Source organism: Oratosquilla oratoria, chromosome 30 (assembly GCF_046742065.1).
Source record: "Oratosquilla oratoria isolate Oo_2021 chromosome 30, ASM4674206v1, whole genome shotgun sequence".
Lineage (NCBI taxonomy): Eukaryota > Metazoa > Arthropoda > Malacostraca > Stomatopoda > Squillidae > Oratosquilla > Oratosquilla oratoria.
The window spans coordinates 612,592-677,500 of record NC_134806.1 but is presented as its reverse complement, the minus strand read 5'-3'; the positions used below and the strand labels follow the sequence as shown (position 1 = coordinate 677,500).

The 64,909-nt window shown below is 41.7% G+C and overlaps 1 protein-coding gene across 1 annotated transcript; it reads left to right on the top strand.

The window, feature by feature from the left end:
* Positions 1-4,194: 4,194 nt before the first annotated feature.
* On the top strand, positions 4,195-50,949 carry LOC143040964 (protein snakeskin-like). Its single transcript, XM_076212399.1, has 4 exons — positions 4,195-4,372; positions 44,643-44,834; positions 47,830-47,934; positions 48,195-50,949. Exons 1-4 carry the CDS (start codon positions 4,307-4,309, stop codon positions 48,264-48,266), a joined length of 435 nt encoding a protein of 144 aa, XP_076068514.1. The 5' UTR covers positions 4,195-4,306; the 3' UTR covers positions 48,267-50,949.
* Positions 50,950-64,909: the final 13,960 nt, after the last annotated feature.

The following is a 64,909-nucleotide window of genomic DNA, read 5'->3' as shown; positions in this document are numbered from 1 at the left end:
ACACTGCGTGGACACACACACACACACACACACACACACACACACACACACACACACATATATATATATATATATATATATATATATACATGATTTCAAGAAATCTACAGCGACAATGGCGTTGTTGAGTTTATATTGTGTGTGTGTGTGTGTGTTGAGACATTCTGACAGGTTGACGTAAGCGGAGTAGGAAACACAGGAGTCTTAGTCTTGAGTTTATTCCTGACTAGTTTCGCAATATATATATATATATATATATATATATATATATATATATATATATATATATATATATATATATATACATTTATCAACCACAATTTACTTTGATTCTAAGCCATCAACAAGGCGCAATCGGTTAAGTCACTATCACTTGTCATGTACCAAGTTTCAATTCCTGCATGTATGCCTCCTCGAGCTTCTTTATGTTGATGGCTTAGAATTAAAGTGAATTGTAGTTGATAAATGTATATCTGTTCACTGGAACCAATTCAGTGTTGCACATATACGGTATATATATATATATATATATATATATATATATATATATATAAACAAATATATAAAAATATATATATATATATATATATATATATGAGTGTGTGTGTGTGTGTGTGTGTGTGTGTGTGTGTGTGTGTGTGTGTGTGTGTGTGTAAGAAAGGAAAAGGGTACAGCATATATCAATTACAATTCAGAATGAAAAGGTCATTTACCAAAGAGAAAGAGAGAGACTACCTTGAGTTGAACTACCACAAGAGGAGAGGTGAGAGTCGAGGACACCCCTTTGATCTTGGCGCACTGGTCGCGTGACAATCACAGTCCGTGTGAGCCCGGGGTCGATCCCCAGCGTCGACCGGTGATGAGTACCACCTTGCTTGTAGCTGGCCGAGCATGGAGGGCAAAGGTGACGGTACTTGTCCGCTGCTTAGACTGGGAGTGGTAGACTACTGGACTGAAGGTTGTATTTCGGCAGTGCAGTTTACTCCCTAATCTCCCCTAGCCTTGCCTTCCACTCTCCCAAGATGATTTCCCTTTGATTATGTCTTAGAATTCCCTTCCCCGTTTTTCATTTGTGGGACCTATTGTAGTCACTTCCTACACTCATATTCTCCCACAGTTTCGGCATCTATTTTCTTCTTGTTCTGTTTTTTTCTCTCTCTTCCTTCGCTCTTCTATCGCATCTCTTTTTTTTTTTCTTTCTTTTTTCATTTCTGTCCTTCTGTCGGAGGCACCTGCCCTTCGAGGCTCGACCCGAGGCCCTCTCGTCATGGGGACCTCCAAGTGACGTCGTCCTCGGCGGGGTGGGTTGGGGCTTTGTCCTCCTACTGCCGCCGCCAGGCGATTTCATTCAGATGAGGGTCAATTCGCGATTCGAGTCCGGGGCGCAGACAGACAGGCAGGCAGACAGACAGAGAGACAGGCAGACAGACAGACAGGCAGGCAGACAGACAGGCAGACAGACAGGCAGATAGACAGACAGACAGGCAACAGACAGACAGGCAACAGACAGACAGGCAGGCAGACAGACAGACAGGCAGACAGATAGACAGGCAGGCAGACAGACAGACAGACAGACAGATAGAGGATTTGGGTGGGTCGGGTGGAATATGAGACGTGGGGATTGCGGTCCATTGAGGCCAGGCGGTTTTATTCAGCTGAGGGAACCACGGTGGGAGGAACATGACGTCACCTGCCCTAACATAAATCTTAACAAAATAGTTACATTAATACGAATTAAAATGGAACCGACGTCGCTAGGTCTTAAATAATTATTTTTTCTTAATTCGAAACTTGGCCCATAATTTCGACGACAGCCGCGTTTATCACTTTTGGCAATATTTTATCAAACAAGTCGCAGTAAAGTTCTATTACGAGAATAATGTGTGAGGGTTATATGTGAATAGAGAACTGAATTAATATTTTAACCATAATGTACAAAAATTTGTTGTAGATCCTTTTTTTTTCATAAGTAGGGGAGAATATTATTTATCATTTTTCTATTTTATGTCTGATGTAGATATGGACTAATTTCAAATATGTACCTATTTCAGAAACATTAATTTCGAAATGTAATTTTTCGTCCTCACCAGTTTCCTTCTTTTCCATTCAATAGTTTTTTTTTAACAAATTCCTTTAAAAGTACCGCTTTAGAACGCCTGAATTACTTCTAAACCTATTTTAGCAATGTATTTCACTGTTTCTTCACTAAGCCATGTTGGAATAGATTGTGGAAACGTTTTTGTTTGAATAAGACATAAACACGACTCACGTATGTATATTTGTACAAGATGTCATGTGAGAGCGAACAGCGACAGATCAAATTAACGCTTAAATTTTACTTGACAATATATAAGTCTTACCCCTTTATTATTGGTTTAATGTTACAAACCCCTCCCATGGTAATGTTAGGACATTGCTCCTTACAGAGGACTTTGCAACGTGGAATTTAATTAACTTTACACTTTGTTCAACTTTGTTAGTAATGGGATTCGAGCCACTAACCACTCGTCCATCACTATCAATATCAACACCCTAATCAGCTTAGACAGTGACCTATCTTGCAAGTATGGTAAAGGGAAAAAGTAATTGTTATATAGATAGATTAATTTCTCAAGTCACATATATAATAAAAGGCATTTTTTTTGTAGACTGAAAATCTACCTCACCCATTTCCCTAGTATTAATTTCTTAAATACGATTCAGGGAATCTGTATATGTATAGGGTACACCATAAGACTTAAATGACCAGGTGGTGGAATTCAAAAAAGAGTTCTGAGAACTACTGGCCTGGACTACTCACGTGCAGGTGTCTAGAACAACCTGTTCCGAAAGGGAACAACATTTATTTCAGCTAAGTGCACACGATTTTGTTTAATCCGGAGAAACAGCTTGGAACAAGAGGGACTATTTCGGGTAGGCTACCATTTTCATGGTCTACTTTAAAAGAAATCTGTTCAACCTTACGTCTGCCGATTCCATTCACATTAAAGGAATTCCTGCATTGTGGGGGACTAAGATATGTTGTGGTTTTGACATTATAAAGACATGTGTCAAATGTGAAATTATTTTGTTGTACATAACCAGTTGAATGTCAGAAGGACGTTTTTTCCTGTTCTTTCTTTTCCTCCTTCTTTTTTCTAATTATCTTGGTCTTTTTCTATTTTTTAAATCTGATTGCCAGGATTCGTATGTGGTCTTTTTATTTCATTTATATACTTTGTTTTTCACGGAAGAATAGACGTTTCAAGTATTTCTTCTTCCTCTATGTATTATGGACGTTGAAAGTTTTCCTTCTTTACATATGCTGGACATTAGAGTATAGTTTCCGTTTTCTATCTTCTGGTCGCATGTGATGTATTTTGTGTCTTTTCCTTCATGTCTCTTTCTATCTTGCAATGTCTGATTATTCGTTCTTGTTTTATACATTAATTCTGAGGCTGGTTTATTGTCATGTAAACATTCTTCCACCTTTGTATTTTCTTTTCATTTACAATATATTAAAAAAAACGCTTCTTTCGTTCATTCATATGATTAGATATCTCAATACTGTGTATGTTATTTGACCACACAAGTAATGTTACGTCATGTGTTGTCATTTATTAACTTGGTCTATTGCCATGAAGGTTGAATTTATGGCCTTAACCTGGTAATTAGATAGTAATATTTACGGATAATGACTGTGGAAGGAGGAAAAAAATCAACAAAATGCTTAACAAATGCGACCCATGTGAAAATGGGAAAAACTGCAAATGATGTTTATAATTCTGAAGATTTCTTCATTGTTACGTGATCGCATTATAAACAAAGCTATTGTTTTCATATATATTGAAACGTCACTTGTTTATAATACAGAAAGATATGTTTTGGTTATATGGCCGAGTTTATATAATTTCTTGAAAGCCACTTATACTATGGATGAAGATTCAGGCGTACTTTACATTGTAAAAATTTGATCGTAGGAACTCCGGTTAAATTCTTGCACACTCGAAATACTATCGCCTTGGAGGCTGATGTACGATACATATGTATACAGACGTAAAATGGTACATAAAAATTGGAATCAAGTAAGTCTATCTCACGTTTCTTCTTTATCACAAAGTATAAACAAATAAATGTATCCATATCATAATAATATCATGCTGGAATATGTTTGTTGTACGACAGTTTCCCTTGCCTAAGGTGGCTGCGGCGTAGGATGCCGGGATAAATATGTTTGGCAGCCCGTTGTTCCTACTCACTTTCGCAAGGTGGAGAGATATTGTGCATAGTACACCGTCTGTGAAAGAAGAACCCTGAAATAGACACCATGGCTCTTAGCTTCAACGTGAAGTCTCTCTGCACTGTCACTGGTTTCCTGAAGATTGTTCAAATTGTAAGTACTTCGTTGGCTTGCAAGTATGTGGTGAATATTTTGAATGCACAGGTATTAACAAGAAATTGCGTACTGTAGAAGCGTGCCTCAAATATAAACGACAGTTGTTTTGATTGGACTTGGCATTGTGTTATTTATCATGCGTTAGCGAGTACTGACAAGGAGTGTTACTATGAAGCTTGTTGTTATGATTGATAATGTTGGAAGGGTGCGCTTGAAGGAAGCTAAATTTCTTCCTACACGTCGGAAGGGAGGCTGATGTACGATAAGTCTATTCTCGTCGATGCCACACCCCTACACTACAGGAATTGGTTCCAATTACAATATGGATAGTCTTGAGGGATGATCAGCAACGTCAGGTAATAGTTGGGATAGGGATAAACTCGATATTGGAATAATTTTTACAAAGTACCCTTCCATTTTTTTAAGTGATCTGTAAATTTAAATGCTTAATATATTGCGTTGCGTTAAGTAACACATTTCATATAAAATATACCACAGGGAGAAATTTGTTTATGGATTATCTGAAAGACACGGAAGCGGGTTCTGGGCCGTGAATTTGTTCTGCTTCTTGGGTTACGCGAGGTGTACACGTGCGTTCACGTTCACTTCCGCCGCTGAAGACGTTGCTGCACCTAGCGGTTAATCAGTGAACCTAACCTCGATAAAACACGTAAACAAACAAACACCGTAACCTACGATCGGTTTGGTTAACGGTACAAAGCTAGCCAGCGGTGCAGGCTTGAAGATGTACGTGTCTGGAAATAATGAAGCAGTGTTGAATGTTCAGGTGCATCTCCACGGTTTCCAGCACAAGGAAATATTTACTACCAAATAAAAGCATGGTTATTTGGTTAGGAGACTGCTATACACGCGATATATATAAATGCAAATCACATATTAGTATTAGGATTCGTTTGTGGGAACCAAATTGAAGTACTCACCCGCCCAAAATGTAAAATAATCTGATTTCAATTTCAAACGTGTTTTGCCGCGTTCAAGAGACATTTAACGTGAGAGGCAGTGTATTGACCTCTGCTCATTACCCAAACCTCACATCGGAAGGCTGTTGTGTTTCTTGCACCTGGTCAGCACGGTACATGAATCCACACATTTTGTTTTTAGCAAACACCAAATGCGCACGTTATGCAGATGAAGATCAGTCGAACAGCATAATCAGGTGCTCCGTCGTTAGCAACAACAAACTGTGTCCTAAACAGCACTGAACGAGATATTTTTTTGTTGTTGTCTTATTTGAACGATGAATTTGTAAAGGTGAACCGAGGATTTTATTACAAGTGGAATTTCTTTTTGAGGTCGTGGAATTGCTTGAAGGGATGACAAAACGTAAAAATGAGAAAGTTGGAGGTGAAACTTCCTTCCCACCCGCCGAGTCCGTTACGCATTTGTCGTTGGATTGAAGCATCCCCGGTGCCTCTTGCAACTCATGTCGTTTATTTTTGCTGTCGCCAGGTGATTTTATTCAGCTGAGGAAACTCCTTCCACAACGGGATTTTTAAAAGACTATTATGAGCCCACCTTTATTCTCCCTATTAATGCGATTTGAGTGTGGTTTCATCTAGTATCCAGACGATTTTATTCAGCTGTGGAAACCCCTGGCTCGGGGTAAAAGAGTTGAAAACTATCCTAAGCCACTGTCAACTATATCCCTCAGTTGAATAAAGTCCGATATTTAGCTGAAAAAGGTAAAATAGCACATTGATGAATGGTTCGAAAATGGCAGCAACATCATATCGTTTGCCAGAATTAAAGTACAGTTCTTTGGTCCTTCAACTTTAACAATGTCGATGACTGCCGCCAGGCGATTTTATTCAACCGAGGGAAGCTACCAACAGTCCAAGAGGCCTTCAGGCTTGAGGTGTTTTTTGAATTGTCGTCAGACGGCTTTAATCGTTTGAGTGCACTTGTACTCTGTAGAAGATTAATACGATTTAGTTATCAGCTTAGCAGGTATTGCGACTTTCAGTTTTTTATCTTGGCTGCCGACTGAAGATTTTATTAAAACGTTATCCAATAAAGTGGGGCCAGGAGAGTGTCCCAAGGGGCCCCACAAACTGTAAACTAGTGGGAATTATTGGATGCTTAGCGATGCAATTCAGCGTTGAAGAAGTGCTCTCTCCAGTAGGCCAAGAGAAACAGCAGTACATAAGCATGGAGTACACGAGAATACAGATTGAGAACCCCTGAAATATTTGGACTCTCCCCCCCCCCTCCTTTCACCATAAGGGTCAATTCATGTCCTGCGGTTGGGGGGAAGGGGAGGGGGAGGCTTCGTCAGCTGAATAGAATCATCTGGCGGCAGCTAGAGTAAAAAAAAAAAAGGACAATTGTGAACGTCAGCGAGAGGATTAATTTCCTTTCTCTCCCCTCGTACTTTTCCTTGAAGATCTTCGAGTACTGAGTACTCTACTCCTGAGTCAATTTTTTTTTTGTTTATCTTAGGACACGGAGGAACAATCTACTCCCTCATGCAACACAAAGGGGGGGGGGGGTTGAAAAACAGAATCTTGATTCGAGAGAAAACTTTTCACGAAGAAAAGTGCCATTAAGTGTTAGGAAAAAATGTGAAGGTTAGGTTACTCGAAAGGCAAATCCCGAAGAAAATTGCCTTCTAGTGTTGATGGCAGAGGCTGTATCGCCCGCCCACCCCCAGGGGATAGGCAGAGGGCTCTGCAGTGGGACCGTGAGACTGAACACATTCGCTTTCATTGCCAGGCGAGTTTGAGGAGTGGAAGAGGAGGACCAAGATTTGTTTACAATGGCGCGGCGATCGATGTCTGGCCAATAGGTCAGTTCGATCCCATTGATCTTCTTTCCCGTGGTACCTCGACCTAGCTTCCATCCACCCCGGAAGGGGTTAGGGGATGGGGACTTCGGCATTTGCTTCCACGAAGTAAATTGGTTGGTCGATGTAGGATGAACCATCTCCCCGCGCGTGGACGCTTCCCATTTGAATGGAATCGCTTGGTGATCACCTAAAAGAGTGTACTGGGGTGGGCGATATCTTACATAATAACATAACACATTGTATTACATGAATACATAACAGCATAATATAAATAATACGATAAATAACAAAACAACAAAATACAATTCTCCTCCACACCAACACAAGAGTGTGCACAATTCACCTGTGGCAGTAAAGAGGTAAATAAACCAGGCCAGCGGACTCGGAATGTAAACACCTTAAACCTTTTAGAGCTACAGAATGATACAATAAATCAGCAGAAGCAGTGGACGCCGAGAGCTCAAAACCATTACAGAGAAGTTTTAACAGAAAGACATAAAGTTAAAGGATGGATACAAACCCTTGTTAGAATCAGACACGACACAAATGCGGTTAAATGCGACCGCAAATGCACGTTGGAGCTCGCCAGACCAGAACAGATGCAAGTCTGCTATCTAGCAAATGGCACCCACAACAATTTGAGCTCCAAGCAAACTACTCTTTAAATTGGACAGACGAGATTTTATGAGGCTGACTCACTTACATAAAAGGTGGCACGGTAAACACAGTCATGTATGTATGTGTTCATACACATGTTTACATACGCACATAACTCGACAGAATCGGTATGGCTAGGTTAAATGTATAAAGAATCTCATAATTGTATGGGTTTTCAAAGATGGATGAAGCCACGTAGTTATTTGGAGTGGGAAGGAAAGGTGTTTGCATTGGAGCTTGCTCGGAGAGACCGTATGTTCTGACGCTGGCGTGTAAGGAAAGCAACGTGCTCACTGGCGTATACCCCCAGTTGATGATTAACCCATTAAACTCCGATGACAAGATGTCTTGTCATGTTGGTCAAATAAAACAAAAATTCATAACCCACCAAACTGTTTGAACAAACACCATAAAAATCTGACGTCTGTTGTCCTCGCTTCGCTCGCGAGCGATGCGAGGACTAACGTCATATTTTTCTGGTGTTTGATCAAACATTTTGGTGTTTTATGATTTTTTGTTTTATTTGACCAAATGACAAGACATCTTGTCATTGGAGTTTAATGGGTTAAGATGATGAAGCCACAGAATAGTGAGGCCCAAAAGCTCTATCTTCCCCAAGGGGCCTAGCAGTTATTTCTCTAGGCTGAACACTGGTTTGTCTTCATAGTAAGAAAAAAGACTCTGGCTAGAGGAGCTTTCTACAGAACAATGGCACTCTTCGATAAAGCGACCCAGTCAGTCCAACCATCCGTTGCCCCTGGTCTCTCTTACAGAAGACCCGCGGCCTTCCGGAAACCTGCAACAACCTACGGGTGGAACCCAAATTCACTCAGAAAAGAGATATTGTGTTGTCTTGGGAAAGAGACCTCTAAATGCACTTACGGCAGCATTGTTGTGCAACAGTGTATTACACCACAATATTATTGAGTGTGATTGGAACAGTAATGATGAAACCGTGTAGAGGTTAACGGGGGGGGGGGTCATAGTACCGCTTCGATGTTATTTTGTCAGTAAGATTGGTTATGCGAGGAGGTACTGTAGAAGAACTACGAGTTGATGGGTGGTCTTTACCAATGAATAAGTCCACAGGAAGAGGATAAATGTAATTTCCCTGCATAACTAATAGAGCGTCAGGAAAAAGAAAAAAGACGACGGAATTTAAGGATTTTCTTCTGCCACGCGCCAAAATGTCTTGTTTATATAGGTCGTGTGTGGGTCGGGTGATGTCGTTTGGTTGCCCTGAAGGGGGTTCGTTGTTCCCTGAATGCACTTGGCTCAGAGCGCCACAGGTGGCTGCCCGTGAATGACCTCAAGAGGGTGTTGGAATGCCTGGCCTCGCCGTGGGTGGCGTAGGCTAAAGGGGTCGGTTCGGAAAGAGGTGCGTGAGTTCCATGACGTTCGAGTCTGCAAGAAAGTTTATCGACCATAAAGTCGCTTCCGAAACCTTCTGGACCCGAGTCCAGAAAATTGAAAAAAAAAGGAAGGAGTTAGGGGCAGGAAATTGCAGACGGAAGAAATCTGAGGACAGTTAAAATAATAATAATAATAATAAAAGGACTAGCCCTCGCTGCCAAGGTAATGCCATAAGATGGACAACACAGCCTGTCTGCTTTTCCCTTTTTCTTTTGTAATGCTGTACATACGGACGGACGAAACACTGGGAGAGTGACCATGGGAACAAAAGGAATAACATATCTGAAGGATATCAACAGAAAGTTTTCCGCTCATATACATCAGCAGCAAATTGACAGCGTTGAACTCGTATCAACTGTCAGGAGGCTAGTCAGATATTCCTATAATCTCAAAATATAGTTTCCTTTACTGTTTTTCATGACTGTTGTATTGTATTGGACCTTCAGCGTAACACTCTTGAAGTACATGCGTGCACTGGGAATACGGTTGAACAATGACCCCTTTTCCCACGCCCCAGATAACACTCCAAAACAATACCCACGATGCTGTCCTTTGGATCTGAAAATAATTTTACTTTTTCTTTTATTCTATTTATTTATTATCATTATTATTATTTTATATGTAATGACACGTCGTTGTCGTTCCTGGTTTGGTGCGAAAGTCTGTGAGTGCAAATGGCATGACAATTTTACTATTTTCTTTTCTTGTAAGGCATTCTATTCAAACTTCTCTCGTTCCCAATAAGTGGCATGTATGCTTAGGATCTTTTGAGGAATGAACTGGCAAAATCAGGGCATAAATTCACGAGAAAAAAATCCATATAAATCAATGTTTTGATTCAATCGAGACGACATTTAGGTTTGGTTAGAGTTGCGACCGTTACGCAGCAGGGGATGGCAGCCAGAATTCAAATATTCCTCTCTCGTTTCACGAAAAGAGACGAAGACGGCTAAGAAACAGAAATAGCCACTTTGGATCTGCATGAGACAGAGAACTTGAGGTGAGGAGGACAGTCTGGGCAAGTGGCAGATACCGACAGCTGCTTGGAAGCTCATGTTTTTATAACGTTCAGATCATGGAATAGGAAATAGTAATTCATCTGTTACATCCAACTATCCTTGGGGCAGTATCGCGCCTAAGAAATGCAGTCATAGAGACGGTAAAGAAGAAATTTAAGGATGGATAGTCAGCCTGTAAATGATCAACATTCCTTTATGCGTGGGAATGCTTTTCATGGGCAGGGGAAGAGGGATGGGAACGTGAAAGGCACAGGGGATGGAAGAATGGAGGGGTTGGGCGTTGAGGGGGAGGGGTTCAAGTGAGCCAAAGGAACTATTGGTAAGATGTGGCTGGTCGGGTTCAAGGTGGTGTGGAATAGAGGTTAAGGTTTTCAAAGAAGCAGAGTTGGATTAGGAGGCGAAGACCAGTAGCGTCCTTTGGAGGGAACGGAAGGTGGGGGTGAAGTGAGAGGGGGGAACGTGTATGGGGCTGGAGGGGTGTAACACGCCACCGTGTCTGAAGTCGGAGGCAAACGAATTTATTGTAAAACAGAGAGGACTGAGTCACTGTATGAGGTAGGCAGAAGATGTCGTCTTAATATTTTATTTTTCTGGATGCCTCCATGAGATTTTATTCGCTTGAGGGGAACCCCGTTCCCCTCTCCGCGTTGTGAAAAGGGAATGCGAAGTTGAAGAAGAGTGTAGACGGAGGAGGAAGAGGGTAGGATAGAAAACGGAGGATTTAATAGAAACTGTAAGGAAGAGGCGTCGGGGAAAGAAGGACATTTAGGTGCCAACTTAGCTTAGTACTTGCATAGCAACGACGTGCGCCCTGGGCACTTGGTGACTGCCCCTTGCCCGGGCTATCCATCATTTTGGTGGTTTCGGCCGCTGATAACTTAGCATTTCCATCTGTCGGGCCTCCACCCTTGTAACATGAGAAGGGGTGAGGGAGTTGGGGTGAGTGGTCGAAAAAAAAAGCAAGAGGAGAATTTTTTCCCAACTGGTCCCTTCCCCGAAATTGGAACCACGACACTGACCTAACTTAATGTAACCTGACCTTCTTTGGTGCGCTGTCAAAAAATAATCTTGCCACGTGGATTGAAATATGGAGAGCATCAAAACGTCGCGGGAGAGACGACATGACGTCACCCAAAGTAAGTGAAGGATCTGAGGTATTCTGAAGCGTAGGGTGGGGCCCACGGAGAAACAATTCTGTTTTTTCCTCGAAAAGTGGACGGAGCACTGCCCCCCTCCCCCCGATTTTCCCTCAATCAATACACTCGGCGCCGCCCGGATGGGGGGAGGAGGGGGGAAAGGGGAGATGGTGGCTATGGAGGGGGAGGGGAGCTTTCGTGTGGGGGTGGGTGGGAGGGGCGTTGTTGTTGCGATGGGCCCACGTGGTCTCGTGGTCTCGTGTAGTGACTGAAGTGCGTTCGTTGGAACTAGGCGAGACGTGTCTCGCTGAATAACGATGAACATTCGGTTTGTCTAAATCTGTAGTTTATTTTTATTAGATTTCTTGTTTTCTTCATGGTAGTGTTTGCATTCCCCCTAGATTAATTTTGCTATTAATATTGTTATTATTATTATTAGTAGTAGTAGTTGTAAGGAAAATAATAGTTTTTAATCTAATATTGCTGAGGAAATTTTCGTGCACCGTTGAATCTTCCCCAACTTTGAAACTAAAAAACGATAAATTCTTGGGATTAGTTTTGTTAATATTGTTATTATTGTTGTTAGTAGTTGTAGTAGTAAGGATGATAAATTGTAATCTAATAAGCTGAAGAAATTTTCGTGGCCCGATGAATCTTCCCCAAATTTCAAACGAAAAGACGTTAGCCTCTCACCGGATTAGTTTTGTTATTATTGTTATTATTATTATTATTATTATTAGTAGTAGTAGTAGTAGTAAGGATAATGATTTTTAATCTAATAAGCTGAAGAAATTTTCGTGCACCGATGAATCTTCCCCAAAATTGAGACTAAAAGACATTAGCGTCTTCTGGAATCGTATAGACTCGTTTGAAACCAACTTCACGAGTCGAGCGCTGCGTTGCTGCGTTTTTGATGAGGTTGGAGGATCACAACCCAAGGCCGTTTGGCGCCAGCCAGGGTGAGGGCTACATATAGATGAAATTGTTATCTTTACTGTTATGAATGTTGTTATTGTTGTTAAACTGTTCCCATCTTTATTGCCAATATTATTATTATTTATTTTCTTATTTTTTCAAATATGACCGTTGTTATTTTTAGATTTTTTTATGTCCTCGTTTTCCCACTCTCTGTTAATCTTTCTTTGAGCATCTCTACTACTCGATCTTTTCGGAATGATATTATACCTAAGGATAGAAGCGCTGGTTATCGATGACGCTAAGAAGAAGAAGAAATGATTTTCTCGATGAAGTCTTCGTCGTCGTCGCTGCATCATTTTACTGGAAGAGCCTCGTGACTGTTCAGATGCGGAGGTTGAGATGAGAAAGAGGAGGAGGGGGGGAGAAGAAGGGGGGAAAGCGGGGTCGGGGGAGGGAAACTGTGGGGGCTTTTTGGGGGTGGAAACTGGCCTTGGAATTGAGACTTCCACACACTCTTGGGGCTGGATGCAGAGACGGGGAGTGTAGGAGGAGGGATGTGGAGGGAGGGGGAGTTGTCTGCCTCGCTGCGTCCTAAGTAAGGCCTCCCCCCTCCCCCCCCCCCTTCCCTTTGGTCTTTGGTGCAGCAAACTCCGTGTTGGATCCCTTCCGTTCTGGGTGATACTTGTCGAGGCTGTCGGCAAACGATTTTATTCATCTCGGTAGCGAGAGACAGTCCTTGGCGATGACTCACGTAAGATTATGAGTATAGTACGCCAGGAGGCGCTGAGTAGCTGCGACCAAAGCTGTCACCTTTATTTATGAGGCGCTTTGGGGACTGTTGGGGGCCAGGTCAACTTAGTCATTGCTGGGAATCGGGGATAAATGCGGGATTCTAACCCACAACTTATTGAATGCGGAGACCAGTACCCTTCCAGCGCTTTTTTTTTCTGTTGTTGCCAGTCGACTTCAATCAGATGGACGTGGCTTGCGGAAGTGATGCCTAGCGTGTTTATGAGGCACTTCCTATAAGACATGGACTGCTGGAAGCAATGGGAAGGGGAAAACAGCCACACTGGCAGCGGGAACGAAGAACAAGAAGCACCACCACTCACGTGGTCGGTCGTGATGCTACAGTCCCAGAGAGAGAGAGAGAAAGAGAGAGAGAGAGAGGGGCAAGGCAATGGCCGTCAGAGTTGGCAACAACCGAGGAGGTTCGGACCTGAAGCGACTCCCACCGTGGGTCTTCCAAGGGTCCCTGGAGGGGTCGGGAGGTCGAGGAAGAGGGAGAGGATGTTGGGCAACAAGGGAGTAGATGGAGGTGGGGAGGTGGAGGGGTGTTGAGAAGGAAAGAGGTACAGTAATTTCTGATCCTACTAATTTCTAATACCGGACACACTTCGGTATATAACGGATCTGTCCGGTATTTCCATCGGATCGTCCGTTATATCGATGGTTTATTGTACTGTCAAAGGTGACAACAGTGAAGGAGCGACGGTAATGGTAGTTGGTGTGTCGGGGGCGGGGGGAGGGGAGGGGAGTGGGGAGGATTAGTTATGGGGGTGTTAACGTGGAAGAAGGAGTGGGGAGAAAGGAGGGAGGGAGGGGGGTTAAAAGGAAGCGAACTTGTGGGTTGAAGGATCCCAAGAGGTCCCCTAAGAACTGCGTTGCAAGAGAACGGGGACCCCCGAGTGTAGCGAGACAAGTTTGGTCCAGTAGTTTTTTTAGTTTTTTTTTTTTCAGCGACTAGTTCCTTCTGCTGGCGTTGTAGTTTCGGCAGCTTTTTGGGGGTCGTGTGGTCGGAAAACGTTTCGTACGTAACAGAAATTTCCTTACATGATCAACATGACAAGTGCGCGCGCGCACACACACACACACACACACACACACACACACACACACACACACACACACACACACACACAAAGGATAGTTACGGAAGATATCTGAAAAAGAATAGCTTCCCACACAGAGTGGTAGATATCTGGAACAAATTGAATGAGGAAACAGTGAGTGCAAAAACTATACAAGAATTTAAAATCAAACTGGATACTGAACGATACAAAAGCGGATCATTACGATCATAGCTCCCTTCCCGTAAAATACTAGGTAAAATACACAGGCACACACACAAAAACACACACACACACACACATCAACACATATATATATATATATACGTGTGTGTGTTTGTATGTTTATATATATCACATTTACAATTGCACGTACATCTACTGCATGTGCACGCGGTTTAACCAAGGTTCGCTGGACTGCAGGGTGACTGCTCACCCTCTTTCGGCCCGGGGGGGTGGAGGGGGAGCATTGGAGGGAGGATGGGGGGAGGGGGAGCATTGGAGGGAGGATGGGGGGGAGGGTGGTAGAATGCGGGAAGGGTCCTTGGGTCGGGACCCAAGGGAGATTATTAATGTTAATGTAGCGCGTCAGTCCTGTTCCCCTTCCTTCCTGCCATCCTTCCTGCCTTCCTTCCTGCCTTCCGTCCTTCCTTCTTACTCGGTTGTGGCACAAAAGAAGCACTCACTTTGAAGGAAGGCAGGTCCTGACACGGCCAGGAGCACGTGTCTTTTCAGAGAGATCTACGGGGGAGCTAGTAGACCGGTGGCGGTTGAAGTGGGGCCGCGGGAAATCGAGGCAACAGAGAGAGCTGCATGTCTGTTAGCAGTGTCAGTCTCTTTATAGTTCGTTCGGTATAACGTGACTGGCTTTGGGTGATCCATGAAGAAACGTTGTTCGTCCGTATCAGGGCTGAACAAAGATTAATGAAAATTAATCAGAATTATTTTATATGAAACGAAATTGTTATTCTATGTGACGTATTAGCGATTTTTTTTTCCTGATGGGGAATGAACTGAGCACAAGTGAACTGCGCGCGTGCACACACACACACACACACACATACACACACACACACACACACACACACACACACACACACACACACACACACACACACACACACACACACACATATTTTTCATTCTCTCTGCGACTACTCATGAAGTTGCCCAAACCCATAGCGTTGATGTGGGTGGCGGTGTCTGGTGCCATAGTGTCACACAAGCCAGACGAGTGCCTAATCGAGACAAATGAGCCCCCCCCCACACACTCTCCTTCCTCCTCTCCCGCCCCCAGTTGGTGCCAAGCAACCGCAATTCCCGCAGACACTGGCACTGTCTGGCAGTCCCTCCCCCTCCCGTCCCCGACAGACCCGGGTGGCACAGGGAGCCACGGGTCAAGATATTAACGTCATCAATGATAACAGAGGGTACCTTCTTAGCTGATGTAGTATTCACCTCATTAATGCCAGGAGAGGGATTCGAGCTCACATAAGGACCACAATGGAAATAAGCTTGCATGCTTTTTTGTGTTATCCTCGGTTTTTTTGTAGTTGTTATTTCGAACTATGTGTTATTTTCGTTGTCTGCACTTCATGTGTATTGATTCAATGCCAAATAAAGTTTACTTACTGTAGGTCTCCAGTTGTTTTCTATGCTGAGCCAATGCAGTTTCACAAACGCTCTGGGTACCAAAGACCCATTTGTCTAGACAGCACGCAGATGTTCGATGAGAAATGAGTCGAGAGGATACGTTCGATTTATATTGGTTTAGTCCGCTGGCGTTGCGATCAGAATCATGCTGTTTTCGCATCTTCTTGGTCGTGGGTTCGAGTCCTTGTTGCTCTTCGGTTCCTTCCAGCAGTGACTGTTACCTGCTTCCCCAACTATTCCTATAGCTTTGACAGAAGCTACGCGCCTCCTGGCGCAAGAAACCATAAGGCCTACACTAGGGAGTTCCATGTCCCTTACCAGCTGTCATCCCTGTCTATAAAGTTATTTAATCTTTTCTTAAAACAACCAATTATTTCGGAGCTCACTAGATGTTTACTAAGTCTATTCTAACAATGCTTTTAAACGCCATTGATTCACAGCCACCAACGACTGACGCTTCGTGTGCACATTCAGAGGTAAGCACGATCCGATTAGCATACATACATATACCAAAGGCTTTTCCCCCCTACACGGGGGGTAACCAAAGAGAAAAAGGCATAGAAACCACTCCCACCCATTCCATTTCCTATATATTCCACTCCCCTCCACCCTCCTCCCTCCCTCTTATCTTGGCACCTCCTGGATGACGGGTCATCCCAGCATCGTGTCCACTGCCCTGGGTCAGAAGCAGTGTCGCAGACACAGCACATCCACAGCAAGGCCGCTTCATAAATTCGGCGACACCCCCTCTCCGTCCCACCCCATGCAGAAAAGGAGAAGACGGGGAGAAATCCCTTCAGGCTGCGTCAAAGATTCAATTAGCGATTACCGAAAAAAACAAAGACGACGTCGACCATATTAATAGGAAATTGCTTTAAAATTTCGGGAGTTCGATTATCTGATTCGTTCGGCGGGGGTTAGTCCGATTCGATTATCCAATTCGCAAAATGCGAATCCGATTGATCGGACTTCCGATTGCGATTATCCGATTCGTTCGGCGAGGGATGGTCCGATTCGATTATCCGATTCGAAAATGCGAATCCGATTGATCGGATAATCGGAATTCCGATTGCGATTATCCGATTCGAAAATGAGAATCCGATTGATCGGATAATTGGACTTCCGATTACGATTATCCGATTCGTTCGGCGGCGGGGGTTAGTCCGATTCGATTATCCGATTTGAAAATGCGAATCCGATTAATCGGATAATTACGGACTTCCCACCTCTGTGCACGTTACACCATCATGAGAACCTTACCAATCCAGTACAAAGGCTGTATCGTCTATCTGGGGACAGACGTGGGATCCTGCAGTGAGCTCTTAGGGATGAAGACTGACTGGGCCGCCAAACAGAGGAAAGTGAACGTTGGACACCTCGTCCATTGCAGCCAGACTCCACAAGAATCGGGTCCTCTCTCTTTCTCTTTTTCTCCCCGTCTCTTCGCTCTCTTTCACTCTTCATTTATCTCGACATTTCCTGCTCTTAAGCTGGATAGAAGCGATGGTTATTGACAGCACAAAAAAAAATCTCGCATCTCAGTATTCACTGCCTTTTTCTCCCATGCCCCCCCCCCATCCTCCTCCTCCTCCTCCTCTTCCTCCTCCTCCTCCTCCTCCTCCTCCTCCTCCTCCTTTTTCTACCTTCAGTCACTTGACATTCAATTTCAGTTGGAATGGAATCGAATTTCTCCTTTTTATTTTCTTTTATTTATTTTTTTCTTTGAGGATGTTGTTCCTCGCCTCTGACACATGTTCCTCTGGTGCAGAATGTCATCGTGACAACTTCTTCCATTTCCTTTGATTGATTGTTGATCTTTACGCTCCTCGTTCAGTTTGACGTCGCATTGGTTTTTGGGAACTACTTCCACTATCTTTTGTTTCCTTTTTTGTGCGTTGCTGTGCAAAGATTCACGCAGTTCATATGCCCAGTTACTACCCTATACGTATCGTCATGGGCTCGTATCATTCCTACGCTCCAAGACAACACACACACACACACACACACACACACACACACACACACACACACACACACACACACACATACATGCCTTGTAGACAATGATCCTGGCATAATTAGCTGTTTGGAATGGGAAGGGTGTCTTCATGGAAGCTTGCTCTGGACACTAAATGGGGATTGGCGACAGCAGATGATTGAAGTGGTAAATCCCCCTCCCCATCCCCGAGTGTATGCTTTCAATTGATGATTGTGTGTGTATGTGCGTGTGTGTGTGTGTGTGAACACGTGCGCGATCTCAAAGCCCCGTCGCAGGTTAATATTCTGACTTGGTCCTCCGACAGCGGCGACGTCGGCGGTTTCTCCTCGAAAAGGAAAGAGCCCGATGAAGACGGACACCCTCAAAGGCCGAGGAGGACCCCGGTCTCTTCGAAGGTCGAGGCCGACCGATTTGGGGTGTCCGCCGCTCGTCAGGAGGAATTACTCGAAGAATGGATGGGATGGCGTCTCTCATTTGGCCAGATGGGGTCACTGCCACTTGGCAGCCTCCTCCTCCTCCTCCTCCTCCTCCTCCTCCTCCTCCTCCTCCTCCTTTCCCCCAATTATCCCGGTATTTTTTCTTCTTCCCCTCTTCCCCTGTTCTCACACTTCTCCCGTTTTCTATTGCACTGTCTCTGCTTTATTCTCTTTTCTTCTGTTCTCTTGCTTGGCTTTTCTCTCCTCTATTTTCTTTCCTTCTCCCTTGTTTTTTTTGCACCTTTTTCTTGTTTTCTTATTCTTCTTTCATATTCTCCCATCTCTCTCTTTTCTCCTTATTTCCCCCCTGTCATCTTCCTTTCTCTTCCTTCTCCTTCGTTCCCACCTGCTCTTTCCATTCCATTTCTCTTCTCTCCTCACTTTATCTTCCCTTCTCTTTCTTCTCCTTTGTCCTCCCCTTCTATCGCCTTCTCTTTTCTTGTCTCTTTTCTTTCCTCTCCTTTCCCCTTTCCTCTTTTATCTGTCTCTATCTTCCTTCCTCTTCCTTGTCCTACGTTGTCACAATCTACCGCCCATTCCCTTCTCTTCTTCTCTTTCTTCAGCCTCGTGTAACTTCTGAAGATTACATACACACACACACACACACACACATATGGGGGGGTGGGGTTCTTGATCTTTAGGTCTTTGTGGGACACATTCGCCCTGTAGGAGATGAATGCATTTGGTCCCTGAAAGACAGTGGTTCCTCCACTGAAGAGTGAGATTGGGTTTTCCTCGTAAGAATTCCAAAGAAGTCCGCAGGAATTTCATCTATTTTAATTTTACTTGGATGGAAAAGGCAGCAGGACGGATCCATCAAGTTCATGATATGCAGTCCTGAAGAATGAAGGTTCAGATACCAAAGCTCCACAGATGAGAATGTGACTACAATTTGGACAATAAATAAGTAGATGAGTAAATATATAGAAAAATGGGAGCCATTGGTCAGAGAGAGAATAGAAGAACATTCAGAAGAAATGTGTTGCTTCCGGGATGTCCAGTGTTCGGCCCCATGGAAACCGATCCTCGGCCTCTCTTGTAGAACTCTGAGATGAAATTCTGGAATGTGGTTTGTGAACGTGAGGCCGTTTCTTTTCGCCCGTGAATGGCAGGGAAAGGGGAGTGATTGTCAGTTTTCATTTTCATGAGAAAACGTAGTGAGAAAACAAAGCTGAACACACACACACACACACACACACACACACACACACACACACACACACACACATATATATATATATTGTTCAACTTGTAAGAAGTACTCTCGATATTTCTAATGAGAGAGCGGAGGTTGGAGGTCAGGGTATTGATAGAATATCCAACCTGACCTCCAACCTCTCATTAGATATATCGAGAGTATTTCTTACAAGTTAAACAATACTACTACTGTTGTAGGCTTCAACAAAGCCTGTATTCAGAATGGCTTCCTTCCAATATATATATATATGCTAGCTCTGCTAACGGGACTCGAACCATTGGCCGTGCGACCGTTTAACATAAGGTAAGGACGATACCGTTGTGCTACTGAGGGCGTACAAGTGAAACGATGCAGAACTTATGCTACACATTCCCCGACATCAACTCTCACGGTGAGAATGTACAAACCCTGGATTCGATCCTGAGACCGAGTGGCGGCCTCTTATGTTTGGTTTTCCGAAATGTGATTCACCATGGTCTTGGATCACGTGTTGAACTCGTGATCGACAGTTATTAACCTCCCGGATGAGCGCTCAGAGCTCGTATGACCGATCTATGGGGGAATGCTGTGACCTTGCACGCACACACTCCCCAACTCCCCTCCCAAAAGAGTTGGAGTAATAACCCGCACCGCAGCGATACTGAAATTATTTCAGCCCTGGGCGGGTATATATATATATATATATATATATATATATGTATATATATATATATATATATATATATATGTGTGTGTGTGTGTGTTTTTTCAAGTGCCGAGGATGTGAAGCATAAGCTGCCATAACACGCTTAATAAACGTCATGTATCACTGTAGTCTAGACTATTCTTGGTAACGCGTGCCTTCGTCACGGGTTAACCGGCACCCCATAGGCACTAAATTCAGTGCCTTCCTCTCCCTGCCTTACCACCCACTCCCCCCCCCCAGCGCCCAGCGTGGGCGTGGCATTGGGTGTGATCCTGATGGGCCTAATCACGTGATAGAAAATGAGATTCATGAGTCGATGCGGGTTGTTTGCTTTGCTTGACGTAGGCGGAAGTGGAGAGTGGGGGTGGGGTGGAGGGTTATTGTTGACATTGTGCGTCGATGCGCGTGTAAAGCCACACACACACACACACACACACACACACACACACACACACACACACACACACACACACACATATATATGTATATATATATATATATATATATATATATATATATATATATATATATATATATATACTTATGCATAAGTGACCACTGCATAATTTAACAAAAATTACTTATGTTTCTTATTGGCACACACACACACACACACACACAGTGTTTCTTATTGGCACACACACACACACACACACACACACACACACACACACACACACACACCCACACAGGTATATATATATATACATAGACACCCATATAGATATATATATATATATATATATACATATATATATATATATATATATATATATAAATGTTGCAGCAGAAGCCAGACGAATCTCATATGGAATGGCCTCAGGATCGATCGAACTCCATTCAGTCCGAACCCAAAGACATACTTGAGGATTGGGTTGATCGCTGACCCTAACTAACCCGTGTGTGCAGAGTGGCGCAGTTGAGCAGAGATGGCAGTTGCCCAGCCCTATTACGCTGAGGGGTTCACTATGTTTCCCCTAATCGCCACTGATGAGGATGATGATGATGATAAGAAGAAATTAGGGGACGTTTTCCTCCCAAAGGGCGTGGTCGGTCCAGCATAAATGAAATAGTGGCCGCCCATCCCATCCTCTCTCTCTCTATCTATCTATCCATCCATCTCTATCATCATTACTTGTGTGTGCGTTGTTACAGGTATTGTACGGTACTGTTACTGACGATGCTAGTATTCCCATAAAAGGGGGAGAGTTGTACTGTCCACAGCCACCTCCCTCGTTCCTCCCTCCCTCCTCCCCCTCCCTCCCTCCTCCCTCTCCCTCCCTCCTCCCTCTCCCTCCCTCCTCCCTCTCCCTCCCTCCTCCCTCTCCGTCCCTCCTCCCCCTCCGTCCCTCCCTTCCGTCCCCTCCGTCCCTCCATCCCTCCCCAAACGCCACCAGCACTCAGTGTCGAGGGTGTTTTTTCTTCTCAATCGGGCGCTGCTGGTTCATGTCGACGTAAGCACTCTTTGGCCAGTGGTTGCCACAGAGGGGAATAACATGGGGGGGGGGTGCCCTCGGGGTGTGCCACGGTGGTTGGTACTACGAAAGCACCATGTGGGAGCAGCATGTGATCGAAACCGTGGGTTCGTGGCCGTGTGTCACTTGTGTCATCATATATCCGTCACTGAACTCAACCGTTTGACACACGGCCACAGAGGACGTGATGACGTCACCACCCCCACCGAGGTACTCTTTGTTGTTGAGGAAAGGAGAGGAACTATTTCAGCCCAAGGCTGTATAGGTCGTTTGGGAGCCAATTCTCGGTCTCTAGCTATTCTTATTTCCACGGGACGCATTGTCAGCCGAAACAGAGGAGTTACAAAGGAGAGCATAGACCAATTGGTCTCAACCTTTTTTTTTTGGCCATGCCCAGCCTACTCACCCCATGTGGTGATGTACATTTCTTATAAATTGGAAAATAAACTCCCCCTTCATCTGAGAAAGCATAAAACCTTGGTTTAAAACCACATCAAAAGAACAAGGCTTCAATGAAAAATAAGAAATAAGATAAATTGAGTAAAATAAAAAATTGACCCAGATTTCCTCAGTTGCCCTTTAATTGCCCTCCGAACAATCATATTGCCCACATGAAAAACCGAATTGTCCAGTTGCCCACGTTAGAAGCACTGACATAGACTGATGTACGTGCCTTGCATCGAATAGGATAAACAACTGCTCTCGTGCAAAAAAAATTCGTGTTTGGAGGTGACCTTCAGCGCGGTTTCCGTCGCGGTTTCGTGGCTGTTTCCGCCGGCCGCGTCGGAAGAATCATCGAACCGCGACCTCAAGGGCCTGAGGCAGCTCAAGTCCTCTCCTCGGGACAGCCAGGGCGAGTGGCAGTTACCGGTGACGCCTATGGGAGAGAAGGGGGACATGGGCTCGATGTTGGTTGTTCAAAATGTTTCTCTGTTGAGATGTTCTCTCAGAATATTTAATTTTATTTTTATCCTTATTATTTAATTTATTTATTTGGTAATGTATTTATTTGTTATCATTATTTTTACAAGTCTGCTGATGTTTATCGTGGTGGGGTTCAAGTGTCAGAAGAGTTACGTCACCGGCGCCTTCTGTCGAAGAGAGAGAGAGAGAATATTACTAAAAGCCCATAGCACCGTAGATGAAGGCCAACATGATTCCAACGCAAGAACTTAATTTTGGTGCACATTTAAGTTCGCTCGTTTCAAATATCGATTCAAATCCATGGCGACTTTACTCTCAGCGACGAATAGAGTGATAATAACAATGATGATAATAGCGAAAATAATAATAATGATAATAATGACAATGATGATTATTACAATGAAAATAATAATGATTATTACAATTACGATATTATTACTTGTTTCAAACAACAGGAGTCTTTACTTGTAGTGCATAAGCATCGGGGTTGGGTTTGCCTTTTTGCGTAAACATGACAAGGGTCGAGCGACATTTTCTCTTTGGCGATTTTACTTGCGCCGTCGTGGACCAGGAGGTCTCTCGAAAAGACGCCCACGGCAGCAGGGTCCCTCTAGTGTAAACAAACAACTGTTTCAGATCCTGAACACCCGGGGCTCCAAAACATGTATACATACATAATGTATATATGCATATATATATATATATATATATATATATTTTTTCCCTGCCGGGTGGGTCGCCTATGAAATGAATTAGCCTTGCTGTGGATGTGCTGTGTCTTGCTGCATTGCTTAACCCGGGGCGGTGTGGGGGGGGGGATGCAGGGATGACCCGTCATCCAGGAGGAGCCTAGATAAGAGGGAGGGAGGGATGGTGAATGGGAGTGGAGTATGTGGGGGATGAAATGGGTGGGAGTGGATTTATGCCATTGGCTACCTCTTTTATAAGGGGAAAAAAGCCGTTGTATAGCTATGTATTTTTCATGTGGTGAATTGTACACACACACACACACATACATATATGTGTATGTATGTATATATATGTAATTATATATATATATATATATATAATGTGTGTGTGTGTGTTTGTGATTCACCATGGTCTTGGATCACGTGTTGGGCTCTTTACCGACAGCTATTCCCTTCGCGGGTGAGAGTTCAGAGCTCGTATATGCCCGATGTATGGCTAATGCCGTGACCTTACATACACCCAACTTCCCGCCCACGAGAGTTGAAGTAACGACTCGCTGCGCAGCGATGCTGACATTTCAGCCCTGGGCGGGGATCGAACTTGGGCTTCTGGAGTTGGGGTTGCGAAAAGTACCACTGCGCCGTCGAGCCGTGCATGTGTATAATAATTATGTACATATGTATATACATGGTAACATGTATTTCCATGTAATATATACGTATGTCACGCACAAAAAATAATGTGTATATTTGTAAGTATTCAAATTATTTTTTCTATAAATGTTTACGTATTTGCAAGAAGTGTAAGCGTACAGGATCTCACTCAATTTAAATGGATGTATAATGATCGGTTTTGCTTAAGTATGTCCCCCGAAGTCTTGGAGACCCATTTTTTCTAACACTTTTTGTGTAAGAAAACGGAATCTGATCTGTGGAGATTGAGAGAGTGGGTGAGGAAAGGGGGAGGATGGAGGTGGGGTGTATGAAATCAGTGTGACTAATTTGTCTAATTTTTATTAAATAAATACTTTAAAATTGCACCGCTCATAGTACGCTGAATTTGTGCATACTCTCACACATTCCTCCGTATTTACCCAGCAGTGACTAATTATTTAAATTGTTTTATTTTATCTTTGCATAGAATAACCAAAGAGTTGGTTTTATATCCGGGTAGGGAATGTTATACTTCACACGCAAGGGGAACTAACGTCGTACTTGTGACGTCATCACTGGATCATTGTTGGAACCAAATACATGCTCGCGTTAATTTAACATGTCACGCGGAAATAACGTTATCATTTTCGCATGGATACGCAGGTTATAATTTAAATGAAGCGTGTTTTTTAGATAAAGCTTTGTCCCGGTACTGAAGTTTATTAATTGTAAATAATTTTGAGTAAAAATTGTGAAGAAAATGCAAGTATTATCCTAAGTCATTACACCCTAAATGCTCTCAGCAGATTGAAATAATATAGTATTTGAATGGAAACAAGAAAAATTGAAGACGGTCACTAATGTGTTGATCGAAATATCCATAATATTAACTGAATAAAATTGCATGGGATAAACTGAATTAAGAATCACTGGCTATAAAATTGTGTATGAACAGCGTGTACACTAATTGGCCTTACAAAAAGCGACGGATGTTGCTATGACGTCATGTCGGTGAATGTTGACGGCATCGTGTATTGTGATACTACTGCCATTTGACTGGATGAAAATTATTCTGATACCACTTCATATTTGTCCTTGTGGTTGATGATGATAATGATAATAATGAGGATGACAGTAATGATAATAATTATAATAATAAATAACAGTAGAAATAATTAATATGGCGTCAGACCAATTTGAGTGCCTCCTTACATTGTTGCTAATATGAACAAAGTTGAAGAAGGACTGGCCTTCGGATCAAAATACAACGTGCAATCAGCTTGAGTGATGAATACCACAATATCTTGCGTCTTCCTCGGGGCGGCTGTATCAAGGTTGTTTCTACACACAAGAAAATGAGCGACACAAACTATGAGGAGACATAAAAGCCAGTCAGACAGACAATTGACAGACAAATAAAAGACGAAGGAAAACTGTGCTTCTACTATCCCTTGTTGCACGAAAGACACCATATTATCGTGGAATTGCCACTTAAATGTCAATTAGTCATCAAAGTACGAGTAGATCAAGCCCCGCTGGTACATCCATCCATCCATCCATTCATCCAGACTGCCAGCCAACCAGAATGTCAGCCAGCCAGACGAGCCACGTGCCCGGTCATCAGTTTGGGACCACGAATATAATTTCCTGTTGAATAGACGGAGTAGGTGGAAGGGGAGGGGAGTAGGGAGTAGAAAGGAGGGCGGGTTTGGGAGGGAGAGAGTAGAGGGGGCGGGACTGGGAGTAGAGAGTGGAAGGAACAAGAGTGGTTGGAAAGAGTAGGGGGAAGGGAACTGGCTGGGAGAAGGAGAGTAGAGAGTGGAAGTGGTGGAAGGGAGTAGGGAGAAAGGTGGGAGAGAACATGGAGAGTGAGGAAGGGCCTGGAGGGAGAGAGAGAGAGAACGCGAGTGGAGGAAGAGAGAGGGAAAATTGGGAAGAGAATTTTTTTTTTTTTTTTTTCCCTGCGGATGTGATGACAATAGGCTTCGGAGACGAAGTAGGGGGAGATGATCCAATCGGACGCCCGTCTAGCAGGACGACCATGTATGTTGCTCTCCAGTGTTCCTCCTCCTCCTCCTCTTCTATTGTCATATCCATTCCTCTTCTTCCTCTTCTCTATTTGGTTTCCTCTCTCCTCCCCTCGAACACACACACACACACACACACACACATTCTCAGCCTTCCTCACTCAATTTCACTTTCTTCCTTTCTGGTTGTCTGCCTCAGGTCATTTGCATATCCCGTGTGTGCGTTGTTGTTCTGGCTGTGGGTGTTTGTGTTCGGGCGCCTGCGTGCGCATTTTTAAAATACAGGGAACTTCTCATGGGTTTCTTCATAGTGGAAGACAATAGGGACAGACTATATATATATATATAAGATTATGACAGGGTAGACAGGAAAGCATTGTGGGAGGTTTTGCAGATATATGGGGTTGGGAGAAAACTGTTAAAGGCAGTCAAGAGTTTTTACGAGAGTAGTAGAGTCTGTGTTAGAACGAGAAACGGAGAGAGCAAGTGGTTTGGGGTAAAGGTGAGACTGGTTCATGGATGTTTCATGTCGCCATGGCCGTTCAGTGTGTACATAAATGGGGTGGTGGAGGAGGTAAATGCGAGGGTAATGGGCAGGGGACTGGAGATGGTTAAAGAAAACGGAGAAAAGTGGGAGGTGAGCCAGTTGTTGTTTGCTGACGACACTGCACTTGTGGCAGGGTCAGAGGAGGGATTAAGGGAGTTAGTGACGGAGTTTGTGCAAAGATAGAGGATGGTACTGAGTTGCAGATAAGTCTAAAAGGAGAGAAACTGGAGGAAGTGGATAGTTTTAGGTGTTTTGGGTCGCATGTGGCAGGAAAGGGATGAGTGGAGGTGGAGGTAAATTGTAGATTGAGAGAAGCAAGTAAATGCCTTGGGGAATTAAAAAGTGTTATGAGAAATAGGCATCTGGAAATGGATGCAAAGAGGAGATTGTATGAAGGAGTGATTGTGCCAACGACATTTTATATGAGAGAGACTTGGAATTTAAGTGAGGCAGAAAGGAAAAATTTAAAGGTATTTGAGATGAAATGTCTGAGAAGTATGGTAGGGGTTACAAGGTTAGATAGAGTGAGAAATGAGGAGGTGAGGAGGAGAGCGGGAGTGGAAAAGGAGATGGCAGATAGGGCTGATGAAAGATTATTGGGATGGTTTGAGCACATGGAGAGATTGAGTGATGGAAGACTAGTAAAAGAGGTGTGGAAGGCAGAGGTGGATGGAATGAGCTTGAGGGGACGACCAAGGATGGGATGGATGGATGGGGTGAAGGGGGCGTTGAGAAAGAGGGGGATGTCTGTTGAGCAAGGAAAGGAGAAGGCAGGAAATAGAGATTGAGTGGAGAATGGCTGTTTAGATGAAACTGTTATGCAAGGAAGGGAGGGATAGGTGGTGCTTATGTGTGAATGATATTTTGACGCAGCCCGAAGGGATTTCTCCCCGTCTTCTCTTTTTCTACACGACGGGCCGGGGAGGGGGGGAGGAGGAGGTCGCCGATTAGCTGAAGCGGCCTTCCTATGGATGTACTGTGTCTTTTTGCATTGCTTCTGACACAGGGCGGTCAGTGGGATACAGGAATGACCTGATATCCAGGAAGAGCTAAGATGAGAGTGGGGAAATGGTTGGTGGATGGGAGTGGAATAGGAGGGAGTAGGTACGTGCATTTGACTTGGCTACCTCCCGTATAAGGGGGAAAAAGCTGGTGTATACATATATATATATGTACATGTGTGTATATATATTATATACATATATAAATACATATATGCAATATATATATATATATATATATATATATAATATGCATTTATACTGCATATAGTGTGTGTTTGTGTTTTGAACACAAAGGGTGGAGGGACATGAATGGGACTGTGTGTGGTTGTATGCTTTCCGCCCTCGCGTGGCTTTTCATTAAGAGCTGTTAAGAGTTGCACAGGAGGGAACGGGGTGGGACTTATAAGAAAGAAAAAAAAAAGACGGAGTATTTGGCTTTTATCTATTTATTTATTTTGTTTATTTTTATTTATTTATTTATTTATTTTAAGTCCCGCTTTGGTCCCTCCTATGCAACTCTTAGCAACTCTTTCTCTCTCTCTCTCTCTCTCTCTCTCTCTCTCTCTCTCTCTCTCTCTCATTTCTGTGGCTCTGAAGGTGAGCAGGTTTATGTGTGGGCGTGGGTGGACGCAGTGTGGGCGGCGGTGATGGTGATGGAGTCGATGGTGATTAGAATGATGATGAGGAACCAGAAAGACCGACAATGCACAACGCTTGCAAACGGTAGAACCTGCTTGGCGGACGTCGGAGTGAATCGTCTCCCCACCATCTGTCACCGGATCGAGCTCAACAGTCTCTCTCTCTCTCTCTCTCTCTCTCTCTCTCTCTCTCTCTCTCTTTCTGTGTGTGTGTGTGTGTGTGTTTACCTAATTGTGGTGTACAGGACAGTAGCAACGCTCGTCGGGTCCCGTTTCGTATTCTCTCGTTTTCTAACATACCTAGACTCAAATTTACATACACTTCCAACTTAATCTATATACTTGATTTCTATTCATCATATCTAGATTTAAACTCATGTATTCTTATTTGAGCTTGGGCTATATCACCTTCTAAGCTATTTCACATATCTATACATCTATGTGGAAAGCTATTTCCTCACATCCTTTCGACATGTGTATGTGTGATTTACCATGGTCTTGGATCACGTGTTGGACTCGTGATCGACAGCTATTTCCTTCCCGGAAGAGAGCTCAGAGCTCATATACGATCGATCTATGGGTGACGCTGTGACCTTACACGCGCGCGCGCACACACACACACACACACACACACACACACACACACACACACACACACACACACACACACACACACCCGTCCCCCATCCCTTCTCGAGAGTCGGATTTTGTTTGTTTTGACAGCGCAGCGATACTGCATTGCCGAACCTTTTTGTAACAGTTGTATCCATACCATTTTATAGAAATTAAAGTAAAGATATATTATTTGATCACAAATAAAATAAATAGCATGCCGACAGGAGACCTTTTGGCATAAATAATATAAAATAGTAATAGATATATTATGAATAAAATAAAAAAAATAATGATAAATAAAATAAATGCATAGGTAAATAAATACTCGCAAATGCATAGGTAATAGATAAATGTATAGGTAAATAGATAAATGCATAGGTAAATAGATAAATGCATAGGTAAATAAATATATGCATAGGTAATAAATGCATAGGTAAATAAACGCATAGGTAATAAATAAATGCATCGATAAGAAATAAATGCATAGGTAAATAAATGCAGTTTCCGCTCACCACGAGAGACAGTGAGACCAGTAAAGAAAATGTGCATTTATACAACAGTTACCAACTTCAAGTGGTTGTTCATTGGCCGAACGGGTTAGAGCGTCGCCACTTGCGGCGGAGGTTGTGGTGACGGCCGTTTGAACCCTTCCACGCTACAGTCCTCTGTAAGGGGGACCGTTTAAGCCTCCTGATGGAGGGAAGGGGAGTTTGCGACGTAAAGCCGAATCACTCGAATCGATCCGTGCTCCTCTTCCTCTTCTTCCTCCTCTTCCTCGTCTTCTCCTCTTCCTCCTCCTCCTCCTCCTCCTCTTCCTCGTCTTCTTCTTCTCTTCCTCATCCTCCTTCCTTTTCTTCCTCGTCTTCTCCTCTACCTCCTCTTGCTCCTCTTCTTCTCTTATCCTCCTCCTCCTCCTCCCTCGTGGTGGCCGACATGGAGTGGCCCAGTGGTCGCCGCTTATAGGACTCGACCCACGTCTCCACCTGCCCAAAGGTGTGCCGACGCCGCCGCCGCCTCCGTACTCTTTGATCCCAACGAACAGCGATGACGTCGTATGCAGGTGAACAAGTGAACAGGTCAGGTCAGGTCGTGTATGGTGGGACCCGAGGGGCCTCGGACGGTCGCTTCAGTTCTCCTCCCTTTCCCATCTCCTCCTTTCCCCCTCTACCCCTTTTCCCCTTTCCCCCTTTCCCCCTCTCCCCACCCCCTTTCCCTCTCCCCCTCTCCCCACCCCCTTTCCCATCTCCCCCTTTCCCCCTCTCCCCACCCCCTTTCCCCTCTCCCCTTTCCCTCTCCCCACCACCTTTCCCCCTTTCCCCTCTCCCTCCATCCCCTTTCCCCTCTCCCTCCATCCCCTTTCCCCTCTCCCTCCATCCTCTTTCCCCTCTCCCCCATCCCCTTTCCCCCACCCACTTTCCCCCTCTCCCCCAGCCCCTTCCCCTTCCCTCTCTTTCCCCCCTCTCCCCCTTTCCTCTCCCCTTTCCCCTCCCCTCTTCCCCTTTTCCCTCTCCCGTCTCCCCCTCTCCCCCCTCCCCCCTCCCACAAAGGACGGGCCTACACATCCAATAAGCCTTTCATCCCCCATATAAAGGGGGTTGCCGAATCAAAGCAGACCTTTTTTCCATGACTGCGTGGGTAGGAACGCACAAAAAAGGGGGGTGGGGGGCGGGCGTTAAGGGGGGGATCCCTCCCCCCCCTGCCCCATCTGTTCCACCCCCAGTGGATCACGAAAGTCGTAGAGGTGAGGAAACAGACCTAGTGGAATTTAGTGGAGTGATAATTAATGGTACACACAGGATCTATTGTCATCATCTTCATCGTCGTCATCGTCATCGTCGTTATCATCTTCGTCATCGTCGTTATCATCTTCATCGTCATCGTCGTTATCGTCATCTTCATCGTCATCGTCGTCTTCATCATCGTCGTCGTCGTCATCATCATCGCCATCATCATCAATATCATCATCATCATCATCATCATCCCCATCATCAATATCAGCATCATCATCATTGCCATCATCATCGTCATTATCGTCGTCGTTGTCATAACCATCATCATCTATATCATCATCATTATCGTCATCATCATCATCATCATCATGGTCATCATCGTCATCATCATCAATAGCTGCCATTTTTTTTTTCTTTTTTTTTTCTAAATAATCTTGGCACTGTAGATCCGCGGCCGTTCGTGTGAAGGGTGCGTATCCTGTGCGTGAATTCGTTTTGCATGTCCTCTCCCACCGAATGTACGAAACTTTAAACCTATTTAAATTTAGTTGCGTTTATTCTAGCTACCCTTAGACGGTTTTGTTCGTCTTAGAAACAAAGGATCAGGATTCGAACTCGTGTATTTCATGTCACCTTTGCCCTATGTGCTCAGAATTTTAGCCAAGATTGGGACCCACCGGGAAAGAATTATCTTTAATTTGCGACTTCAGCTGTTAACAGCCGTTGGGACTCGAACTCGGGACTGTGCAAAGAAAATGGGAGGTGGTTGTGTCGTGGAAGGAAAAGGATGTAAGGAATAAGGAGTCTTGTATGAAGAAAACGGAATGTAAGCGCGCCTGAACTCCATTTAAAGAAAACGGAATGCAGGGAGAATCCAAGTATTGTTGAAAGAAAACGGAAGACGAAATGTAGATACGCCTTATCTCCAATTGAAAGAAAATGAAATGCATCTGTGAAAAAAAAGAAAATGGGAATTGAGATAGAAAACGGAAGAAGGTGGGCGCCGGAAATGACGTCAGATACACCAAGAGACGCTGAGTAGTGGTGTCATCGCATTCGATATGTGGGTTCGAGTCCCGCACTCTTCCGTTTCCCGGCAGTCTATTACCTGTCCCCTGAAGTCCTTAAAAAAGCGCTTAATGGGGCAAAGGCGACGGCATCGGAAGCAGCTACTCAGCGCCTCCTGGTGTATTAAGCTGTGTCAATGTTCAAAATCAGCGTATGATGTTTTGGTTCTTTTATTGTATTTTTGATATGGGAAGTATTGTATAAATAATACAATATATTCTATGCAGTACCCTTTCGCAAAAATGTTCATTTTTTTCGCCCAACCGTCACCACCCCCGGATGAGAGCCAGTGGATCATTACAGGATTCGAACCCACTCATCTGGGGTAGTGACATCACCATAAGAAGCCCCACTTGTTTTCGTTACCCCAGTCGTTTTTTTTTTTTTTTTTTTTTTTCCGTCACTTGGGACAACGAAGTCCATTCATGCCCGCCCAGCAGCGCCCGTGGGCGGTCCCAACTCTTCCTCCTCTTCCTCCTCCCTCGGCTCATCCTCCTCCTTCTCCCTCGGCTCTTCCTCCTCCTCTTCCTCCACCTCCCTCGGCTCTTCTTCCTCCTCCTCCTCCTCCTCCTCCTCCTCCCTCGGCTCTTCCTCCTCCTCCTCCTCCCTCGGGTCTTCCTCCTCCACCTCCCTCGGCTCCTCCTCTTCCTCCTCCTCCTCCTCCTCCTCCCTCGGCTCTTCCTCTTCCTCCTCCTCTTACCCCGGCTTTTCCTCCTCCTCCCTCGGCTCCTCCTCTTCCTCCTCCTCTTTCCCCGGCTCTTCCTCCTCCCTCGGCTCTTCCTCCTCCTCCTCCCTCGGCTTCTCCTCCTCCTCCTCCTGGAGGAGGACTTCACACTTTTTACTCCAGACTGAAGGAAGAGTATCGGATACATGTCCTCCTGGAACTGAAAAAACCGAGGAGGACGTTGGGCCTTCGTGCCACTCGAGCGACGAAGAACTTGTTAGAACTAGACTCAAGTATGGGATGCTGACTGCATAGGTATCGCGTAGTCAATATATTAGGGACCTTATACCTCTACGTACCAGAACTACGTAGCTTTTTTTTTTTTTTTTTTTTTTAAGACAGATTTTATTTTCATTGTGAAAAAATCAACTCTGGTCACGTAAATTTTAGTCCTGTGAAGATCCTTCCATTAAGCCCCAGTCAGTCACACCAAGCTTACGACCTGTTTCCGACCACTTTCGACCGAAAATCAAGCGATCGGTCGGCGACACAAAACCTATGCAAGGAATTGAAATGGAAAAAGTTGATGTGGTTGATAAGATGAAAATCTATGTACTGGGGACTATTCAGTGTGTGTTGTAATCTATCTATCGATCAGTCTATTTATCTATCTTATTACCGACTACCAGCGACTTCCAAAGACTACCTGCAACTGGTCGGCGACCAGTCGGAGACAGGTCGTAAGCTTGGTGTGACTGGGCCTCCAGTATCTCTGGAACTCGACTCCTTCAATGCAAGATTGTCCCTATGGATAGAAGCGCTGGTTACCAACAGAGAGAACCCGTGAGGTTTGTTTTAAGTTGAGCCCCGTCACTGTCGAAAGACGGCTAACTGGCACATGACGCTTTTATCGATTTTATTTACGCGATAGGCCAGAGATTAGAACAGCGTTTCTCAACAGGGGTTCCGCGCAACCCTAAGGTTCCGCAAAAAGTTATTGTAATAATGTTATATAGACATCATCCTATCTAACCTATTATTACGATGACAATAAAATGAGAAAAATACGTTTTTTTTCTCGTTTTTTTATTTTCTTTTTCTTCTTGACACATGCAATTTATTTTAAAGGTTACGCACGGTTCAAAAACGCTGGGTTAGAGGAACGGAGGTAGGTTAATCTTGTTTTTTGAGTCGCTCCACTGTGCGGAGGCTCTCTCTCTCTCTCTCTCTCTCTCTCTCTCTCTCTCTCTCTCTCTCTCTCTCTCTCTCTCTTCTCTCTTCTCTCTCTTCGTCTTAGTACTCAAACTGGCTTACCCCTTGACATCCCCCCCCCCTCACCTACACTTATCTGCGGCTGAGGGAGGTTCTTATCAACAAAGGAATTCCAAGACACTTCCTTCTCTCAGCGCCGACACTTGACTTTGAGTCTGCACATTGTTCTGCCATTTCCTCCCCAACTTTAGAACTGCTGGAGCCACGGAAGAAATTACCAATATCACCTGGCGCCAGTCATAAGATCACCTGGCGCAAAAGGATCACATGAAGAAACAGCACCACAGACTTCGACAGAGTGACAGTTCTTCATGTGAGCTCTCCTAGGGTGACAATTTTTCATGTGGTCTATCCTAGGGTGACATTTCTTTATGTGGGCTATCCTAGGGTGACAATTCCACTGTTGATATTCGGCGTACTAGGGTGAAAATTCTTCAGGTGCGATCTCATGGGGTGACGATTCTTCATGTGGGCCATCCTGGGTTTACGATTCTTCGGTTGTATAAGTTGATGACAATAAGCATTGCTGTCATTCAAACTAACCTAATCTTTATTCCAATGTTGATATTCGGCGTACTGGGGTGACGATTCTTCAGGTTAGATCTCATAGGATGACGATTCTTCATGTGGGATCCAAAAATATTATCTTCTGGCTTTGTTAGACGATTTTTTTTCAGCTGGGGGGGAGGGGGAGCTCATCGGTCGAGACCCCCCCTTAATCCCCCCCCCCAGCTGAATAAAATCGTCTAAGGTTGGCCAGAACAAAATCATATTGATGACGTCACCGTTTTGAAGGGGTCATGGGTCACGTGATCTCGTGATTGTTATAGTTAGTATGTTTTGTATTAAAAATAGATAATATTAAATAAATAGATAATAGTAATATTTTATTATTCTTTATATTATTATAAATTTTGATAATTTATTTATCATTATTATATATATATTTTTTCGTATCCGTCCTAGTTATGGACCAAAAGGTCTCCTGTCGGCATGCTCCTCCTTTATAATCCTTTATAATTATAATAATAATGATAATAATAAAAGTTCCAAATTTGTGGTCTGTACTCGCAACAGCAGAAGGTCGATGCTCAAGGTTCGCCATCGGCTGACGGAGGTGGGGAAAGCGACAGCCGAGGAGGTCGCAAAGTCGAGTTCCCTCTAGGTCAATTGGTCTTAAGGTTACATTTCAAGCCCTCGGCTTATAAATGAATAAAAACAAATTTTATGTATTTAAATAATAATAATAATAATGATAATAATAAATGAATAAATAAAAATGTAAAAAAAATGTAAAAAAAAAAAGTATTGAATGTATTCTTAACCGACTGCTGCGTTCTGTGGTTAGAGATTCACGCTCGACGTCACATCTGCGTTTCTACACACCTGTGATTACGTCACAAGCCCCCCCTTCCTCCCTCCCTCCTTCCTTGATGTCTCCGAAGTGGGCCAAAATCGTCTGACGTTAACCAGAATAAAATTTGCAGTGAGTCATCACAGTGTAGGGGTTCATCGAGATACGGTAATTTTCGATCCGTGTGCTGTATCGACGTCCCCCCTACCCCACCACCCAGAATCATATGAAGTTGGCCAAAACAAAATCAGACTTCTGTTTTGTCCGAGTGAAGGGAATCACACAACCAAAGAGTAACATAAGGGTCATCAATATATATATATATATATATATATATATATATATATATTCCATGGTGTCCGTTTCCGTATCCCTTGAGATCTCAAAAAATCCTCGCACTCATCCTTTACCTTGTTCAAAATCAATACCATCACAAAAAGCAACATGGGGTCAGTGATACAAAAAATTTATCTGAGCCAATAAACTTATTCAACAAGTGAAACAAAACAATGCATGAAGGAAAATAAGCATGATGAGAAATCATACATTTCAGTCCCTTTGCGTGCATGGCATGAAACCAGCATACAGCATTTCCCGAACCCCCTGCAGGTTCAGTCCACTGGGAACTGTACCTGAAATGATAAATACCTTGTAGGCTATAGTGACCCCTTGTCTTTGACTAATATGTAATAAGCCCAAAATGCCTTTCTTACCTTGTAGGCTATAGTGACCCCTTGTCTTTGACTAATATGTAATAAGCCCGAAATTCCTTTCTTACCCAGAGATTATGTTCACCGGTGAGTCATCTCGCCTATGTATAGAGTTGCACTTTTTTATTATTATTATCATTACTAAAGAAGGAAAATAAGAATACAAAAACAAGAGTTCTCTTGACCTATTCCAACCGGTATTTACTACTGCTCAATAATAGCAACACTGTTATTAGCGGGAGAGCATCGACCCAAACATACCCCAATTCCACTTTGTAAACAAACAAACTTGCCGCCGGCAGAAGCAGAGGCTTTGGGTTCAACAAACGGACACTGCACGACGAGTCATCTCCCTCACTCCCCCCCCCCTTTTTTTTTAATTATTATTATTATCCCAAAAACTTCACCGTTTCGCTTACGAGATCTTCGAGTATAGGACGCGGGTACTCGTAGTTCGAAAACCTGCGTAATTGACGGTTCTAAGGTGCACCGCTGTGTCCTCAACCGCCCTAACGAGCAAAAGGATATCTTACTCAAAGTGTATTCATAGATTCTGTTACTACTAACGAACCCTTCGTCCCTAGATGGTTTTTCTTTCTGCCATGTCAGATAATTATTCCAGCGGTGTATCAGATACACATGTTGGTGAATGCGACTCTCTCTTCCTTGATGTACTGATCAAGGATCAGGTCCACGTCGTCCTTGAGCGAGTCAGCAATCTGTGTGAGCCAAAGAGGAGTTCCTCTCTCATTCTCCATTCCTCTCTCTTTCTCCATCCTCCTTCGCTCTCTTCTTCCCTCTCCCTCTTCCTTCATCCTTCTTGCGCTCTATTCCTCTCTCTCTCCTCCTCTCTTTCTCCTTTCCTCCCTCTCTTTCTCCTTCACTCTCTCTCTCTCTCTCTCTCTCTCTCTCTCTCTCTCTCTCTCTCTCTCTCCGATTCGCTATCATGATCTTGAATCACATGGTGAACTCGTGGTAGTCAGTTATTGTCCTCCCGAATGGCAGATCCGAGTTAATTTAATCCAGAAGAACAATGGGTAACCTTTTCACCCTACATACACCGCACGCTCATCCCTTTGTGTGTGTGTGTGTGTGTGTGTATGTATATATGTATGTTTGTGTGGTGTGTGTTTGTGTGTGTATGTATGTGTATGCCTGTGTGTCTATGTATGCGTATGTATGTGTGTGATACATTCTACAAAGAAATAACAATGTAAGACTAACATTTCCCCCATGATAATAAACAAACACAGTGAATAATAATATATAGAATAAATACGTAAATAATAGATACAAAAAAAGAAAAGGTTTGCTAAGTTTTCTGACATTTGCCTTCTTCCTTTCCTTTTTATGTTCTCTCTCTCTCTCTCTCTCTCTCTCTCTCTCTCTCTCTCTCTCTCTCTCTCTCCGTTCTTCCTCTCTCTGTCACTCTTCCTTGCCTCCCCCTCTCCTCCCTCCATCATCTCCATCAATTCTTCTTCGCGTCCCCTTCAAGCAACATATGTTGGCAGGTGTTCCTTGTGCGAAGAGGGATGGAGGGTGCTCCCCGGTGGCCGGCACTCACTCCCCGGACCGAATCCCGGGTCACACGTTCACGATCCCGGCCGGTCTCCTGCTACGGGACACCACGAGTGTACATTCTCGAGTCTGTCTGGCGCCAGGCGATTTCATTATACCTCGGGAATGGAATGCAAAGGTCTTCCACCTCACTCCCCCCCAACTTCGTCCTCGGAGTGTGCAGTAAACACACTCCAGTAACGTACACACACATTGCAAGGGCCTTTGGGCTGGAAATTGGGCACTTCACTCTTTTGTATTGTTCGTATTTGGCAACTATCCGGTAAGGTGGAACACCATTTTCCACATTTATAATTTCTGAATGGTAAGAAAATGGGAAAAGCCTGTGAGAAATAATTTTTCATTATTTTTTTTTTATATTTTTGTGAAGGGCACTTTTGGGGCACAGGGCAAAGGGGCAGATGCTCGGGCACCCCAGCAACCTCCGTCCGCACGGGCCTGACACGCTCCATCCTCTTCCTGTCCACCCGAGGCGCCATGCTGAAGCTTTGGGACACATCTTCTCCTTCTCAAGGACACATCCATTACTCTTGTTTTAAGCGACAGGGCTTTGCGAATGATCCCCCCCCCACCCCATCCTACCCAGCCCTATAACCCTAATTCAGGCCACCCTGCCCCCTTCTTGCTGACGTCATCTTCACTTCCTCCTTCTGCAGTAAACAAGTGGTCCGCATTCCACCGCCCGTCGAGGTTTGCAAATTCAAAAACACTTTCCAACTCTTACGTTTACTTTATCGTCATCATCATCCATTTTCTTTTTTTTTCTTCGTTTCTGTAAACAATGACGTCATCTCTGGTGCCGCGGTAGTCTCGTCACCGTTCCTGTGAAGGGTGATCGTTGTAGAGTGCCGGGTGCCTCGTCTGCTTACGCCAGGAGGCTCTTGTCTGTGCTAGAGCGGTCTCTTTCCACTGTGGACAACGCACAACACTCGGGGTATACCATCTGTACCTCTTCTGTGGCGCAAAGATGGAAGGCATGGGTGGAGGATTCCGAAATATACTGTACACGACAGCATAAAAAAAAATCCCAACAAGAGCGAGAGGCGAACCAAACCTTCAAACGACATTTGCCTACATGGACCAACACAGCTTAACCCTTTGAATACGATGATGCCTACGTGGGCGTCATGATGAGTAAGTGAGTATATGAGGATGCAAGCGTCGGTTTCCTAATTATAAATTCATGTAGTTGTAGCTGAGTGACCTCCGTTTTCTGTGAACAGGCTTGATCACTTTTTTCAGTGGTTACAAACATAATGGATAAAAGAGAACGAGTATAACAGTTGTAACTTTATATTTTATAATGCGCGTGTTATGATGCATTATCGTACGTCAGGCAACTAATGTGCGTGCGAAGATATGACTCGTATCGAATAGGTACGCTACAAACACAATAAACAAACAAACACTACAGACGAACTATTTCCTTGTACAGCGTCCGCATTAACCAGCGCCTCTATCCGAGGGGGAAAATTTGTGCCGAAGAGGTATTGAAGAGTCACAGAGGAGGTGGGGGGGGGGTCAGGGAGAGAGATGGAAGGAGAATACAGTAGCAGAAAAGAGGTATATTGCAAGTTGAAAGTTGTCAGCATGCTTCTCTAAGAAACGAGTCTTCAACTATATTGCTGCGTGGCTCTGGTCCGTAGGGGGGTCACCCAAGGCACCCGAACATTACGTGCATACAGGTTATGCAGTCAGTACTCATAGTGGGACACGAGAGGAGCAGCTTCCTCTGATCTTCATCTTCCCCCAAGTCGAGTCGGACCCAGACGCCGAAGGAAACAGCCCCCCCCCCCCAAAAACAAAAAAAAAAAAAAAAAAAAAAAAAACACATTGTCACCCCCGGAGTTTCCTTTTGCCAATTGGATTTTTTTTTGGGGGGGAGGGGGGGGATCCTTTGTGAAGAAACATCAGGATGTTATTGAAAACTGCTCCAGAGGTTAAAAGGAGCCTCCCCTTTGCCATCGTGTTCCAGATAATGCATGTTCGTTTTGACTCGCATATATAACCAGACACATCATCGTAGACACACTGGCAGCGCAGACGCAAACACAACATTTATGGGGTGGAGGGGGCGCTCAGGAGGGGTGGGGAGTGGGGACCCCTCACTGGGAAGAGTGGCGACCGTCTGCTTCCTTCAGGGGTGAATACCCGAAGAAAGACAAAAGACCATGTAGATCCCTTCACATCATCATTGTCATAATAATGATAATGAAAACAATAATAATAATAATTATAATAATAATATTAATACATATATATATATATATATATATTATATATGCCAACGGTTTTTTCACCCTTTTAATAATAACAATGATAATAGGAGGCGTCAATGTGACTGTGTGTGTGTGTGTATGGTTGCCGTCGATTGTTTGAAATAATAATTTAAAATTATCATTAAAAGGTTTTCCGTTACCCCCATTGTTAAGCTGGAATCATGTTGACAAAAAACAAACAAATTTAAAAAAATACAAATACTATATCATAACTACTGCGTAGGAAAATATATTGAATGCTTAACATTAAAATATCTATTCCAGTTTCGGTATATGTTCATATATATCAATAGATGGACCAGCTTGGGTTGTCCTAAAAAAAAAAAAAAAAAAAAAAAAAAAGACACTTTGACACAGCAGCAACAAGGCCGAGGCACTGAGCAGGCGCTCTACCCACTATACCACCCCCCCCCATTCCCACATACACAAACTCACTTTCAGCGGAGACGCAGGACATATGAAAGGTCGCCTCCCCATCCATCTTGCGACACCCACATCTACATAAAAGAGATAATCCATTATCTTAATTTGCATACATACACACGCACACACACAAGACAGACACGCACACACACACAAGACACACACACACACACACACACACAAGACACACACACACACACGTTAAATTATGAATAACTTCAACTGTGGAAAAAAACGATGATGCCAAAGTACATCACAATGAGGTAATTACTAGGTTCACACATTCGTGTGTATGTGTGTGTGCGTGCGCGCGCGTGTATTTGCCTGATCGTAGTATACAGGAAAGGATCAACGCTCGTAGGGTCCCCGTCTCCTATTCTCTAATTTTCTAACATACCTAGATTCCAATTTGTGTATGTGTGTGTGTGTAGTGTAGTGCTATCAGCGAGTTCCCATAGTTGACGTGATGGTTCTTAACTGAGTTGCCAAAACAATACTTTATGTACGTTCACGGCCTATACCTCAATGACCCCCCCCACACCCACTTCCGTCCCGTGTGGTACTCTCCCACTAACACTGACCGGCGTCAGACGATTTTTTTCTCATTTTCATTATTGTTGATTTTCATATTTCATTTATGAATAAATTTGGTCCTCACCAAACTTATGGGGAAGAATGGGGAGTTGCTGGTCTGTGGGAAAAATTGTAAAGTTGGTAAAGTGTGAGTGTCAGACCGGAGACCGAGTATCATCCACTCTGGGTTGCACTTTCTCGGTGGAGGTGAAGGGATTGATGCGATTTGGAGGCAGGGTGGCGGGCAGGTCTCTCTCTATTTCTATCTCAACTCGTCAATAAACAGGTTATGCTGGCTTATCAGTACTTGATTATATATTTTATTTTCAGCCATTTGGTTTGAGAAGGCTAGTAATTAAAGATAGTAAAGAGAAAGTGATCGTTTCTCAGAGAGAAAAAAATATATACACAAAAATGTACAAATGTCATCCGTAGACTGTTTGTGATATGCATAGAGAGAGAGAGAGGATGGGCAGAGTTGATTAAAGAGAGACACGGGTTGTAAAGAAAGAAAGAAGAGAGAGAGGGAGAGGTACGCGACGAACTGCTTCTCAAGGGTTGCTTGAGGATTAGATCCTGCATGCTTGAGCAAGCAAGCAAGCAAGCACGTGCACTCGAGACAGAAGCTAGCTAGTCAGTCTTCTTAAAAGCTATTTAATCCGATTTCCTTTGTAGAGCGGTGGGAGGTATGCTTCCCCCACTCCCTCCCTCCCTCTCTCCCATAGATGGCACGCCGTTCTCAACGCAGTATATGCAAGTTGGCATGGCGGTCGAAGAATATTTGAGAAAAAATTAAATTGTTCGAATTAACGGACGTCTGAACTTGTTTGTGTCGTGAGATTATCATTATTATTATTAATATTTATACAGTTATTTATTTATTATTCATATATGTATTTACATTTTTCTTTACTCGAATGCTTTGTGTCAGTTCAGAACTTCAGGAGTGTCTGAGCAAATTGTCGATCTTTTGAAGTCGACCCGGAGACTACAGTCAAAGAATGCGAATGAAACAAATGTTCCAAGGCAGCACAGTATATTATGCCTCGCAGATAACGTATACATTTAGTAAAGAAAATAATAAACAAAAGAATAAATATAAACACGTCAGGTGGCGCTAAGCTGCTAAAGCTGTCTTCTTGGCCATATTCGCTCGGGTAGTGCTGAATCACATTCACCAGAGCAAGATAGAAAGATAGAGAAACGACGGGGAAAACAATTGAGAGTGCAGACGCTGCATCTCTAAGAATGCACGAATTCTTGGTCGGGGTGGGATCAACAGGTTTCATCAGGCTCGAGTTTGGCAGTCGGATGAGCAACACAAAGTATTTTGAGAATTTATGCTTGGAAAATATAGATACATACTAACAGAAAAGGAAAAATAATCGCATGGCAAGCGCAATTTATAAATGATCAATGAAGGATCATTATTAGAATATGAAATAAAATGAAACGTTGTCGTACATCTACAGGACGGCTCCACCCACTCAGTGACGTCATAGTTGAGAATCGAAATGCAAACAAACACGGACAATAATACTCGCCTCCACGGAAAAAAAAAAAAAAAATACATCCTGCGCCTACAACACCCGTGATTCAACGACACGCTATACCTGAGTCATGGGACTGAGTTTGAGGATGTCGATGATGCGTAAATACAGTCGTGAGCATAAATCGTGAACCACACCACACTTTTCGCTTCGAAGATAACGTTCATTTCAGGGATTTTATAATTTCTGTAGACTATTTATAATTATGGTAGAAGGTAAAATATAGGGAAAATATGCCAGACAGCAACATAAGTTGTATATCTACCGAATGCCAGTGGGTGATTCAAGGTTTTGCCTGTGACCGGCTGTACGTGTGTAACGAACTCAACAATACTAAATAACAATTGAGTACATCCACTCGACACAATCGGCCCAACCAGCTTCATGCACGCCCAGTAAATCATCGGTTGATACGAATAGACATGATGCCAGGTTACAATATTATGGTCACTTTAACTTGCTAGATATATTTATCAATATTACTTCTGAAGATATTTATTTTTTCGTGTCCCCATTTTTGATTTGTATTTTATTTTTTTATTTTGTTGTTATTATTATTTTCTTTCGTGATAAGTGTTTAATGCTTTTCAATGAAATAGTAATTTCGGTGACTAAAAGGAATGTTGTTCTAGAAGGGTTATTTTCAAAACATGCGAGAGGTCTAACCAGATTAGTTTAGGTTCCGTGTAACGTGTCGTCATCTTCGTTTATGCTGTTAGGAAAAGCAACATTTCTCAGAAACGAGATAAAGAGATGACGAAAAGTGGAGGACAGCCAAGAAGTCGGTATTAACACGTACGACGCTTGCGCACACACACAATTGTGTATATTTAAGTTTGGTAAACAGTTAACACACATACACACACACGTAGTGGTTAGAGTTCCCGGCCGCCATTACGGCGGTCCGGATTCGAATTCCGCCTGGGGCTGAAATAATTTCAGTATCGCTGCGCTGCGAGTCGTTACTCTAACTCGTGGGCGGGTAGTTGGGTGTGTGTGTTCATGTAAGGTCACAGCATCACCCATAGATCGGTCATATATGAGCTCTGAGCTCTCTTCCGGGAGGGAAATAGCTGTCGATCACGAGTCCAACACGTGGTCCAAGACCATAGTGAATCACACACGCTGAATAAAAATGAGAATGCCATGAACGAAAAAAACATGAGAGAACTGATAGGGTAGGGATACATGAGGAGGAAAAAAGTATAATTGTGGAACAGCCAAGGAGAGAAGAAAGTTGAGATGTGGCAAAAATGATAATGGTGTTTAGGAGCAGGGAAATACCCATGAAAGGCAGTAAATATAGATAGATATATTATTGTGCAAACAAATAAAAGTTCAAGAATGGGTAAGGCAGATTGCGACATAGGAAGAAAGAAAAAAGGACAGTGGTAGAAGGTAAAAGAGAGAGAAACGAGGACTGAACAGATGAGAGTATTTTACTGAAAAGTGATAGATCAAAAGATGAAGTGGTATGGAGAAGATCCAGAGAAGGAAAAACAACGAATGTGAAAGCTAATCCCAATATATACAGTATATATATATTTTTTTAAATATTTGAATTAGCTTTTACTAATATAGACAGATTGACCTCATCAAATGTAGAGGTAAATGACAATTTAAAAGAGAGAGGACCAGACATATTGTATTTGACAGCTTATGAGACGCACCTCAATATGGGCAAGCATTGAAATATAGATAGATAAATAAATAAGTGGGTTTAAGTTCCAAATATCAAGTGAAGGGGTTTCACCTGACATTGAAAGCCTCCCTGCTATCAAGTGTCAGCCCCACAGGGTTGCATTTGATAGAGATGAGGGTATCAGTGGATTTTAAGAATGGACAGCTTTCCTGTCCATCTTGCACGGAAAAGCCACAAACTAATACCAATTAATATAGTGAAAATATAACTGTCAGGAGAATGTAATTGTAGAGAGGTGAAGTGGGAGGAGTAGAAAACAGCTGGAAGTGAAGAATCATTAAGTAATGCATTGTGGAATATAGTATCAGGTAACATGATGAACCAGTGGGTGAAATTCAGAACCAACAATATATTCTTTCATATCTCTTTCCTATTCTCTCTCTTTTTCTCATTCTTATTTTCTCTTTTGTCACACTACACACTATCTTGCACAGGTGGATGTTGCAGCACTAAAGGTGCATACACACAGCCTTTAGTTCAACAGACCCCCATTTAATGGATTTCAGAAACAATTGACAAAATCCAGTGACTCCTGATAAATTTATGATAGACCCCACTATACAATCAAAGCCAATCAAAAACCCATTTTCACAATACTTGGTAAGTAAAGATAATAAATCACATTAATTATTATATGTTTATCAGACCTATGCCCCTCTCCAATTTTTTCAATTAAATTGAGGGATGGTTATATATTGATATTGCTCATGACTCAGACACTGCAGTGTTTGACTCCTTTGCAGCATTTCCCCGTGTGTAAAAATAATTTAATAAGAAGAAGAAATGAGAGATATTTTTTCCACCTCCCCATCCTCATCCTCTGAAACAGATTGTGGGGTCATCCATCAGTAGACATCCACATAAATTTTATCGTGAACTTTGGGACGCAATTGCAGATTAATGTTAACAAGAGTAAGAGGAGCTGGTTCTGAAAGTACTTTCAGATGTTTGAATGTGCTTACATCTTGTGTTTCTTTACAGGCTCTAGCCCTTACATGTATTGGGCTGCTTCGAGCACATGGTCTCCACTTTGGGTCAGGAGGAAGTTTCTTCGATGCCCGTGCAGACAATGACCGTTTCCTTGTCGGAGTCATTGCAATTGGATCATCCATCATCATCTCTACGCCACTCCTACTTGGCTATGTGTTCTTTGACCATTCCTCTAATCTTCTGGTAAGTCGTATTTGGTTCTTCCATTAGAAAATAGACATTGACCCATGGCCAAGTTGTCCAATAGGTGCCTAATGCTATGATGTAGGCAGTGATACATGATAATGTGTATTTATTGTTCATAATTCATGGGTTGCACAAATCATTTATGCAATGAATTTATGCACTGTGCCATGGTGTGCTAGGTTGGGTTTTCTTGAATTTAAGCTGAAGAAAGAATAATATGCTTATTGAATAGATTATCAATACAGCATAATGCTCTAATGCATTGTCATTTACACAAAAGTATCAGGAACATGGTGTCATGGTGCAGGTGTTGAATAATAACATTCAGTCCTTATTCATAATTTCAGTCATGCATTAATTGTTCTGGCCATTAAATTTACAAATATACATAATATCATTGTGCTCCAAAATGTGCTTGTAATATTGTCAGAAGGAAGAATGATTGACTTGGAGAAATTACAAACACTGACCAACCCTACAGTAGAGTTTTGGCCACCCTACAGGTTTTTTGACTAATGGCTCAAGAAATACTGGGGTACCCAACACCAGTGCACAAGATGGTATTCAGCAATGTGTAGGCCACACTTTAAATTTTCATTTTAAGCTAATTGTCCTTTCCTTGGACCCTATTCAGGTATTTCTCATTGAGTATAGAATGGAGTTTTATATCTCTTTGGATTTAAGCAATAAGGTTTTATATATTGCTGAAATTGTAAGCACAGACTGGACATTACAGTACCTTACTGTCTGCAACCTGAGACCAGGTGTTCTACAAATTTTATGACTGTGGACCATGGTATGATTTAGAACTAAACACTGGAAGTATTAAGGGTTTGAAATCTTTAGGATTGCCATTAGTGCACCTTTCTATTCAATGTAGAGCAAAACCAAGCTGAAATGCACTGAAATATGTTTTTATTTTCATTTACAAAAGGTGTATAATGAATCCAATATTCATATATAAGACAGTGGTACAAAGTTTCTTTACTTGATTGATTTATGGAACTGTGGGTCTCCTGCAGTAGAGAATTGAAGTAACAGATTTACTCTTACCATCATTTTATTCTAATTTAGGAGAGGAACAGAGGGTATAATTGGTGAGGAACTGTGGGTTTAGGACAGGTAGGGGTTGTGTAGATCAGATTTTTGTGGTAAGACAGATATGTGAGAGAGCTATAGGAAAAGGTAAGGATGTTTTTTGGGCTTTTATGGATCTGGAAAAGGCTTATGACAGGGTAGAGAGGAAGGCACTGTGGGAGGTACTGCAGATATATGTGATAGGAGGAAAGCTGTCAAGAGTTTTTATGAGAGTAGTAGAGCTTGTGTTAGGATTAGAAATGGAGAGAGTGAATGGTTTGAGGTAAAGGTGGGACTTCGTCAGGGATGTGTTATGTCACCCTGGCTGTTCAATCTATCTTTACATGGATGGGGTGGTGCAAGAGGTGAATGCAAGGGTAGTGGGTCAGGGGTTGGAGATGATTAAAGAAAATGGAGAAAAGTGGGAGGTGAGCCAGTTGTTGTTTGCTGACAACACTGCACTTGTAGCAGGATCAGAGGAGAGATTGAGGAAGTTAGTGACAGAGTTTGAGAAGGTGTGTGAAAGAAGGAAGCTGAAGATAAATGTGGGCAAAAGTAAGGTGATGAGATGTACAAGGGGAGAGAGTGACAGCAGGCTGGAAGTGAGCATTAAGGGTGAAAGACTGGAGGAAGTGGATAGTTTTAGATACTTGGGTGCGAATGTGGCAGGAAAGGGAGGAATTGGGGTGGAGGTAGAATGTAGATTGAGAGAAGCGAGTAAATGCCTTGGTGGATTAAAAAGTGTAATGAGAAATAGACACCTGGGAATGGATGCTAAGAGGAGGTTATATGAAGGAGTGATTGTGCCAACAGCATTGTACAGGGCAGAAACATGGAACATGAGAGAGGAAGAGAGAAGGAGTTTGAATGTGTTTGAGATGAAATGTCTGAGAAGTATGATAGGGGTTACTATGCTGGATAGAGTGAGAAATGAGGAGGTGAGGAGGAGAACAGGGATGGAAAGAGAACTGGGAGATAGGGTTGATGAAAGAGTATTAGGATGGTTTGGACACATGGAAAGAATGAGTGAAGAAAGATTAGTAAAAGAAGTGTGGAAGGCAAAGGTGGAAGGAGTGAATATGAGGGGGCATCCTAGAATGAGATGGATGGATGGGGTGAAAGGAGCATTACAATACAGAGGAATGTCTGTGGAGGAAGGACGGGAGAGGACAGAAGATAGGGGTGAATGGAGAGGGGTTGTGTATAGATGATGCTGTGATGCATAAGGAGGAGTGGGTGGGGGGTGAGGAAGTATGTATGAGAAAAAAAATTGACATAGCCCGAAGGGATTTCTCCCCGTCTTCTTTTCTGCATGAGGGGACGGAGAGGGGTGGTCTCCGAATTTATGAAGCGGCCTTGTTGTGGATGTGCCGTGTTTTGCGACACTGCTTCTGACCTGGGGCAGTGGACAGGATGCAGGGATGACCCATCATTCAGGAGGTGCCAAGACAAGAGGGAGGTAGGAGGGTGGAGTGGAGTGGAATATATAGGAAATGGAATGGGTGGGAGTGGTTTCTATGCATTTTTCTTTTTGGCTACCCCCCCATGTAGGGAGAAAAAGCCTTTGGTATATGTATGTATGTATATAGTAAACCTTTCATATCCAGCAGAGTAGTACGAAATTCCTTACCATGCTTGGAATTATGTGGAAGGTGTGGTTAATGATTTTGATTTGTTACTGATGTAGAAAGTACCTTCAGTACATGTATTCAGATTTACCCCTTTTAAGACCCTAAGATCCCTCAGAGTAAAACTATCTTGCATTTAACAGGTCTAGATGTCACTCTAAACAGAATAAAACTATTTAGGATAAACAATAAAATGATAAAAATATAACCCCTGTGTATTGGTAGGTTCATACGTATAATATTCATTATGATGCAGGTACTTACATTTATACATGGCTGTTTTGCAGGAGGGCTTGTACTGCCTTGTAGGAGCAACCATGAACATTTCTGGTGGTGCTATGGCAATTGAACACTACAAGAATACCGACAATGATTATGGTCTTGCCATGGGAGTAAGTTCTTTTCTTTTCATTTCTGCTTAAAAGTATGAATCAAGGCTAGTATGTCTTTCTGTGAACATTCCACTTTTGCCATAAAGACCAAGGTGAATATATAAATAATATATATATATATGTATATATACTTTTCTCTCTCTCTCTCTCGCTCTCTCTATCTCTCTCTCTCTCTCTCTCTCTCTCTCTCTCTCTCTCTCTCTCTCTTTCTCTCTCTCTCTCTCTCTCTTAGTAGTGACTAATGCCTGTGACCTTTCCAGTCTCTGATGGTTATCAATGCCCTGCTGTATTTGATTGATGGAGCCACAGGAACTCTTCATAATCGCAAGTAAATAATTGCACCACAACTTACATCCCATGATCAGCTCATGATAGTTTCCAATCACCAAAGCTATATATTCACTCCACTAAGATGTGCAGGATCAGTACAGAAATGGTGGAACTTAAATGGAAATGCAGGTCTGCTGTGCCCTTTCTGTAAAAATGTCACTTCTGAATTGGATGTAATAATCTGGAACAGAATAAATTAAGTTTGCTATGAAGTGTAAATTGAGGTGGATAAATATTTTGAATGCGGTGGTTTGACCCCCTTTAGCCAAGGAATGCCCCTATGGCTGAAAAATATTTTGTAACATAAGCCAGAATGAAGCCTGTGGGGGCAGTTATTGATTTGAAAAAGGTTAAGCTGTAATTAGGGGTAAGTTTTTACTTATTGATACATTAAAAGCTGGACATAGTCATATACAAACTAGGAATGTAACTAAATAACAGATGGTGTAAATTCATTATGTACAATAACGGGAAACTGTATCACCAAGTTTTATGTGTTCACTTTTTTAACTTGGTCAGTACAGAAACGTGTCATAAGTTTTGGTTTGGCTGACAGGTAGTGTCAATTAGCTGCAGTGGTAGTACCACTTGATTACAACTCCCCTTGTGCTACACAAGAGTTTGCCAGTGCCTAGCCAGAATGAAATTTATAAATCATGCTACTGTATTGAAGAAGTTAAAAGACCATAGATAGTAACTACATGCAAGATTTTTTTTTTTAATCCTCATTCAGATAGTGATGTAAAACAGATATATATTGTTTTCTATAAGAAACAAATCTTAATGTTAAGATAGTACTGTACTGCTAAGCTCTGCATATATTTTACAAATGAGTGATGGAACTGTCTCATGTATGTCCAAATGTACAAAATCCCAAAATTAGAAATCACCTATTCCTTTCATAGTTTAGCCACTTGATTAAATTTTGCTGCATGCTATTTATTACCATTACCATAGTTTTTTTGCACATCATAGTATCTGGGTTAGAACTATGGTAAAGATTTTTTTGTTATGAATCTGTAGAGCTTTAATTTTTAATTAAAATTATTTATTTTCTTTTAAGGAATGGACATTTTTAGCTTTAGCATTGTCATGGAAAAAGTCATCTTCTTATGCTTATTTAGACACTAGAAGAACATATACTTAGCATAGTAATAGCCTTAGTGAACTTTGAGAAATACATATTATGCATACCAGAATGCATTTATTAACACGTGTAACACTCACTCAGGAGGAAGGTGCCCATGGAGCTCAGCTTAGACTGATGTTAAACATTTTCAGGTCATAAGACTTACTGGCAGAATTTTACAAAATGTTCTTTCTTCGTATGTTTTCAAACCTTTGTACTATGCAAGTTTTTCACAGTGAGTAATGATTCTGAATTAAATTGCTTGGCTTGTGGTAGAAAGGTTGTAATACATTGTCAAGAGCTTAGAATGTTTGAGTAATGCTACTTTGGATATAGGTAGATTCAGTAGATCAAGTACAAAAAAGAAAACCTAATAGTTCACTGGTGTGTGGAAATTCCAAATTTAAAGTTTAAGGAGAAGTATACATATATACATATACCAAAGGCTTTTTTCCCCTTACACAGGAGGCAGCCAAAAAGAAAAAGGCATAGAAATCACTCCCCATTTCATTTCCCATATATTCCACTCCTTTCCACCCTCCTCCCTCCCTCCTATCTTGGCACCTTGGCACCTCCTCCTCCTCCCCCCATCTTGGCTCCTTGGCACCTCCTCCTCCTCCTCCTCCTCCCATCCTGGCACCTCCTTAAGGAGAAGTAAAAGCCTATAGAATGTTTGAGTTGTATTTTGGAGAAAAAAGTGCAAATTGGCTTGAGGGTTTGGTAATTCAAGAAACTCATTTTAGTGAAAGTATGTCTTGTTTATGGATGATATTGTGATTGCATGAGGAGGAATGGGCAGGGGGTGGGGGGTGAGGTAGTATGTGTGAGCAAATTTTGACGCAGCCCGAAGGGATTTCTCCCCGTCCTCTCCTTATATGCAAGGGGGGACGGAGAGGGGGGGTCGCCGATTAAATGAAGCGGCCTTGCTGTGGATGTGCTGTGTCTTGCGACACTGCTTCTGACCCAGGGCGGTGGGCAAGGTGCAGGGATGACCCGTCATCCAGGAGGTGCTCAGATGAGAGGGAGGGTGGGAGGGGTGTGGAGTGTATTTAGGGATGAAATGGATGGGAGTGTTTTTATGCCTTTCTCTTTTTGGCTACCTCCCTTGAAAGGGGGAAAAAGCCTTGGTATATGTATGTATGTATGTATGTCTTGTAAAAGTTCATGTTCACTTCACAAAGTGAATGAGCCCCAGAAGAATAGAAATATAATTATCTGCATAAATATTGGACCGCAACAGATATTTTTTGTATTGAGGTGTGCTGGAATCATATGTTCCTTATTGAATGAATAATTGTCACACTAATTGCTCCAGGTTCATCACAGAGACAGAAGTGTCATGCAGATCTATTTGCTTATGATCTGTTATTTAATGCAGCTTCTTGGCGTCCAGGCATCAGCTTGCAGTTTCAGTTATGCCTTACATTTAGAACTGCCTTTCAGAGTGTAAACATGTAGTGAAATATATTTGCTTGTATGACATACAGTTCACCAAGTATTTGGTTATATTTTTTGTACTTGTAAAGAATTAAATATTAAAGAAAGTGAGATTTAAACGCCTTACATTGAGGTGGATAAATATTTTGTTTGCTTTCGCACAAACTGGCCCCATATTTTGATATAGTGGAAGACATGATTAAGCATAATATATTCTTACTGAAACTCATGTCGTAGAAATAATCTAAATGATAGAGTTGTAGTCTTTATTCTTCTGAACTAAAAGTTCATCATTTTGCCAGTCTGTGCTTATGGACTCCATGACTTGCCCTGTTGTGTGATTTTGATTTCATCTTCAATCATTCCATAACAAGATACAATTCCTAACGCCTCGCAGAAACACTACATGACTGGAAATGGAGTACCAAGTGCTTCAGTGCACTGGCAACCAACATTATCCTTGTCTTATAGAGGAATTGCACTCAAACTTCAGCCACTGTCGATTGCCTAAGTTGTAATATGTTATTTCTGTAATGCTAAGTGTGAATATTATGAAACTCAGCTATTGTATGGATGGAATTTCATATCTGGAAAGTGACCATCATTTTCCGAGTTCTGAAATGAGAAAGGTGCTTTTTTATTTTCTCTCATAAATTCCCTGCATATTCATTTAAGCAATGAAGTAGTCAGTGTGAACTAACTCTAGTTGCTGTGCTGTGAAAGTGCTGTGACTCACTACATTACCTTTTACCCCAGCAATAGGGTGGGGGACATGGTGACCATTCATCCCTGAGGTTCAGTAATGGGGCTGGTGGTTGAATGGGTTTTATTTCTTGTTTTAAGTTGTGGGTGAGTTTAATTTAGATCTAGATACACAGACCACCAATCCATCTCTCTTTTGTAGCGCATCTATCCCTTGGATAAAAGCTTAAGATCCGAGATACATGTGACTGAAAGTAGAAGTGTATGTGGAGTAACTGATGTATGTATAAGGTCCTTTTTTATTATTGTGTGTGTACCTTGAACCAATGTAACCATCATATTCTACCAAATCGAAAAATATAATTGATAAAGAGAATCTGTTAGAATAAAATGAAAGAGCATCAAAAGAACATAACAAAATACCAATGAAGTCAGACTATTTAAAAGATTTTAGGAACCATTGTTTTCCACATGAGATGTATCAAGTGGTAGAACAAATTAGAAGAAAAAATAAATTGAGTAACCACTATAAGTGAATCTAAAGCAAAGTTTGATAAATGAGATATAAAGATAGGATCTCATGAGCATAGCTTCCATCCCATATACAAATGTACAGTGAGACCTCTCATTAATGGACATTAATTAGCTGCGTTTGCAGTGTTTTCGTTTTTTTTTTGGGTGGCATAGTGATTGCACGCACTAAACAGCAGCACCAAAAACACTGAAAACACAGCTAATTAACATCCATTTATGAGAGGTCTCACTGTATTACAATTAAGTAAATAAATAGCCCTCAATCCATGGGATCCAGCAAGAAGCCAATAGCTGCATCATACAACCTCCACACCTTTCACAATCCTCTTCCCACAAACTGCAACATCTCCACAGAAATATGTACATGTACAGATCACAAAGCAATCAATACTCTTAAGACCATCAAATAGAGAACTTAACCCAATACCCCCATGACAATTACCTAGAAGAAAAATACTTCCAAGACATACAAAATATACTCCTCTTTGCCTGCATTTGGGTCATTACCCAACATTATAAAACAAGACCAACACAAAATAAGCTTGGCAACAGACTTTGTGCTCAAAATGAACTCCTCACATAGACATTATTGAGCACATTTTCTTACATTGCTTAGCATTCAGACAGTATTACAGAATGTTTTCCCTGAGTTTCATGTAAGAAAAAGACAAGACAAGAGATTGATTGTATATTTAACTAATTTACCTATTTGTGATGTGCAGAACAAGAGTTACATTTGTGGGATTTTATCTTTATCTCAATCAAACTTAGTCTTGGATTAATTTCTGGTTTTTGAATGTACTATTTCCTCCTTTGCTGTTCCATAAGTTGATGCATCTGGGAAACTTTCTTGACATCCTATAGGCACTTTTTTTTTTTTTTCACGACCATATGAAACCTTTGTCTATTGCATCCACTTACTAAATTGATGTGAACACAGTAAGGTCACTTTTTCCTCTTCTTCCTTTTAATAATGATATTTCCAGTATTTCTATCCATTCTAACATGGTATGTACAGTAAACTTGGGACCAGTTTGGTTGCTTCTTTTTGTATTCTCTCAGTTTTATATATTGGTAAATCTCTCTGTGGATTGTAGGGGCACATTTTGTTTAACGCAAGCCATTTTATTGTCATTTCATCCCAGGCATATGAATACTTGATCGTACACAAATAATTAGGACAGCAAACATGACATTGAAGCAGTCTGCTGTGCTGCTGCATATTTCACAGTTGATGTGACATCACATCATACACCATCACCATTATGTTGGTGGTCAATATTTCTAATTTGTGTTTTTTTACTGTTCTATGTTGTTATATACATGCATATTCCAAGGGCTTTTTTCCCCTTACAAGGGAGGTAGTCAAAGTCAAAGGCATAAATCCACTCCCACCCATTTCATCCACACATACTCCACTTCCATTCACCACCCTTCCCTCCCTCCCTCTTTTATTGACTCCTCTTGGATGACAGGTCATCCCTGCATCTCGCCCACTGCCCTGGGTCAGAAGCAATGTAGCAAGACACAGCACAACAACAGCAAGGCCTCCATTACCTTATGCAGAAAAAGAATATCGCTCTACTAAAATAATGCCAACACAGAAACAGCCATGCAACAGTCATCAATTACTACAAATGCAACCACTACACAGAAGATGCAGAGCAACTTGTACTACACTACATTACACTCACTTTTTCCAGACTGCAACACAAAATCTTTTCAGTGAGTGACTAATGGGTAGAACTGGTGGTCATGGCTAGTTTCCTGGGGGTTGTGAGTCTCCTACAAAAGAGGACCCAGATAATGGATTGATTGATTCTGTTCTTCTCATGATTTGCAAAAATTTTGTTGTATTTACTTAATTGCATTGACTGATCATATGTACATATATATATATATACCTGAAGGCCCTCTCCCCATTATAACGTGGGTAATTTACAGGAAAAAGAGCTACACATGTCTTTGACTAATTATATTTACTTCATTTCATAATACAGGAAAGGAGCTACACTCAAGGGGTCCCATCTCTTTCCTCCATCTGTCATACTAAGATTTAAGCTGATGAATTATTTCAGTTTGGGAGATGGAATCTTTTAGGCTGTTACAGAAGTGGATGGCCGAGTGGGTTAGGGCATCATTACCCGAGGCGAAGGTCATGGGGACGGCGGTTCAAACCCTGCCTCCGGCAAAGTTGAACCAAGGGCATGGTTCATTAAATTCCACGCTACAAAGTCCTCTGTAAGGGGCACCAGCCTAGCCTTCCAATAGGGGGGAGCTTGTGACATTAAACCACATCAAACCACAGAAGTGGACACATCTGTATTGAAAATTAGTTCTTAACATCCTTCAAGCTTGTGGTCCTTTTCGATTCATTTCAATAAGGTTATGATTCCCTCCTTTCCCAAACCAAGAGATCTTATCCACTCACTTTACTGACCTGAACATCAATATCATATCACCACTTTCTCCTCATTCTTGTAATGATGGTAGGTCCAGTGCTTCTAGTTCCTACTCATTTGGTTTACATGCTAGGCTGGGGACCAGTTTGGTTGCTGCTCTTTGTTTTCTCTAAATCTTGTTTATATTCCTCATTATGAGTAAAAGCAGCAACAACTGCAACAGCACTGTAGGAGAGAGGCCAAACACAGAGTATGGGATCCAATATATTTAACGTTTCGCTCAGGAGGAGCTTCTTCAGAAATAACAGTTGAGAAACATCTGACTCCTTATATAACCCAAGCTTGCAGGGAGGAACAAATGTAAAAATGGTGTTTGTTTCTCCCCGCAAGCTCGGGGAGTCAGATGTTTCTCAACTGTGTTATTTCTGAAGAAGCCCTGCTGGGCGAAACGTTGAATATATTGGATCCCATACTCAGCGTTTGGCCTCTCTCCTATATTCCTCATTATCTGCAGAGACTACATGACCAGGGACCAGTGACAGGAATCTGTATGTGGTAGACTTGCAAGATGGCCAGCAAAGCTGCCCATTTTCAATACCTGTTAACCTCCTCAGTTCCGATAAGAGGTGTAGCCCTGAGTGGCTGGCACATGGTCCTCAGACTGGGTCCAAGATCTCTCCTTATCAGCCTCATCTGTATTTATAATTTTTCATACATGGAGAATTGACAACTGGCAAATGCTCTCCTCTTCCTACCACTTTGAGCCAGACAAAGAAACCATCCCACATTGATATAACACAGACAGCAGTCCATATGTTTCTTCCCTGAGAGAATTGCGAGAGGTTCCAAGGACTGTCGTCAGCCACTGCGGTTGCAGGTTTTTCATTTAGTGAAACTTGAGACAATACATTATTGACCACACCACAACAGCAAATTTCTAATCTGTGGCAAATTAGTTTCTTCTTCTTCTTCTTCTTTTCTTCTTCTTCTTCTTCTTCTTCTTCCACCACCTATTTCTGTCCATGCAGTGAAAAGCCACATATGGTCATTAACAGTCTGTATGTCCCACCCACATCTTGCTGATATGTTTGTTGGGTAACAATTTCTAACCAATACTCCCAGATCCTTTCTCTCTCTCTCTTTCTCTCTCTCTCTCTCTCTCTCTCTCTCTCTCTCTCTCTCTCTCTCTCTCTCTCTCTCTCTCTCTCTCTCTCTCTCTCTCTTCCCCCAGCTTGTGACCATAATCAGTGTTTTGCATTTTTTGGCGCTAAAGTTCACTTTCCAGACTTGGCTACAGTCATGTATTTCATCTATATTTTTTACTATTTGCAGTTTTCTTCACCTTTTATTGTCATCATGATCTTTACTGTGTATATGTATGTGTACATGACTTGTAGGAAGCCTTAATTATCGAAGACAGTTGGCAAGATAGGAAGGAGCACTTTGGGTTAGCTGGCCTAAACAAGCTCCTATGTACTACCAAAGAAAAGATGTACTGGACCTTGACATGTCAATAAACATATTGCCTCATACTTGTATTTTTGTCCAGCACCATATTATCCCCATAAAACTGTGAACTGTGTTTGATCAGTATGTATGAATTTAAATTTTGCTGAGAGACTGTACACCACATTACTCGTGCCTGTTAAGAAAATGAATTATATATCAATGAAGAATAAAGAAAGCATGAAAAGTAAATGCAAGGTAATGCACATAGGTGAAAATAACAGTAAGTACGATTACAAGTTATTTGGAAATTTGTTAACAAAAGTGGATAGTGAAAAAGATCTTGGCGTAATTATCAGTAACAACCTCAAGTCATCTAAGCAGTGTATTTCAGCCTCTGAGAAAGCAAATAAGATTCTAGGACTGATTGCACGATCTTTTGACTTCAAAAGTCCATCACTCATTAACAAGCTATATAAATTGTTAGTTCGTCCACATTTGGAATATGCTGTTTCCGTATGGTCACCGAATCTCATTAAAGACATTGACAGACTGGAAAAAGTACAATGGTGAGCCACAAAACTGATTCCAAATATCAAAAATAAATCATACAAAAATTGACTAAAACATATGAATCTGTTTTCCCTAAAAAAGCGTAGACTCAGAGGTGACTTGATACAGGTCTTTGAAATTCTAAAGGGAATTGACAACATTAAAAGTGACAAAATTTTCACATTGAATGAGAATCAGACAAGAAACAATGGTCTCAAACTGTCCGGAAATAGATTCAATTTGGAAGTAGGTAGAAACAACTTTGCCAACCGTGTAGTTAATGAATGGAATAAACTTCCTGCACAGGTAGTGCAATGTAGTTCAGTTCGAAGCTTTAAGAATCATTTAGATAAACACCTAAGCAAGATGCTGTAATGATTATAATTTATTTTATATTATTTGTTTTTGTTTTGTTATCATTTGTCTGATTCTCATTTATTATTAGTTATATGTCAATTTATTATTTACTATTTACCTGTTTGTTTATTATTTAACTATACCTATGCATTTATTTATGTATTTTATTTGTTATTTACATTATCATAGTTTTTATTTATTATATTATTATTATGATTTTTTTTTGCATCTGACCTAGATATGGACCAAAAGGTCTCCTGTCGACATGCTCCACCTTTGTAATCCTTTGTAGTAGTTTATGGCCCAACTCACATGGGGGCTAGAATTGAAAAATTGTACACAAAAGCACATTACTAACACTTGGCTGTTATATTCTTCATCTAAATCCATAAAGTACCATTCCTCCCTCTAAAGTTTTCATGATTTTATCTATTTATTTATTTCTAGCTGAGCGGGTTAGGGCGTCGTTACTTGTGGCGAAGGTCGAGGGGATGGCGGTTTGAATCCTGCCACCAGCGAAGTTGAACCAAGGGCATTGTTCATTAAATTCCATGCTACAAAACCCTCTGTGAGGGGCATTGTCCTAGCCTTCTGATAGGGGGGAGTTTGTGACATTAAACCATATCATCATCATTTATTTATTTTATTTATTTTATTTTATTTTATTTTTTTCAATTGAATTGTCTGATCCACATGACCTCTCTCCATTCCTCTCCCACTGCTTTACCTAGTCTTACTAATCTCAATTATTCTTCCATGAATATTTCAGGAGTGCTCATGAAATAGAGATCTGGAAATGGATGCAAAGAGGAGATTTTGTGAAGGGGTGATTGTGCTGATGGTATTGTATGAGGAAGAGATTTGGAATTAAAGAGACAGAGAGGAAAAGTTTAAATCAGAATGTCCTGAAAAGTATGATAGGTAACTAGGTTGAACAGAGTGAGAAATGAAGAGGAGAGCGGGAGTGGAAAAGAAGATGGCAGATAGGGCTGATGAAAGATTATTAGGATGGTTTAGACAAGGAAAGAATGAATGATGAAAGATTATTAAAAAAGAGGTGGAGGTAGTGAAGAAAAGGCTAAGATGGATGGAGTGAAGGGGGCATTGAACAAGAGGGATATATCTTTTGAGCAAGGAAGGGAGAAGGCAGGAGATAGGGATGAGTGGAGAGAGTGTGTAGATGATACTGTTATGTGAGGAAAGGAGTGGTAGGGAGTGCTTTTGTGTGAATGATATTTTGATGCAGCCTGAAGGGATTTCTGTCTTCTTTTTTCAGCATGAAGGGATAGAGAGGGGGGTGTACTGTGTCCTGCTACACTGCTTCTGACCCAAGGCAGTGGGCAGGATACAGGTATGACCTGTAATCCATGAGGAGCTAAGATAAAAATGAGGAATGGATGATGGAGGGGAGTGGAATGGGCGGGATGGTATGGAATAGTATGTGCCTCTGACTTGGCTACCTCCCTTATAAAGGGAAACATTCTTGGTATATAGATATAGTAGCCCTCAAAGAAATAGATGCAAGAAATGATGATTATTTTAAAATTTGTGCTTTCTCTCCTGTATCCCTACCCTTTGTAGATATAGACTACATATACTTTCCTATTGTCTACCGGCATCCTACAATGATTTTCAAATATATTTTCCTGACAATTACTTATATATTTCCCTATACTCATGATTTCTCTTGTGAATTTTCTCATTTCTGGTGCTTTTCTTCATTTCAATAGTGCCATCACAGTGCAGATTTAGTATATCTGGATTTTGAGAAAGTTTTTGATACTATCACACATAGAGACTAGCTATCCTTACATTACATGAAATTAAAGACAATTTACTGCAGTAGATAAGTAACTGGACAGTTATAAACACTGCACTGTTCCAATTGACATAGAAAGATGTTACCAGTTGTGTTCCTTACGGATCTATTTTTAGGAAATTATGCGCAGTGGCCTCTACATTTTATATAAATTATATAGACCAAGGACAGAAATCTAATGTATTCATGTCTGTTGATTGTACAAAGATGTGCTGAATAGTAAAGAATCATGCAAATTATCTGGGTATTCAAGAACATTTAGACAACCCAGCATAAAATTCCAAAAAATTAACTAACGACATTTAATACTTGTATGTGTAAAGTCATGTACTAAGGTAATTATAATGTTATGTATAACAAGTTATTAGGGAAGATTTAGTAGTGAAAGAAAAGTATTTGATTTAATTCTCAGTAACCTCAAAGAAAAAAAATAAGGTGCAAGAGGTAGTACATGTTGGCCAAAAAAGATTATTCTTATCAACAATCTATGCTCATACTGTAATTGAATATGTCCTCTCTGCATGGTCTCCAATTCTCATGAGCTGGCACCTCAACTCTGGTGGGCAAGGAGTTGTATGTATGTTTGTGTATGTGTAAGGTCACATCATGGGCCATACATAGGGCCATATAGGAGCTCCGAGCTTTCATCCGGAAGGGTAATAGCGGTCGGTCACGAGCTGAACACGTGATCCAAGACCGTGATGATTCATACACTGCAAGTGCAGTAGTTAGCTCTACATGCTCTCATGCTTGAGGTCCCGAGGGTGCACCCCGCTCCAGTCGTGAAGGGTTGTCACACATCATACAAACTGTTACTGTCCTCTTTGAGCAAGGAACTTCTGTGTGTGTGTGTGAGAGAGAGAGAGATGTAGGACAATACAAGCTACGATGCTCTCTACCAAGAGGGTAATAATTGTCGATCAAAATCCAACATGTGGCCAAAGAACATGATAAATCAAGCACACACATACATAGACGGATTCACAGCGAAGATTGGAGCTCCGAAAAAGAAGGGAAATTTTCGTGGATCTCAACATCAAGGAAGTACCTTTTTTGTATCTATAGGGAAGAGGAAAGCTCGTGGTGTAGTGGGAAGGTGATGAAAAAGGAGAAGGGGAGGGATTACTGAGGGGAATGGAAGGAAATGAGGAAGGGGAGGACTTGGTCCAGGCAGGCAGACGCCATGTCAACAAACGCGGCCTAGGGATTTTGGAGATGAAGAAGGGATTAACAAAAATATAAAGATTAGAAATATAGGTAAGAGCAGCACAATGGAAGGTGAAGATAATAATTTCCATGAATTTAATGAGGGGGCGGGGGGAAGCCTAGAAGAAAAAATTGAGAAAATTGTCAAACATTGGGAGGATAGGTTCGGTCAACTCACGCAGAGAGTTGAAAAATTGGAAGAATTAGAGAAGGTGGGCCAAAAACTAACTAAAGAAATAGAAGTATTAAAAAGACAGTTAAAAGAAGTAAAAGATGAGAATAAGGAATTAAAGAGAATAAAGAGTCCATAGCAAAAGAAGCACAGGGTTGGAAAAAAATACAAGAGAACAACAAAATTGCATTTAATGATATAGTGAAACAGAAGATGAAAGAAACTGAAGACAGTTATTAAAGTGATGAGACAGAAGGAGAATATAGTAAGAGACTTAGCAGATAAAAAGAAATGTATAATTATAGGGATGGAAGAGAAGTATAATCTAAATAGGACTACAAGAATTAAGGAGGAAAAAGAAAAAGTAAATAATATATTAGAATTAGTTCAGGAAGATGAACCTGAAATAGGGAAACAAATTGAAGAAATAAATAGGCTCGGGAAATATAGTACAGATAAGACCAGACCAATTAAGGTTAAATTCAGGTCACAAACGACAGCAGAGAATATCTTAGCAAAAACAGGGAAACTAGCAGACAGTGAACAATATAAAAAGGTATGGATAAAAAGAGAAATGAATAAAGAGGAAAGAGAGGATGAGAAAACAAAAAGACAAGAAGCTAAGGAAAAAACGAGATGAGAACAGAGTCAGAAAAAGAGGAATTCTATTGGAGAGTAGTGAATATGAAAGTGAGGAAATGGCACATAACAGAGAAAAACAAAAGGGAAACAGAAAATACAATGGAAGTAGCAGAAAATTAAGAGTGTCTTACACAAATATAGATGGCTTAATAACAGGATTGAATGAACTGAATGGTTATCTGAAGGAAAAAGAACCGGACATAATGGGAATTGTAGAGACAAAATTGAAAGGTCCACTACCACCCAACAGTGTAGGACATGGTGCATATAATTACTGGATTAGAAAAAGAGAGGCAAAACAAGGGGGTGGAGTTATGTTCCTGACTAAGAAGGATATAAACGTGGGGAATGTCACATATGGAAAGAATACAGTAGAGATGATTATGATCGAAGTGGAAGACAAAGGTAGGAAAAGCAGAAAGTTTGTGATAATTTATGTGCCTCCTAAAACAGCCTCGTGGAAAGAGAGAGAACATAAAAGTATATTAGAAGACACAAGGATAACATTAGACAAGATAATGGAAGATGGAGGAAGAATAGTTATAATGGGTGACTTTAATTGTAAAGAAGTCTGCTGGGAAGAGATGACAGTAAAGAGTGGAGACGACTCATGGGGAAATGTACTACTTGATATTATTATTAACCATACAATGACGCAATGGATTCAAGAGAACACTAGGTATAGAAATGAAGAAGAACCATCGAGACTAGACCTAATAATCACATCAGAACTTGAAATAGTGGAAAAGATTGAATATAAGACACCAATAATAATTAGAAGTGACCACATATTGGTTGAAATGGAACTAAATGAAATGAACAATATAGAAAAGGAAGATTGATGTATGAAAAAACAAATTTTGATAAAATAAGAGAATTCTTTCAAAAAGAAGACTGGGAAAGAATATACAAAGAGACAACAACAGTGGTAGAGAAATGGAATATTTTGACAAAAATTTATAAAGAAGGAGTGGAGAAGTATGTCCCAAGACAAAAGCAAGAAAAAAGAATATGTAAAGTGCTGTACAACAAAAGTTGTAGGGAGTTAAAAGACAAAAGAGTTAAAGCATGGACAAAATGGAATAAAGACAAAAGACCTGAAAAATGGAAAATATATACTAGTTATTGAAATGAATATGTACAAGTGTGGAGAGAAGAAAAAAGATAATACGAAAAAGATGTCATAGAAAAATGTAAAGACCAATCAAAACTATTTTACAGAGTTGTAAATAACAAAGTGAAAAACAAACAAGATTTAGAGAAACTGCGACAAGGAGGAGTTGAATACACAGAGGAAACAGAAATGGCAGAAATTATGAACAAGCGTTTTAAATCGGTGTTTACAAGGGAGAACATACAACCTAGTGATATCGAATGGGAGGAGAAAGTCCCCCAATGAAAGAAATAGAAGTAACAAGGAATGAAATAATGAAACACTTGAGTAATCTTCATGTCAAAAAATCGCATGGACCAGATGAAATATCAAACTGGATTTTGAAAGAATGCAGGAATGAACTGGCAGACAAAATACATAGCATAATAAACAGCTCCTTGAGAGAAGGAAAAGTTCCAGAAGATTGGAGAAGAGCAAATATAGTACCTATATATAAAGGGGGAAACAAAGATTACCTTACCAACTATAGACCAGTCTCTCTAACAAGCACGATAGCAAAAATTTGTGAAAGAATTATCAAAAGGAGGTGGTTAAGGCATTTAGAAAAAACAACGTACTAAATCCAAGGCAATTTGGATTCAGACAAGGACGATCATGGGTCACAAACTTAATATGTTTCTATTCAAGGCTAATAGATATAATACAAGAAAGAGATGGATGGGCTGATTGTGCATTTCTAGACCTGAAAAAAGATTTTGACAAGGTGCCAAATAAGAAGTTGCTTAAGAAATTAGAAACTACAGGAGGAATACAGGGCAAACTGCTTAAATGGATGGAAGACTTCTTGCAAGAAAGAAAAATGAGAGTGGTGATAAGAGACAAATACTCTAATTGAGATGAAGTGATAAGTGGTGTTCCACAAGGAACAGTTCTGGCCCCAATAATGTTTGCTATATATATTAACGATATGGACGAAGGAATTGAAAGCTATATGAGCCTCTTTGCAGATAATACAAAATTGTTGAAAAAAGTGAACACTGAAGAAGATTGTGAGTCACTACAGAGTGATCTCAATAAAGTATGGGAATGGAGCAGGAAGTGGGAGATGGAGTTCAATACAAAGAAGTGTAGTACAATGGAATTTGGAAAAAGCAAAAAAAGAATAGAATTTGGCACCAACACTCAAAACTATCATATGAAGAGAGACTAGCAAAAATTGAGCTATAGACACTAGAGCAAAGAAGAGAGAGAGGAGATTTGATAACTATTTATAGAATCATGAAAGGAATAGAAACTATTGATAAAGAGGCTCTAATAAAATGGGATGATAGAAATACAAGAGGACACGGAAAGAAAATGAAGAAAGACAGCTATAGAAGAGATCTGAAAAAGAACAACTTTCCCCACAGAGTGATAGACATTTGGAACAAGTTAGATGAGAGAGTGGTGTGTCCAAAAACAATACATTAATTTAAAAATAGTTTAGATAAAATGAGATATGAAGACGGGACACCACGAGCATAGTTCCCCTTCCCGTAAAATACAACTAGGTAAATACAACTAGGTAAATACACACATTCGTCGGATTGACGGCGAAGATTGGAACTCCGGAAAAAACACACGCAATTTTCGTGGATTTCAACGACGAGGGAGTACCTGTGTTGTATTAGTAGGGAAGGGGAAAGCTCGTGGTGTAGTGGGCAGGTGAAGAAAAGGGAGAAGGGGAGAAATTATTGAGAAAAATGAAAGAAAATGAGGAAGGGGAGAAACAGGCCCCGGAAGTCAGAAGAGGGCGGGGGGGGGGGGGGGGGTAAACAGACGACACAGCTGAAGTCGAACAAGTCAGCAAAGGGATCAAAAGTAGAAATATAGATAAGAACAACTCAATAGACAGGGGGAAATAATCATTTCTATGGATTTAATGAGGGAACAGATGACAACCTCCCCCGATTAGCAAGTCTAGAGGAAAAAAAAAATAATAACGAATCATGCGAGGTTAGGTTTAGCCAACTCACGCTAATTACAAAAAGAGTTGATAAATTGGAAGAATTAATGAAGGAGAACCAAAACCTACATAAAGAAATAGAAGAATTAAAAATATAGTTAAAAGAAGTAAAGGATGAGAATGAAGAATTAAAGAGGAATAATAAAGAGAATAAAGAGTCCATAGTAAAAGAAGTAAAGGGTTGGAAAAAGTTCAGGAGGATAATAAAATTTAATTTAGAGATATAGTGGAACAACAGACGAAAGAACATATTCAGGACACAGTTATTACAGTGATGAGACAGAAGAAGAATATAGTAAGAGACTTAGTAGATAAAAATAGATGTATAAGCATATTAGGAATGGAAGAGAAGCATAATCCAAATAGGACTACAAGAGTAAGAGATGAGAAAGAAAAGGTAAACAAGGTATTCAAATATTTCAAGAAGGTGAACAGGAAATAGGGAAAGAAATTGAAGAAATATGTAGAAAGGGGAAATACAGTATAGACAAGACTAGGCCAATTAAGGTTAAATTCAGATCACAAACGACAGCAGAGAATGTCTTATCAAAAACAGGGTAACTAGCAGAAAGTGATCAGTACAAACAGGTATGGATAAAAAGAGAGATGAATAAAGAGGAGAGGACGAACAAACAAAAAGGATCGAAGGTAAAGAAAAAACGGGAACAAAACAGTCATACAAAGAGAAATGCTATTGGAGAGTAGTGGATATAAAAGTGAAGAAATGGTTCATAGGAGGGAAAAACAGAGGGCAAAAAGAAAACAGGATGGAGGTAACAGAAAATTAAAAGTGTCCTTCACAAGAATAGATGGATTAATAACAGGCTTGGATGAACTGAATGATTACCTGAAGGAAAAAGAACCGGAGATGATTATGATGGAAATAGAGGACAGGGACAAGAAGAGCAGGAAGTTTGTGGTAAATTATCTGCCTCCTAAAACGGCTTCGTGGGAAGAGAGAAAATACAAAAATATGTTAGAAGACACGAGGATAACACTAAATAAGATAATGGATGGTGGAGGAAGAATAGTTATAATGGGTGACTTTAATTGTAAAGAAATCAGCTGGGAAGAGATGACAGTGAAGGATGGAGACGACCTATGAGGAAATGTACTACTTGATATGAT

What these genes read in the sequence shown, in the direction of transcription:
- LOC143040964 (XM_076212399.1), top strand. Translation starts at nt 4,307, where the DNA reads ATGGCTCTTAGCTTCAACGTGAAGTCTCTCTGCACTGTCACTGGTTTC. An exon ending in TCCTGAAGATTGTTCAAATT is followed by an intron (nt 4,373 to 44,642) that starts GTAAGTACTTCG and finishes GTTTCTTTACAG; the next exon opens with GCTCTAGCCCTTACATGTAT. An exon ending in ACCATTCCTCTAATCTTCTG is followed by an intron (nt 44,835 to 47,829) that starts GTAAGTCGTATT and finishes GCTGTTTTGCAG; the next exon opens with GAGGGCTTGTACTGCCTTGT.